General features: G+C 43.3%; 4 protein-coding genes across 11 annotated transcripts; 2 read left to right on the forward strand and 2 right to left on the reverse strand.

Moving 5' to 3' along the window:
* Positions 1–1,011: 1,011 nt before the first annotated feature.
* On the forward strand, positions 1,012–20,887 carry sun1b (Sad1 and UNC84 domain containing 1b). Of its 4 annotated transcripts, none has more exons than XM_080511003.1 (23): positions 1,012–1,267; positions 3,464–3,570; positions 10,706–10,903; positions 11,659–11,927; positions 12,071–12,337; positions 12,463–12,597; positions 12,931–13,056; positions 13,654–13,740; positions 14,238–14,351; positions 14,482–14,601; positions 14,695–14,788; positions 14,944–15,002; positions 15,479–15,672; positions 15,767–16,042; positions 16,135–16,227; positions 16,563–16,654; positions 16,779–16,923; positions 17,092–17,406; positions 17,532–17,616; positions 18,267–18,382; positions 18,568–18,735; positions 18,833–18,925; positions 19,009–20,887. In XM_080511003.1, exons 2-23 carry the CDS (start codon positions 3,488–3,490, stop codon positions 19,123–19,125), a joined length of 3,246 nt encoding a protein of 1,081 aa, XP_080367129.1. In that variant the 5' UTR covers positions 1,012–1,267; positions 3,464–3,487; the 3' UTR covers positions 19,126–20,887. The 4 variants fall into 4 exon arrangements, with proteins under 4 accessions (XP_080367129.1, XP_080367128.1, XP_080367127.1 ...); XM_080511002.1 differs by lacking the exon at positions 1,012–1,267 and adding an exon at positions 1,277–3,027; XM_080511001.1 differs by lacking the exon at positions 1,012–1,267 and having other exon boundaries at positions 1,277–3,570.
* An 895-nt stretch (positions 20,888–21,782) lies between these two features.
* iqck (IQ motif containing K) lies at positions 21,783–37,340 on the forward strand (the record flags this gene model as incomplete). Its single annotated transcript, XM_080511909.1, has 10 exons — positions 21,783–21,938; positions 22,014–22,117; positions 22,188–22,299; positions 22,396–22,493; positions 23,137–23,189; positions 23,291–23,368; positions 23,622–23,706; positions 30,221–30,332; positions 34,011–34,268; positions 37,204–37,340. Exons 1-10 carry the CDS (start codon positions 21,887–21,889, stop codon positions 37,338–37,340), a joined length of 1,089 nt encoding a protein of 362 aa, XP_080368035.1. The 5' UTR covers positions 21,783–21,886.
* On the reverse strand, positions 36,368–51,249 carry gprc5ba (G protein-coupled receptor, class C, group 5, member Ba). Of its 2 annotated transcripts, XM_080512003.1 has the most exons (5): positions 50,371–51,249; positions 50,119–50,183; positions 41,473–42,507; positions 41,122–41,243; positions 36,368–39,848 (listed from the first exon to the last, which is right to left on the reverse strand). In XM_080512003.1, exons 3-5 carry the CDS (start codon positions 42,503–42,505, stop codon positions 39,804–39,806), a joined length of 1,200 nt encoding a protein of 399 aa, XP_080368129.1. In that variant the 5' UTR covers positions 42,506–42,507; positions 50,119–50,183; positions 50,371–51,249; the 3' UTR covers positions 36,368–39,803. The 2 variants fall into 2 exon arrangements, with proteins under 2 accessions (XP_080368129.1, XP_080368128.1); XM_080512002.1 differs by lacking the exon at positions 50,119–50,183.
* A 9,633-nt stretch (positions 51,250–60,882) lies between these two features.
* Positions 60,883–67,035, reverse strand: proza (protein Z, vitamin K-dependent plasma glycoprotein a). Of its 4 annotated transcripts, none has more exons than XM_080510724.1 (9): positions 66,816–67,035; positions 64,635–64,773; positions 64,015–64,166; positions 63,864–63,888; positions 63,683–63,796; positions 63,470–63,604; positions 62,364–62,479; positions 62,078–62,195; positions 60,883–61,855 (listed from the first exon to the last, which is right to left on the reverse strand). In XM_080510724.1, exons 2-9 carry the CDS (start codon positions 64,711–64,713, stop codon positions 61,323–61,325), a joined length of 1,272 nt encoding a protein of 423 aa, XP_080366850.1. In that variant the 5' UTR covers positions 64,714–64,773; positions 66,816–67,035; the 3' UTR covers positions 60,883–61,322. The 4 variants fall into 4 exon arrangements, with proteins under 4 accessions (XP_080366850.1, XP_080366849.1, XP_080366847.1 ...); XM_080510723.1 differs by having other exon boundaries at positions 64,635–64,776; XM_080510721.1 differs by having other exon boundaries at positions 66,811–67,035.
* Between the last annotated feature and the right edge of the window lie 3,978 nt (positions 67,036–71,013).

Genomic DNA, 71,013 nt, shown 5'->3' on the forward strand with positions numbered 1-71,013 from the left:
GTGTCAGTCATGATTAATCACTCATATGATGAGCCATTTGATAAACTCGCCATATGTGGCTACTATCACTGTTTAATGATCCTCATCGGGGTTTTCAAGGAACAGAACTATTCATCAATTTGTAAAAGACCTCAGATGAATTTGATATCAACCGGAGTTGAAGAGCTGTTGTTCAATGCAAAGTTAAAACTTTGCTTCAGACTTTTTCAAGGATTGTTGTGAGTATATATAAACTGGAATCAATAATTGATATAGTATACTGCTTATACGTCTCTGATTCTGTTGCCACATGCTGTGGGTCTTCTGGTTTAATAGTAGTTGACCTCCAAAGCTGTGAATTGATTTTCTTCAAGTTTGGAGATATGAAATGATTTTTTGCTGTTGTAAAAAACTCTCTAGAAAAAAGGACATTTTAGTATTGCTCATGAAAACAACTTTTTACCTACATATAAATACTCGTAAACTATTTGCTCGTTTATCTGTATAAAATATGATCTATATTATTCAAAACACATTTATTAGACAAAATGTTATCTTTTAAAAGTGGACTATTTGTTTTATAGTAACGTAGACAGAAAACATTTTTCTTTAATTAAAATATGATAATAATTCGTTTTTTTTAAACAGTTATTGCCGGGCATTATTCTAAATATTTATTAATGTCCTTATAGTATGATATATAATCAATATAGGACATTTTTCTGTTGCCATGATCTGAAAAACGACAGCTGTATTTTCTAAAATGTTTGTTCTTATGCTTAAGCATTTTAAAGATGAATATTTAAATGTGCACATGGAGGATATTGTCTGCGGTTCTTCCCAGGATGCGGCTGAGGAGTCCGGCGCGCCGCGCGCGACGCCGCAGCGCCGCTCGCTCGCTCTCCTCCAATAGATTTGAAGCTCGCGCTCCGGCCGACAATGGAGGCTTGGGAGTGGGAGGACCAGAATCGGCAGCGATCCTTCTGGCTTTGTTACTCCGGGAAGCCATTTTGGAAAGCTGTTAGTGGTGCACTGGCGTATCAGTCACTACCTGCTCGCAAACTTTCCTGTTTGTTTTTCTTTGGGTTTTTGTTGATGTTTTTTTGTGGTCACTCGTCAGTGGGAATCGCGCACGGGACGCAGTGCGTCCGCAGTAATAAATAACCTTTTGGCGGCGCGTGCGTCGCGATGCCGACACAAGTTTGCGCATCTTCCGCGGTAGTCATGTGTGGATCATGATCCTTGGGATTACGCTCTTAAAAAGAAAAATAACATACATGGGACTCGGGCAAGTTGGCGTCCTGCAACCAATAACCTCGTCTGTGTTGTAATCGCACGATGTGTGTGTTGTGAATGTTTGCGCGTGTGTGTTTGCATTGTGTTGGGATCTATTTTGGTTTTGCTGAGCTCCTTTACCAACAGCTGTTGTGCACAGTCTCGGGCCTTATTTTGCACGGTTGTTTCAACATATATCTGGGAATATGTGCCATTAAACGCATAATCTGTTGTCGGTATTAGTCGGTTTCTCCCCGCGTATTGTTAAATACGCATTTACTGTAATAAATAGTAATAGTGCGTCGTTACACAATCCTGTAAGTCAGTGCTTCGGTGGGTGACGGCGCAGTCTAAATACATCCAGACTCTAATTTTAGCACAGGGGCAACGTGAGAATGTATCCCGGCTTATATGTCACTCTGGCCGGACACTTTGCAGTTCCAATTCAAAGCAAACGCGTGTTTGAAAGGCGTCGGTTGTCTGTACGTGGAGCACTCAGCTGTTTGCCCCGTTCGTCGCAGGTAGTTTGCGTAAAATGAGGCATCAAAACACTGGTGTGATGTGAGGTGAAACACAGCACCGTGGCAGAGATCACACTCCGTGTGCTCCCCTTGTTGACTGTGTGTGTTTGTGTGTTTCTCCGAGGTGTTTAACTGTTCAATCTGTCTCTTGAATGATGGGCTTAAGAATTTAATGTCACATTGTTGCGGCAAAGATTTAGTAGCATCTTAAAGTAAATGTCTCTCTGATGGTTTAAAGAAATCCCCGCATTTCGTCTGATTTACACTTCATCCTGCAGTGGTCGGAGTGGATTGGATTGCACTGCAGGAGGGCAGTATTTAATTTAGTGCTCGTGGTCAGTGCTGGCGTGGTAAATCTCTTCACAAGTTGACATTTTGGTTGGAGGAAAAACTAATCCCGGCTGGTTTTAAGAAGTCCCCTTGGCTTTTTGTGTATTTCTTTTCATTCATCTCTCTTTTTGGCGGTCAGACCTGGCTGTGGATTTGACCCTCTGATTAAGATTATGCCTGAAGATTTTGATGGTGGGTGTTGTTAGTAGCCATGTGGTTTTGGTGCCTCCCCTTTGTCGTGTCACTGCTGCTGTGGCTGAGTAAAAGTTTCAGAATGACTTGGAGCTGGTGGGATGCAGCACTCTTTAACAGCTTTCTGAATTCTGGAAAAACCCTAAATGCACACATTATTTTCATGCTTCTCGAAGTTTTCCAGGTGTTATTGTAAATGTGTCCCACATTGCAAGACACTGACGCTTTGCCAAAAACCTTGAAACATTAAAAACCATCATTATTCCACAAGTCAATCTTATAGCAGATTTAACTACATTTTCCACACAGATGAGCAAGTACTCCACATCTTGATGATAAGCTACATTTAGTTTAGTTTGTGTACCTCATAATAAACCACCAACTGACTTTTGAGGACGGCATGGTCATATTTGCACAGCTCGCTCACACACAGAGCAGGTTTCACGACAAGAAGCTCAGCCCTCAGGCCAGTTGCTTCCCGCCCATTGCCTAAAAATCTGCCCCACCCCTTGCTGCTTTACTGGGTTTCGGACTACAGCGCTCACTCGAGCAGTTGCTATAAGGAGTAGCTGTCCTGGCGAGGAGTGTGCTCACTACAAAGGGAAAGAGGATCCCTGTTTCTACCAGCACCACTTTTTTTGTTCAGAACCAGAGAAAAGGAGACTTCTCCTTGATTGCAGCTTCTCTGTGTCTCTGTCAACGATCAGCCGGAGTCAGCATGCAGGAAGAGGTTGGCCAACACTCAGGCACAGGCAGAGCCACAGTAGCATTGTTGTGTTCCCGAGGAGAAGGAATGTCCAGCCGCTCTCATTAGGGGCTGCTCTCACTGGCCTTTCTGACGTGGTGTCACAGCATAGCACGAACTGGCGGTTGCGTTTTCTTGGAGAGCAGCCCGGTGAATACTGCTGGGATTGAACCGAGGAGAGCCAGGGATTCGCCAGCACTGGCCTATTTTTAATGTGGAGCTAGAGCATCGGATCTGTTCTCGAAATGCAGTTAGATGGTGGCACAACACGAGACTGGCTGTTGGTGGGACTGATTTATCTGTGAAGAGACAGATTGAATGAGCGTGTGTGTTTGTGTGTAGATGTTTGTAGTTTTTATCCTCCGCCACCATGTCGGCTTTGCCTCAAAGTGTCTTGTCCCCTTGTATTGAACTGTTGCAGTCTGAAAGAGAAAGCGAACGAAGAATGACCATGGATTTCTCCCAGCTGCACACGTATACACCACCGCAGTGTGCGCCGGACAACACTGGCTATACTTACTCTCTCAGGTGAGACCTCAGAGCTGCATACCATGGCTGTCATGTATGACTAGAGGCGATGCGCACAAGATCACAAAGGTTTCGCCACTTTAATACTTTCCAATCACTGTAACTAACAGCTAATGTATTCAGATTTCTTTGATGTTTCTGTCGGTCGACAGCAGTCGAGGTGGTCTTTCTAGCATTAACTTTTGTTCTTATCATGTAATGTAACAAAGAACATCGAGGTGGTTTTCAGTATGTTGCTTCATGCTCATCTCTGCTCGTGTGTTCCTACTGCTTACTTTACCGACTATTAAACTTGTATTTAAAAAAAAAAAAAGCTTTATATGCAAATATAGCTCAAGATGATTGATAATCTGAAAGCGTTCTTGCTTGAAGAGATTTCATAACTCTGTAGCTCTTTTTGCTAAAATATCCTGTGGTTGTGGCTTCGATGAGTCAGCCTCATGATTCTGTTGGCACTTGCTTTTGGAAAACCCTGTAGAGTAAAATCAGAACATGTGTCCTATGTTCTACTGCTCCTATACTGTGGACTCAAGATGTGTGAAACAACTTTTTGTGTCTTGAGAAGTCACAGGTGTTATCTTTCCTTTCCCTTTGTGGTGTTTATTCATGCATTTCTTTTTCTTTTCTTTTTTTTTTTGATCGTTCCCTGTCGTCACAGCTTTGGTGTGGGTGTGGTTGACACATAATAGGACGGTCTGTGCATGTGAAGGAATGTTGTTGCCTTCATTACTGTCACTGTTGATGTCGGCTGACATCAGTCGAGAGCAAAGCCTTTGGGCGTGTTGGTCCAAGCGCGATAAATCACCTCGCTCCCAGCAAGTTACTTTCTGACTTTAGAGAAAGGTAAAGCAGTGGCTTCACAGTGGCCTCCCACATTTCAAGTAAAAGTATGAAAGTGTCTCGTAAAAAGACAAGTTGGAGCAGAAAAGCGGCGATTATGTTTACGGCTGTGTTTTGACCGCATTGAGAAAAGTGTGGAAAGTTTAGGCTACAACACTTTTCAGTGTTATTTTGTATCAAGAAAATTGGATTTAGCTGCATTCTGTTTTTTTATGCATCGGTATTTTTGAAGGCAGAAATATCAAAGCTTTTAATTTGCCGTTAATATTCAGGTGACGTGTGACAACCTGCAGGTGAGGTCGTAACATAATCTAAAAGACAAATGTTGTCGGGTGTTCTCGGGTCGGCTACGTTACACTCCGGCATTGCGGAATACAGTCTCCATTTAAAAAAAAGACGGAGGCAAAGTGAGTTCGGATGCGTAAAAGCTTGTTTGACACCTCACAGGAACCTGCCAGGCAGACTGAAAGGCTGGAACAAGCTAATCGTGTTCCTTTGAATGCAGTCAGCTGAGAAGCTATTAATGAACCTCACGGTCACAACCGTGGCCCTGATCCCAGGATTAGACTAATAGTTTCTGCTTCTTGACTAACTAGTCGGGATATCCGTGGTTTTTATTAGCCTGTGCACCCCTGAGTGGCCGATGAATCTCAACTCTCCTGAGAAACCAGCTTGATTAAAAGTACGTGCTCTAACCCAAAGCTGCTGCATGCTTTTGTTTTTAGCTTCAACTTCACATAAATATAGCATCAGCTCTTGGGTGCAAAGGGGGGGGGGGGGGGGGGGGGGGGGGTACATTGTCAAAGCTGTTGCCGATTGTGCTCAGACTTCAGATGGTTTGTCGTGTGCGGTGTGTGAATGTGAGGAGGGCAGTGCAGAGCCAGACGGGGTCAGGTGACGGAGACCGTTGGCCCATCTGTTGTTGCGACTCAAAAGGGGCAGAGACAAGTTTTGTAACGTTGAATACAAAGAGTGAGAGGTGGTCTGCCATCGAGTGCTGTTGTCGCGCACACTTTGCTTTTCAGAGCCGCAGGGCTTTCTAACCATCCAGTCACGGTCGAGATTCACTAACAGCTATCTTAAGTGATGAGGCACTCGCTTTTTTGCACATTTATTACAGTTTTTTTAGCTGTAAAATCAAAACATTATTTGTTATCTGTCAAGTGTGTATCTTGCCTTCACCCAGTCAGCAGGATGAAACGGATTGGAATATGGATGGATAATTGGATGATCATAGATTAGTTAAATTAGTTTAATTGCAATGACTAATTCAAAATCTAAATGCATAAATATTCATCTATTACTGATATTGTATTTTTGAGTTTTGTTGACAACTGGGTGATATTTATGTGTTTATGACAATAGTAAACACATTCTATACTATGATGTGTTCACTGGTCACAACTCTGTGTTCCCTTGTTTGGTGCTGAAAGAGAATTTTATGTTACTATAATTCAAATGTGTGACTACATTGTTTTCCACTGCAGTAAATCCGGACAGTCATTTATTATACCCCGTAGCTCAGAAAGTGGCTGCACCATGTACAGAAAAGTGGTGTGACCCCACTCCTGAACTCATGAAAGCAGGTGTGTGTGTGTGGAGAACATCGGCTGTCACCTTCATATTTTATGATGGTGAAAGTGGGTCAGTGGAGCTCGGGCCTCTGGTTGAAGTTGTTTTTCAAGTGATAGTTGAGCTGTGAAAAAGGAAGCAGGCGATGGCGACCGAATTATCCAATACTGCATCAGGTATACTGACTGATAATCACTGTGAATGACTGCTGGATTGAATTGGCCTCATGTTCATGCAAAGATTTATTTAAATGCAAATATATATATATATATATATATATATATATATATATGGTCGCAGTGTGTTTTCACCGTCTCACCTTCATGATGTGCAGCAATCCTGGGATGTAACTAATAACAAGCTGCAGTTACTCAGTGGCGGAACAGTTGTCGTCCGTGTTGCCGTCGCAGTTGTTTTGACATGTGGTCCGAGTGTGTTTCAGTATACAAACCACTGGTTCAAGAGCCGAGCAAATGATAGCAGCTGGATTTCAGCGTGTCTGTCTTCCTGTGTCTCACAATTGCCATTTGTTCGTGTTTCAACTGACCTTCCTGTAGTTGTTCTGCACGCACAGCTTGTAATACAGTTGGAATTGAACAAATTATTTGTTGAGGTGTTTTATACGCCTACAGTAAAGAAAAAAAAGAAAATCAGGCTTGTTTTGATTTTTGTTTGTGACAGCATCTGTCATTAGAAGTGGTGCATATCCAGTCCCCTGCTAATGATCGCGGCCTCTCTCAAGCCAGGGAGCTGTTTATACGGGCCACTGTAGCAACTGCCGCAACATGAAACATACACTAAAGTGCGTGATAGAGTGATAGTGACGGACACCAGCAGAGAGCAGGCCAGAAGGGAAGTGTTGTCTGTGGGAGAGGAAAAGAGGGCGGATTGGAACGATCCTAATCGCAGTGCCAACTCCGACCCACCGAGAGATGTTTGATGGAAATTTGAAGACTCCCTGCATGGTCCGAGAGTCCCAGTTATGTGCCTCTTGTAAACATAGGCTGGTTTCGCCTCTGTAAAGGAATGCAGGAAGATATAGTGTGCTCCATATCTGCTCTGGTTAGAACCTGGTCTTTTAGTAGTGCAGGGAGGAGATAAAAATGATTTGTTGGGAATGAATAACAAAATACTCAGTATGTCTCAGCCAAATGACATCCCAAGTCTGTAAAATGATTTTTTTTGGTTTTTTTGCTGGCACAGATCTAACCCAGAAGCATTAATATTCAGTGTCGTTGCCTGTTAGAGCTCGCAATATTGTCATTCGGTGTTCTACGAGGAACAGCGTAATTCATTTTGTTCCGACTAAACTCATTTTCAGATGAAAGAGTCGCTGATGGAAAATATCTTTATGATGGACTCCCAGGTTTTTCACACACACACAGGTGTAGTTCCTTTAATCTTTGCCAGACTTAACCAGTGTGAAGCAAGTTTGAGTTATAATTTTCACTTCCTTTAGTAATATCACTATAAACGTTTCAACCTTTCCTGTGAAAGTAGAAGAAGTTCTCAAAAAATCTTATGTAACTACAATTGTGGTTTTGAAGCTGAGGCTTACAAGCCACATGGTCTTGAGTGTGTGTGTGTGTGTGTGTGTGTGTGTGTGTGTGTGTGTGTGTGTGTGTGTGTGTGTGTGTGTGTGTGTGTGTGTGTGTGTGTGTGTGTGTGTGTGTGTGTGTGTGTGTGTGTGTGTGTCAATTGGGGACAAAAATGAGCTGCCAAAATACAGTATACTGAGTTCAGTCAGGACACGAGGGGAGGTTTTACTTTTTATTGCGGCAACATGTGTTTTAGTTCAGCGACGTAACTCACACACTGTTGACTGTTCATGCATTTGCAGCGCTCAGATATACACTTTTGTGAATACATAAACATTTAAATTTCACCCGGTGCAAATTGTTTTGGATGAAACTGTGGCGGTCACAGTGTTTTTCCTGTTAAAAAAAACAACTAAGTATACACTTATAGAGTTAAATATACATATAGGGAGAGGATCAGATCATTGTCCCTGCTGGACGACTTCATGCGATGTGGCCTTGTGTGTGCATCGTTTCTGCTTTTTGATGGGATTACAGTGTGTAACCAAGGTTGTATGTGGGTGGTTGGCAGGTTCCTCAAGTTGCAGGAGACCAAGCATGATGCTGGTGTAGTAGTTTGACCGCAGGCTCGTGTCACGGGAGTTGCCTTTTTTTTCACACTGAGGAATTCGTCTCCTGTCTCTCAGGATGGATCTGAAAGAAACGATGACGAGCAGGTTTTGCTCCAGTTATTTCGGATGCTGCCGTGAAGTTTGCAGTGCCATGACGGAAAAAAAACCTTCTCTCTGCCTCCGGAGTGTGTTCTCTCGTAATGAACCAGACTCTGAAGAGCCAGTGCTTCACCTCCCTGGGCACATACTTTACCCACTGATACAAATTCAGTCATTGTTTTGTTTTTACTCCTGGATGAATTCCTGGCATCCAGCCATGATGTCTGAATACTGTCTGGAAGAACTGTTGTCACGTCATGTGTGCATATCCTCATCAAGAAATGTACTTGATTATATGTTTGTAGACATTTTCTGAACTTCATTTATTGAGTTATGATTATTAGAAATCAGTAGACTTTCACTGTTTTCACCTAGATTGTAGCTCTCATCTTGGGTTATTACTCAGTAACTACTTCACAAGAGGCCGCACGTAGAACAGAAGCATGTGAAAAGTAGAGTTGCATCAGACCAGATTCAGAGCATAGTTGTGAGCATCGTAAGGAAGTTTGGCTGTGCCCACTGAGTGTGGGAAGAGAATCAAAGCTGCAGAGTTATGTAAGGAGAGATTCCAGGAAGCTGAATGTCCGGATGGTAGTGGTCTATATACCTTTATGTTTGTCCCCCATTGGAGCCTTCTTCACTCATTTTGAAAACACTGACTCCATCGCTATTTATAACGCGAAAGTGGGCCAGTAGAGCTGCCTGAGAGACGGATCAATTTGGACAATCTGAACAAGAGATTCTCATTCTGTGTATTTTAACAGTTGCTAGCATCCCAGCAATTTGTGATGTCGATGACTGACTGGTGGTTATGCTGTTGCAGCCGAGACCACGGACATTCAAGTAGCTTCAAACCTTATCAATGTTAGTTTTGGCCAATGTTTACTACTTCTACTTCTACTACTAAATCAGTACTGTACATGCTTATGTTTTGTATTGTATTGAAAAATACATGCACACATTTGTATAATTTAGACACTGAATACAGTGCTTTTGTTTACACATTTGGTATTAGCTTATGATTTTTTTTTTATCTGAAAAGAGAGGTTGGCCAATAGTCCGATTGAAATATGAACATGAATACTTATAAAAACAGTTTAGATGCATTTTTTTTGTACATTTTTCCGCTCATAGAATCACATTCGCAAATATTGGATTCTATTCACGCTGGAGCAAATATGAAAAGGTGTTTTACTTTTAATGAGGAAGGTGGTACCTGAAATCAATGAAATCAAATGAAAGAGGATTCTTTCTCTAAACAGTGCATGTAATCGTAATAGAATTCCTCAGTAAATGTTGACTTTCTGGACTCATTTGCTTCATAGCGCCAGAGTGATTCATTGTCTCCAATGTAATAAATGACAAATATTGAGCTCCAGGGTGAGCAGGAAAAGATGCTGCTCAGATCTTGTGTTCAGATACAGATTCAGAATCAGTTGGATCAACAAGCAGGAGGTAGAGTGAGGATGAAAGCACATAATTGGCTCTCACTGGGAGCGTAATCCTCAGGGTTTAGAGCCGAAGCGAGTGCCAGAAAGGAACCTCCACAATGCATGCATGTGTGCAAATCCATGAACAGTAATTCTGATATTGCCAAGTCTGGCTGCTAATGTCTGTCTGGAAATGATGGGCTGGGGTGTCACGTTTCACCAAGTCTGTGCATCATCCGCAGAAACCCTGGGCGTGTGTGTTCATGCCATAAACCAAATTAATTCTGTTTGAATGAAGATGGCTCTTATTTTTCAAGTTTATGTTGAGAGGTGTTATTGTCTCTTCTCCAGTGGAGAGTTAATACTAAAGTTAGAGAGGCAAACAGACCATCGTGGACCGCTGTAAACTTTAAAAGCAATATATATACTTCACCATTTGAAAGAAGGAAGATACATTTGATCAGTACTTGCTTGTCTCTGCACACCAGTTAAGATGTACTAAGCCAATAGATTTTGTAGTGAAATTTTGCAATCGTTGCCCTGTTCCCTGTTAGTCATGGCTGAGTTTGGAGCCGAGTGCCTACTCAGCCAGGTGGGTGTGGCCTTATGACTCACGGCAAAACATTGCAAAGAACAGCCATGGTGTGTTTCCACTTTACGGTTGGCTTTGGATGGCAGTCAGTAGAGCGACATACTTTTGTTTTTCTCCCCTCAACCGAATAACACATTTTATGGATTTATTTATTTATTTTTTAAGAATTTTTTGTTTTACTTTCAGACATACTGAGCCTATTCTGTTGTCCTTTTTTCTCTCCCTTGCGAGTGAGTCACTTCCTGTTAGGAACGCTGCCAGCTGCAAGCAGCACAGCTTCATAAAAGGGCTGTTTGTTTTTATTTCTTTTTAAAAATACGTTTATGATGAAGCAGATCAAATGAAGGATATCCACACTGCCTTTTCAGAGAACTTTTTTTCCTGCAACTTTCTGACTTTTCCCTTCTTTTTTTTTTTTTTCCCCTCCCTTGCCATCCCTCTGGTCTCTCTCAGCTCCAGCTACTCCACAGCAGCACTCGAGTTTGAGCAGCAGCACCAGATCGCTCCCGTGTACGAGTCGCCCAGGATGTCACGACGGAGCCTGCGTCTGCAGGCCGGTGCCGGTCACCATGACAACAAAAGCCAGAGCGATCTCTCCCATAACCACAGCAGCAGCAGCAGCAGCTACACCAGCACCAGCAAAGAGACACGGTGAGACTAACAATGGACACTGGGTATAGCTCTTATATGCTGGCCTTCCATGGAGTGGCAGGATTCATACCTATGTTCATCTGAGCTGCAGCCTGTGGGTCCACCCAACACACACACACACACGCACACGCATACGGTGGTTGCAAGTAGTCAAGTGCCAAATTCTGTTCCATATTTCTGATAATTGCTCCATCTATTCACTGCATCCGGATGAGGTTTTGCCAGGCCTTGTCCACACTTCCTCCAGCTCAGCTGTTTCATAAGATGCCAGCCTTGTGAACAAAGAAGTAGGATGAGTGAGACCCAAATACACCGAGCACTCCCGCTTCATCATATTTCTGTTCATCCGTGCTCTGCGTGTCATTGTATTTGGCCAATCCAGTAGAACCCCACTCGCCCTGTTACCTTTTTCACATCAGTCAAATGTTTTTCAGTGTCATTAAAAAAAAAAAAAAAACCTGAGACAGTTTTGTAATACCTTTTAATATTAATATATTTTAATATTTGCTGTGCCATCTGGACATGAAGGAAAGAGCAGTTAGTCATAGGATAGACTTACAAGGAGGTGTGAGAGCTGGGTTTCAAAGTCTTTTTAGAAGAAGTGTGATTGTATTGTGGGTTCGGTGGATTGATTATATTGTTTGATATACTCATTGTACTGGAATGGCTCTTACATAACCTTCTGGTGCGATAAACATCGTTGTGTCCATACAGGCAATGAGACTCACAGCTTTACCTGCTTCATAAAATTTCAGGGTGCTCCGGAACAGAACGATACAGGCCTCGTCCAGTCCTCTGACTTTATCACTGAGCCAAGCTGCCACCCCAAGGAAAGCCCTTTCCTTCTTAGCTGCCAGCACGCCAATTAACAACAGCAGCAGCATCAGCAACTTTCAGGAAAACATTGCAGAGTGTGATGAATCTCTGCTGACCTCCGCTCTGGACCAGTCCCACCTGCGACAACGAACGGTCACCAACAGGACGTCGTCCTCAACCACTACCACTTGTGTCGATGGACACTTGGGTCAGTCCAAAAATAAAGACTCACAAAATTTCTGTGCTAAAGCAGCGAAATTCAGAAGATATTTGAGCCTTTTAATTTATTTTTACCATGCAACATAAGCTGTTTCATTTGTTTGACTCCTGGTTTTCTTTGCCACCTTGCAGGACAAAGTTCCGGCCACAGTTCATCCGGCGCCAATGGCGGCGCCACCGCATCCAAGTCCCACACCGTACTTGCAAACGGTTACGTCTGCAGAGACTGCTCTTTTCTTTCCCAGAAAAAAATGGATTCCCTAATCACACGGTCTTCATCCTCGTGCTTATTATCGTCATCCTCTCAAGCAGCAGAAACCCACACGGATGCCCTCACCTCCCCATCGTCCCCCTTCACCCGTATATACACCAGAGACAGGAGTCGGAAGAACAAGTCCGGTGAGACGCTCTTGAATACAGGGTCATGATTTAGAGACGGACAGCCGTTTTAGTTTTTTTTTTTTTTAACCGTTGTTGATTGTTGCAAATATGAGCGATTAATCACTCATGGTGTCTCTCCCCAGGTGTTCTGGTGTCGGTGTTTAATAGGTGTACGCACTACAGCAAGCGAGCCTTGGCTCCCATGGTGTGCCTCTTCACTACATTCTTCAGCAGTGTGGTCTGGCTGGGTTCAAAAGTCAAGGGCTCATCTGAAAGAGGTATACGACAAGGACCTTTTTTTTTGTCATGGCATTTTCCGAAGCCACTGTACGGTGTGAGACTTAAAGAGCCCTTGGAGATTTGTGCAGCTCATTTAAAACTTGAGCTTTTGTCCTGCCGTCTCATTAGCTCTCTGTCTAATATTTCACATGCAGTCTTTTCACTTTTTCCTCCTAATGGAACTACCATAGTTGACCAGAAATGCCTTTATTTCGGTATTCAGGGAATTTGTGGAACATTAACCTTACACCTTTGTCATTTATTTTAAGTTTTCTGTCACCCTCCATTAATTACATAATGAACAGTGTATTTATGCCTTGGTGTCTCACCAGGTGTCCTTGCATTTTCGGACTCATTGAGGCAAGCGGCGTCTTCCAGTTGGTCCCAGCTGTGGCTGTTTAAGGCGAACACTCTCCACAGGATGATGGGCTACAAGACTAATGGCTATGAAGGACAAGGTACCTGCTGTTGCTACATGCTCTAAAGGTCTCTTTAGAACATGAAAGCTTTGTCTAGGGATTAATAACTTTCAAAGAAACTCTCATCAAACCCAGTCTCATTTCCTTACTTTTGCTGAAGGCAGAAGAATGCTTTGAATGAAACTAAAAGTTAGTTCAGGGCTTTAGTTGAAATCAGGTTGTCGGCAGATATGTGCATTTGAATAAATACCCTAATCAGAACTATTTTTTTTTTTAGCTTGCACCCACAATTAAGTTTCCAGTATCAGGGTTTGGCCATTTCTGGTTGACATAAAACATTATGCACAACAATAGTCAATAGTGTATGACTTTGAAAACCTGTCTCTATATGTCAACATATAGGCAAGGCAAACTTATTTATAGAGCGGCATTCATAAAAAAAGACAATTTATAATGCTTTATGAAGAAACTAAAGAAGTACATTAAAACAGCATTTACAGGTCAGTGTTAATAGCACTACGTCTGTGTTTTTTTCAAACTGAAATGAAACAAATCCACTTGAAGTCTCCATTATATTTCTTTCTTTTTTAACTGTTGATGTGTGTTTGTGCTTGTGTGTGTGTGTGTGTGTTGCAGCTCACTCGAGTTACTGTGGGAGCTTGAATGTGAAGGATCTGGTGACTGAAGATGCATCATCACAGCTTAATCTCAATGGCTCGCTGTGTAAGCAGACACACGATCCACACGTTCCCTGATTCTGTCTATACTGGTTTTCCTGTGTGTGGCTGTGATTGACAAGAGTTAATGATATGCGTGACCTGTGGCCAGGGCAGCAAGCAGAGGTTGTGTGAACTGCTTTATTGGGCCACCAGCCAGTTGACCTTTAGTGACGTGCAGATGCTCCACTTTCACCCCAAGCCTATTTCAAGATTTAAGTTTAAAACTTGCCACACCGTTTTATCATTCCAGAAGTTAGAAGCGGAAAAACCTGATTGTCCAACCACTGAGTAAAACGTCACCCTAAAATATAACAAACACGATTAGAAATGTGGAAGTGGCAAAGCAACTATAAGATTCTAAGTTTATTTTCATTTAATACGTTGATTTTCTTTCTTTCATTCCGTTTTGTCGGCTTTGATCAGTTGCGGAATTGTCTTGTTTACATTCTCACTGTGATATGTATGAGTTTATTTACTGGTTCTTTGTTGGGGCACACACAGGTGATGACTGTAAAGGGAAGCAGTACTCAGAGACACACACCGTCCTCACCACCACACAGTCCTCCAGGCCTCGCCGCCTGGCGGGGGCGCTGTGGAGCGTCCTAGCTTACGCAGGTCAACCAACACTTCTCTTAACGTTGATGTCACTGTGTAAATGGACTCATACATAGGTGCCATACATCCATAGGTCATTCTTTATGCCGCCATTATTGAGTTGAAATGTTCCCTTCACCTTGTCTTGCAGGTCACTGCCTCCTCCAGCCAGGTTACGGTCTGGTGAGCGCAGGCAAAGCTGTAGGATCTGGAGTTGGGACAGTAGCGCAGAGCCTCCTCTCTGTGATGTGGATGCTGCTTGCGGCCCCTGGTTAGTGTTGTTTTCTTTCCACCACATTTCTCTAGATATGTGCATCTTATTCCTATTCTCACCATGTTTTGCATGACGCATCTGTTTTTCTAGTGAAGGCTGGTAGTTGGCTTCTGTGGATACTGGCGACAGGATGGTACCAGCTGGTGTCTCTCATGTCGGTCCTCAATGTCTTCTTCTTGACACGGTAAGAATCATCCTCCTAATACATGCTTTCTTTTTTTCTGTAAAGTAGTTTAAATGCTCTTGAATGGTTGAAGCAATTATCTTTTTCAATGAGAAACATTAAATCCTCCTACCATTTCTGTATTAGATATATATATATATGGTTTTGTGTTTCAGATGCCTTCCAAAGTTGTGGAAGCTCCTTTGGCTCCTTTTGCCTCTTTTGCTCCTTCTTGGTGAGTTTAAGTGAATCAAAGTCATGAATGAACAAATAAAAGTCTGGAGTAAAACAGTTGATGGAGTCGCTACACTTCTCAGTGAAGTGTAGCAAAATACAGATTACATCAATTCATTATATATTTGCTTGTGAAGTGATGTATATATATTGAAACACAAGTCTGTTTTTTTTATATTTTTAGTTAGTTGAAGAAACCTTTTGATTGACTTTAAATCATGTGTGTTTGTTCAGAGCAGCTACTTTCTATAATTAAGTTTTCGAAATTATGTTTCAAACAATACTTCATGACTGCATCGGAGTTTTACTTAATCCTGAAGAACAATCTGTTAATGCTACAGCTTCACGTCATCAGCTGGATCCACATTTTGAACAATATGCTTGAATAGTTTTGAGTTTTTCTAAAGTTCTCCGATAAGAAAAGTGTGACTTTACAGTTCCTTTTGTGAATAGTGTCTAAACCACAATCTATTGCAGCCCTTTGGTTGTGGGGTCCGTCCACTGCTGCCCTGCTCGCTTACCTTCCGACCATAAACCTCACTGAGTGGCGTCCCGCGTCCCCCGTCGCCTTCTTGTCCAACATGATGCCAGCTCCTGCTGCAGTTCCTGCCTCTCCACCAGAGGCTCCACTGACTCCAACCCCAGCCAGCCCAGTGTCACAGGCATCATCAGTAAGAGAGAAAACAACATCTTACATGATGTTAATTCCATGTATCGCCAGACTTGCCTTTTCATTTTTGCAACTTTTCTTCCTTTCCCCTTTAGTCAATGCTTCCCCCCGTAGCAGATTCTGGTATTGACCTAGAGCGCCTCGCACACGTGGAGCGCCAGCTCGCCCTGTTGTGGGAGCGAGTCCAGCAAGATGACCAGAAGCAGGACGAGCGTCACAGAGACGTCCTGGGTCTCTACAACACTCTGAGCGAGCAGCTCCACACTCGGACCGACAGGGAGAGCCTCGGGCTGTGGGCGTCTTCCCTGCTGGAGCAGAAGATTAGCGTGCTGCGCGGAGAACTGGAGCTGGAAAACACACTCACAGCACAGGTAGGAGGATGAAGATCAACACATACAGGTCAGACGTTACGTTATGGGAGTGAACATTTGCTGGCATTAACATGTCATGAACTTTATCACAGAGAGCAGATCAGCAGAAAAACCAACAGGAGAGTCAGGCGGCGCGGCTGGCTGATTTGGAACTGATGCTCGGTGCTTTGTCTGCCAGAACAGAGGTTCGTACTGCAGGTTGACACCCTTCCAAAGACAAAAACCTTTGAAATAGAACTATAAAGGTTCAAATGCACATTGAGTGAAATTTTACTTTTGTTACCTGACAGATATTTACCATTTTTACTTGATCGCAAAAAAAGTGCCTTCTATTCAAACTTTTACATCAGAAAGAAAATGGTTGATTTTAAAATGAAACATGACAAAACTGAGACGAGAATAGTCCTGCAAAGTAAACAGTAAAAAGATTTTAACCTGATGTGAAGACAAGTGTACCGAAAAGGCTTTTGTTTTTAAAAAAAGATGTGTTTGTATATTTTCATGCACAAATGTGCTGTAGGATCTACAGAAGCAGCAGCAGCTGTTCGAGCATGAGAAGGAGAAACGGGAGAAAGAGATCGTCTCTTCAGCAGCGGACTCGATTCCTGTCAGGTACGAAGACGACACAATGAAAACAGCAAACCTTGACTCGGCGTGTGAACATAGTTTCTGATTCTGTGTAAACAATCTTGTTCAGACGCTGCCCGTTGATAAATACTTTCTGTATTTCTTGAAGTGTGGGTGTGAAGCAGGAGGAGCACGATGCTCTGTTCGCTGAGGTGCGCAGACTGGAGACGGAGCTGGGTAGAGTCCGAGCGGACCTCCAGGGCGTAGCAGGATGCAAGGGCAAGTGTGAGCAGCTGGACACCCTGCAGGAGACGGTAAGTAACACAAATTCTGACTTTCATTTGGGCTTGATAGTTCAAATCAATTTATTTTAGTCTTACTGTGAAGCTCCTGAATAAATTACATTTGATGGATACAAATCCTGACACTGTTTCTATATAAAGATTTTTCAAGCGTCTTCTTGTTTGACGTTCCTGTTGCAGGTTACAGCCCAGGTGTCTGCCCAGATACGCAAAGAGTTGCAGGCTCTGTTCTTTGGCGTTGGTGCATCCGGAGAAGACCAGAAGGAGGTCCCAGAGTCTCTGATCCTCTGGCTGTCTCAGCGTTACGTGACGACACCCGACCTGCAGGCGTCGCTGGCTTCGCTGGAGCTCAGCATCCTCCGAAATATCTCCCTGCAGCTGGAGCAGAACCGAGCGCAGACACGAGATCAAGTCGAGTCTCAAGCCAAGGCCGCTGTTCAGACGGTAACCGGGTCTGTTCACCACGCCTCTGCTGCCGAGGGACTGTCAGAAGAGGTAACGGATACCTGGATCAATATGAATTTCGATCTCGATCACCTGATGTAAACTAACGTTTTACTTGGTTGCCATGTTTTCGAGACACTTATTAACCGGTATCGCCAATGTCGTTTTCGTACCAGCAAGTGAAGCTGATTGTCCAGAATGCCCTGAAGCTCTACTCTCAGGATCGAACCGGCCTGGTGGACTACGCTCTGGAGTCGGGGGGTAAGAGAACCTCCTGTCCTTCCTGGGACTTCATGCAAACCAGCAGTTAACCCGCGATTAAACTACAGGGAGCAGTTAGTAGTAAAGCTGTTCATCCTCTTGGAACACTTGGTTTTATTCTGCTTTCTTGTGCTTTCTATCCGTGAGATGTTTTGCAGGGATTTAATTCATATTTTTTTCAATTTAACTTCACTGCTGCGAGACAGTTTAATTATAAGATATACTGAATAGGTCGTATATGTAGCATTAGTGGGTGTAGGAATTCCCCGGCCGGCTGCTTTGCAGACGATGTTGCAGCCCAGCTGCTGATAGACAAAATCATTTCAACCCATCTGACTCAGAACTGTTCAGCGCTTCTTTTTTCTCCCTTTGCACACTTTGCTTCTGTATAAGAAGCTGCTATTGCTTCAAATCAGTCGACTGACAGAGGTGCTAACTTGTGTGTCACACACTTGTGTCCAGGCTACAGTAGCTGCATTGTTTTGGCATAAAGAAGCATTTCTTCAATCAAGAAACACAAACCATAAATATTGACTATCCCCATTAGGGTTTTTTTTTTCATCTGATGCCATGTATTTGTGATAATTTCATCAAACCTGTCACAAGTGAGAACTTCTTTTGATGTAATACGATGTTTTGGTCGTCTTCAGGCGGCAGCATCCTCAGCACCCGCTGCTCCGAGACGTACGAGACCAAGACGGCCCTCATGAGTCTGTTCGGCCTGCCTCTCTGGTACTTCTCCCAATCGCCACGTGTGGTCATCCAGGTGAGCCGCTCCACAGACAGGAAATCACCGCGACATGTCCTGCATGTCACATCATCGCTATCACTTCTTGTGTGTGAACTTTGTGGAAAAGTGAAGATTTGAGCTCGTCACACTGGCTTATGAAGCGAAACTGTGGGATGTGAACGATTCTCTTCAGGTGGTAACCTCTCTCTCTTCCTCTTTAGCCCGATGTGTATCCAGGTAACTGCTGGGCGTTTAAAGGCTCTCAAGGCTATCTGGTGATCCGGCTGTCCCTGAGAATCCTGCCCACTTCCTTCTGTGTGGAGCACATCCCCAGAGCCCTGTCCCCGACTGGAAACATCACCAGTGCCCCCCGCGACTTCACTGTCTTTGTAAGACGCGCGCTGATGTTAAGCTCAATATCGAGGCATTTTTTTTCAGTCTTGAGACCAAAGATACTGACGATGATGACTGACGTTTAATGTGCAGGGTCTCGATGACGAGTACCAAGAGGAAGGGAAGCTGCTGGGAAAATACACATACGAAGAAGATGGGGAGGCCCTGCAGTCCTTTTCTGTTCAGGTGAGTTCAGAGATGATTCCTCTGTTGTTTTCACGTAAAACGTGCCTCCGGTGTGCTGAACACGTCTCCTCTTCCCTTTTCAGGAGCAGAACGACGAGGCCTTCCAGATCATCGAGGTGCGGGTGCTGTCCAACTGGGGTCACCCAGAATACACCTGCATGTACCGGTTCAGAGTGCACGGAGAGCCCCGCCTTCAGTGACCCTCACCCCGCCAGACACCCCCCCCCCCACCATGTATGACACGTCATCCTGTCTGCCTGTCTGTACATAGCTCTCGCCAGCTTCTTCAAAGCAGAGGGGGAAATACTTTTGTGACGATGTTCTAAGAAAGACATAAAAGACTGAACTTGTGGATTGTTCAAGCATTGTGTTCAGACTGAATCACGAACGTGCGCTTTTGTGTCATTGAGAGAATCATAAGAAAGTGTCTGTTGAGACGATCATGGATAATGAAAGAAAAAGAATTGGAACCACGAAGAAGCTAAAGGTCCCCGTTCCCTTTTTCCTTGGAAGGCCTCTTGCACTGAATGAGCCCCTGAGCAGACAAACACCCCCCCCCCCCCCCCCCCCCCCATCAGCGCGTTCCAACCTCTACAGGAAGGCAGACGCTTGAAATGGAGGGTTACAGACTCATCTCTCCCGTTTCCTCACACTCTGCATCTCAGTCCGACTTGTTTTCTGTCCTTAACCTTTTGTTTGACTTTTGTTTGACTTTTCTCACTAGGATCTAATATTTATAGGAAGGAGGCCACTGCACCTTTTGCCTGAGCTGCTTTCCAGGCATGTTGCTCTCTTCTTTCTTCTGAAATCAAGTCTCCGACAGTGACGCCAGTCGAGCTGCTGAGAAACTCTGCGGGTTGATGCTCACAGTGGGCGTGTACTGGTCACATGTTAGGTCACTGAACACTTGTTTTGGCTTCACACTTTCACATAGCCATAACTTAAGACTTTTTCTTTTCCTTTTTTTTTTTTTTTAATCTTTAACTGAACATGCTGCCTAAGGTCGAGCTCTGAATGTTTCCTCGAGTGGCGGCTACATGCAAGTTTCCTTTAAATACGCAGAAACACTACAAAACCACTGACCTGAGCCCAACGTGACTCAGATAATAAGAAGGCCCCACACGATGTACAGTAGAGGCTCCTGGATTAATGCTAGCATGTGACCCTTCCTGAACTGAACTCTTTCACTTCCACACGCATCAGTGATTCACAAGAGAGAATGTTTTCTATGATCATTTGAGTCCTGTGCCTGGATCTCAATTCACCAAACCAATAATTAAACTGGATGCTATGACTACTCCGACAAGTAGTGTGCTTTCTCCCGTTTTGTTTCTCCCGAGACAAGATCCTGTAACTCCCTCTAGGTCAGTTAAACGTCCTCACTCGGGCTCCGACTATCCTGAAACCCTGAAGGAATGTAATCTGTATATTTCATTGTTGATAGTTGGCCCTTTATAATATCTACTTTTGCCAGTGTTGCTTTATTATGAGAAAAAAAACGACATTGTGTTGTTATTTTCATTATTGTATCACTATTGTTTTTACTGTTACTCATTGTGTTTTTGCTTTTTTTCTTTTTTCTTCCTTCCTGGTTTTGTTTGGGGAGGGTCGTCAATAATGTCAGAGGATGCACTGCAGCAACTTGTTAGACAAATGTTTGTGGCACGGGTCGTCATAATCTGTTTTAAGACGGGGTTGTTTTTAGTCAATCTTGGATGATTATACGGGCAAATCAAAAATATGTGTAAAAATATTTTGTTGACAATTTTTATTTATTAACAAGTCAATTAGTGGCTGCGAGATATGAGTTACTGCTATGTATATTTTGTCATAAGCTGTTCAGTGCATTTTGGAACCATCTTGGGACTTTTTTTTAATGATAAATGGCTATTTTTGTTTAGTCATAAGATGACTTAACTGCTTTGGAATATATTCCAATAAAGACTTTAATTTTGAAGAAAATTTCTGGGTGACCATCATGTCTTAAATTGGTTTAAGAGATCAGATTTATGTTATGCTTCAATGCATTAATATGGGGTGGGTTTTTTTTTTTTTTTTGAATAGTTTTTCATGTATGTAGATTTAAATTGAGATTATGGTGGCTACCATACTTCAGGGAGTACACTTTAATATAGTTAAATCATGTTCTTTAGCATGAAAATACTGTGTTGGTGGTTTTTCCATGGCAACCAGGCAGCGGCAAACATGGCGAAGACGTGGAACAGCTGGAAGATTGTAAAATAATTTTGAATAGTTGCATAAGTCGGCAAATTGACGATTTTAACGACTTTATACAATATGGAAAACTAAGAAGTTAAGTAGTTCAATGCTTCATTCAGAACCTCCTTTAGCATAGGAAACACCGATGCATCCTTTACCAAAGGAGACGAGATAATGCTGGAGTGACAACAATTAAAGGGACCTGCTAATCCGAGCATTCAGGGAAACTCAGGATTACTCAATGCAGATCATGTTAAGTTATCGATGCAATAATCTGCCTTGGAACAACTTTAAATAATCTAAAACTCGTATCCAACTATGAATGTTTGTGCAGCCTATTCTCTGTTTGCATTGGTTATTTATTCACCTGGTAGCCTATTTTCTACACTGCTGTTTTTCTAAATTATTTGCTCCCTGTCTGAAGAATTGCTTTCGTATTTAATTTCATTTTATGTATGCAGTATATATATATGCTATTGCTGTTTTGTGTACCTCTGGCGTCCCCTAGCGTTTGTTTTGTTTATAGTCCTCTTCAGAGTTTGTATTATTTTGTATTTACTTCGAAAGGACAATCGAATGGCCAAAAGATAAAAAAAAAAAAAAAAAAAGCAACCCCTCCCCCCTCAAACTACCGTACTCTAGGGGGAAAAAAAACGTGTTAAATTAAATTCTTTAGCATGATGACGTTGGTGGTTTTCCCATGGCAACCAATGAGTCCCTAGCAACCAGGAAGCAACAAACATGGCGACGACGACTGGAGGGGAAAAATCACTTTGGGAACAAGTGTGTGAAGGTATGATGGTAATTGTCTTGTTTTGTTCAGCCATCGGAGAAACTCCAGCCTTGGGATGTGTTGGTGTTTCAGTAGAGGTCGAAGCGGAGCAGCCGTCTCCTCCCGGAGCTGTGTGGACCGACAGCAGCTCAGTTAGCTCAGCATCTCACTTCTCCCAGGACAGCAGCTTTACAGCCCAGGTCAGGCCTCCTGTACCTGTCAGATTATTGTGAATACTCAGCCATTTGACTATCCCTATGCTTGATTCAGGCACCTGTGGATGATGAGGCTCTCAGAGATTTCGACCCTCTGCTCTGCCATTTTTCACATCACCAGCCCCCATCAACACCAGAAGCTATATCTCCTCCCCAGCTCACTGAACGTATGTTCAAATCACTTCTAATCTAGGTTGCTATTCATCCAGACCCATTTACATCCATAAATATTGTCCTTATTCGTGTTTATTTGTTTTTGTCAGACCCTGTCACATGCTATTTGGAGAAGAGAGTGTTTCCAGTGTTGTTTTCTGGACTGGAGGCTTTGCTGAGAGAGGCACAGAAACACAAATGCTTTCAGGTCAGAAAGCTGCTGATTCTTGTCCCCAGCAATCTTCTCCACTGCTTTACCCAGCCGGGCTGGAGGTGATTCCCAGAAGGGACCAGGTCACTTGTCCATTACAGGACAAAGACCAAGACAATCGCACACACTGTCATTCACACAAATGGAAAATGTTTTAAGAAAACTGAGAAAACCCAGTTAAGCACAGAGAGAACATGCAAACTTCCCTGAAGAAAGGCCCCAAAGCTCCAGTTTGCTGTGCATTATACCATATTTATTTTATTTCACTACACCATGTGATACACTGAAGCACGCTGCAATCCTCGTCTCAATGTATCACATGTGGTGAAAACCAGCTGCTATGAATGCCAACAAATATGTTTACCAGAGGTGGCAAATGACACTGTTTCCTTTTATATACTAGTTTTTTTGAGCAGTTGTTTTTGTTCTAGATTTGAATACAAATGTTTGTGCTTTCTGAATCTTATATTGAAAAATGTGATCAAGAGATGAGGTATCTTTTTTGGTTTTTATTCAGGAAGAACTTGAGATTATTATTATTATTATCATCATTATTATTATTATTGTTGTTGTTGTTGTTGTTGTTGTTGTTGTTGTTGTTGTTGTTGTTGTTGATTACAGTCTGTATTTTTCCTTTAAGAGAAAAACAACAGCATTTTTCCCATTAGACTTTCTGACTGAGTGGCTGTACAAGTAAGAACTCGCAGCCACGTTTCTATGTTCTATCTACAAATATTATATTCTATGCATTTCGTGGAACAAAATTGCGACTAACGTTTTTGTGCCTGATTCAGTCATAACCCCTGCCGGAGTGGACAGGACCGGGTCAACTTTTACAACATCCCTTTTGTCCAAGACTGGCTCAGTGTGCAGTGAGTGTCTAAAAATGTTATGAGGTTCCGCGCTAGGATCTACTTCTTGTCAGCCACAAAGACAACAAGTCCCTATGACGTCAGTGTATGGACTTGACAAACACATGCAGGCACGGGGTTTTGGTCCATATACAGTGTATAGAGCATGACAGTTCACAAACATTCAGAATCTTTTTAATTTATTTTTTAGAAAAGTTCACAAACAGGTCCTGTCTTCTGTCACTTATTTTACATCTCCATTTCCTTCCTGTAGCCCCAGGCTTCCACTCCCACTCTCACTGCTGCTGAGTGATGATCGGGCTGCTCTGCTCGTCCAAGCTTTCTGGAGGGGATACAAGGTACTGTGGATATGACAAGCGCAGTGTTGTCTACAGGCTGCCTGTCAAGCCAAGTATAATCCAAACATTTTACGTGCAAGGTCATTGCACGGCTCTGAAACTACTAAAGCTACCAAAAGCAGGAGAAATTTAAGAAAATTACAAAGTCGAGGATTGTCAGGTGTCACAATAAACTGGGCTTAGCTCTGGATGTGTTGCACATTCCCGGCTTAACTTCACATATTTAGCCATGCCTTTCTGCCAAGCATTTCAAAGTTATCTCAGAAGTTACCATGTGGAATAATAAGAACATTCAGGAAGAAAGCAGGAAGGCATTGCATGAACAGCGGGCCTACTCGGATACAATTGGCCCCTCACTGCAAGTGCATCAGCCCACAGTGCAATTTTGTTGTATAATCCCATCCCGCTGAAAAGCCTGTCTTCGACAGGGGCCGGTTTCATTCAGCAGCAGTTTGATTATGTCATCAATGATGCCAGGCTTTAATTCCTTCCTGTGTGGGCGTCGTGGTCTGAAGAGCTCTGTACTGCGATATAAATAGACATATGCAGACATCACCAGAGGCGAACATCAGCAAATTCTCCATACAAATAAATAAAACATCCAGCAATGTGGGGAGACGCATCTGTCAAGAGAGAATCTGGTTTTCTGTGCGAGAAGCAGGAGAGGAGATACCAGCTGTTATGTCAACTAGAATGAACTGAAGAGGTGTTTACACATGTGGGTATGGACTTGAAGTTGTAGCTTGTTGCGTATTAAAGGATGCATTGGGCGTTCAGTGTTTGAGCGCCACGCTTGTTACCCAGCAGGGGGCGACATCACCTCTTGAATAGAAAATCAAATTGACCCCTGCTCACATGTGGCGGCAGCAACGAGCCAGATGCTCACCTCTCCTCACCCTGTTTGCCCTGGACTCTGAAGATTCACCCAAGGCTTCGGCCAGACTCCTGAAGGGAACCAGAGGACTGACATGCAACCTGGAAGAGATGGAGAGTCGGTGAAGAGAGAGTGTGTGGATAGATTAACATTTTGAAATGCATAGAAGAAGACAGGGAAATTATCTTGTATGTGAGGAAAATGCAGCTTTGCCCCATTTGCATTGGGTGATAATAAGCAAAGATAAAAATGCAGAGAATCCGAGAAGCAGCCCAGCCTCGGTTCAAAGTAAAAAAAAAAAAAAAACCCGGAGAGAATCATGACTTATTTAGGATGCACGAGGTGGAGATATTTTGGGTTGCGAAGTCCTGACAGCCACTGAAGTGTTCACTGCTGTTATCTTGCAGTGAGGGAAAAACTAAACTAAACAAAACAGCATAATGGCCATGTGTTTGCAAATCGTGTAAGATAATCACCCATTGTTTCCCTTAATGGATGCAGTTTTCCATCACTCCACATTTATTACCCATCTCACATTTCATGTAAACAACAACAAAGTATTAGTCACTGAAATCTGTTTTTTGAGGGGAATTATTATATTTTTTTTATTATTATATAAGAACATTTCTACAGGTTTTAAGCGATTTCGATGTCAAATGTAAAATCAATATACACCTTTCTCTTTACCCCCCCCACACCCACCCACCCCACCCCCCCAAACACGCACCCTCTCTTCCCCCGACTCTTATACGCTGGGCTGTTATATAACCTGCCTGACGCAGCCCTGACTGCAGTGGATCTCTGTGTGTGTGTTTGTGCAAGTGTGTGCTTTCTGCTAAGACAGACAGACAGACTGACTGTAGGCCGGGACGCAGAGACGTCGAGTATTTTTGTAGACCGGAGGAGTTTTTATATCTCCATTATTAATCTCCTTCATCAAAACATTGCGGGCTGAAGAAGAGCAGTGGTGGAGGAACACACACACACACACACACGCACACACACACACACACACACACACACACACACACACACACACACACACACACACACACACACACACACACACACACACACACACACACACACACACACACACACACACACACACACACACACGCACACGCACACGCACACACACCTCTATGACCCAGACAATGCGACTGTCTCATGTCTCACTCACATATAAATATAAAGAGCTGCTCAGTCGGAATATATTACATAATCCCCTTTGCACTATGCGCCTTAACCCAACTCTAATCCATTCATCCACACCCGCTACTGTAACGCACACACAGACACACGCACACGCACACGCACACACTCCACCCATCACTAAGTCTCCTCAAGATTGTTTAAGTCCGGGGAGCTGTGTTAGAGTTGTGCGGACGGTGTGTAATAAATTCTCATTAGGATGTCAATATTAAAAGGTTGTGGTCAGTTCAACAGGGAGGCTTTCATCTCCATTTGTAGCTCTATTAGGGTCACCCTCTGCGGCTGGCCTTGTCCAAGACAAACCTCACCCACCATAATGGTTTGCACCTTGCTGTACCTCATTCACAGCCACGATCAGTCAGCAAATGTTTGGTAAACGTTTTGGGAAATACACTGCATGAAAAGACAGCGATGATAAGCCTGACACCCCTCACGTGTTTCTCGGTTAAACACAAATCCATAACTAGGAGTTTAAAACTTTACTGCTCAGCTAAAAGACTGAAAGCAGAAGGAAAAAGTTGCCCCCTTCCCGTGGGAGCAGTCAGACTGCCGGGGGAGATTCCTGCTTTCTCACAGCCAAGAAAAAATCCACCATGTGACCCCCGATAAGATGGTGAATAGCTGTTTTTGTCCAAGATAAATAGTGACAGTTTAATTGCGTTTTAAGATTTGGATTTAGTACATTTCAAGAAAGTATTACTGCTTTTTCTCAATATTTCAGCCCTTCTGCCAACATACTATATGAAAAAATGCCCAGAGTAGAAAGATTCAGAGTTCCTGACAGTGTGAGGAAACGTCACAGCTTCCTCATTTTATTGGGACTGTGGTTTAAAATGATAGGTTTTATAAGTAGTTTTCCCATATATTGTCCTCAACTCAAAATGTCAGCCTTTTTAGAGTTGCTTGCATGTTGTAGAAAAGGGCACTTCGACGAGCAGGCGTAGGCATTGTAACTGGGGCACTGTGAGTGCTATTCCTCTTGACATAAATTAATAGAAGTGGTGGTAAGGAATCACATACTTACACACACGCACACACACACACACACACACACACACACACACACACACACACACACACACACACACACACACACACACACACACACACGCACACAGGCACAGGAACACTACATTCACATGTAGAGAGCCGTATAGTCGACAGCAGAAGTAGGTCTGTGATTCCAGTTCAGTGATCCGAGGGCAGCGACGGATAAATGGCTTGAATTGAGGGTCAGGGACGTGCGGTGACGTCCATGTTGGAAATATGTCACGAGCACTCAGGACACGTCTGCTCAGTCCACACTTCTTCTTTGTACAGTGCGGATGCAAGTTGGACCAAAATTAGAAACACAGTTAATTAATTTATTTGATCAAAGAGCTTATTAGATTGTGCTTCCCGATAAATATTTGGGCAGCGGGGTGGTTGCTGTGCCGTCACTTTGCCTGAGGATACCAAGGCATGAATATAACTATGGGGGGGCTGGGTGGTTAGGCCTGGAATGTCAACAAAAAAGGTGATGGATCGTGATTTTTATCTGTTTCTTCACTTTCAATCGCTTCTCTCAGGGTGCTTCTGTTTTGTAGATTTGTGTACCACTGAGAAGTTGCTAAAAAAAACAACCTCTCTCGATCTGTGCTTTAATGGACTGTGAAAGATAGCGCAGTGTGACGTTGGGTCTTTATGCAACATTTCAGTGCTGCTGGTAATTTCACTACAGTTAGTTCCTCTAAAAATAATCCATTGTGCTGTTGCAGAGCGCATGAACGTAGGAGAAGCTCAATCCAATAGGCCCTCTACACACAGAAATTAAAAGCTGCTTGAGATGCGGAGGCCTGACACAGCGAGTGTCTCCAGGTGGCTGTGTGTAATTTGGGGGTGTGTGGTGTGTGAAAGTGCTCTGTGAGCTGTTGGAGGCGTAAGCTTTGGAGGATATCAATACATCCTGCTCCTCGTCCTCGTCATATCAGCTGTGATCACATATCACAGCTGATATGACCCTCGTCTTTTTCGTAATGTGCGATTTTCAGCGTGAGAATATTTACTATTAGTTGGATGATTGTGTTCCACGGGATGCAAATACGTGGTTGTAGCTTCACAGTGTAATGTTTTGAATTATTCTAATCTCTGCCGCCATCGAACGCGCAGCATGAGAGAACTGAGTCACATGCACATTAAACCAAAATCTGCAGTGTGAGCAGTGGCGTGGATGATTATAGCAACAAGATCCTCAGGCTCACTAAAGCACTCGGACCTGCAAGAGTAGATGCAAAAGCACATTTGGTGAACCAAGGTAAACTGTGTGCCTGCGAGCCATTTGGACATACATACTGAGGGCAGGGCTGTTTTCACGCACAGGGTCAAAACAATACCTCACCCCTGCTAATCAGCTGCGCTGATGCAGCCGGACAGGCTTCAGAACACACTCAGCTCTTTGTCTCCGTCTGTCACACGCACAGACTGTTAAGCATCTTGTTGCCGCTTCTCAAGACCCGGGTTTGATTTTGTTACTGCATGTGTGACACAGTATTAAAGGCTGCCTCCCTGGCTTTGTGGCTATCGGACGCCTTCATCATTCATGAGATGTTGACAGCGGCACAAAAATCTAAGATTCATGGGGGACACCGGAGAAAAGTGACAGAGTAGAAATGGCACTCAGACACAAATGGAGCACACAAGCGATGGTGAGGGAAACACAACAGACCCCCCACCCCCCCCCCCCCCCCCCCCCCACACACACACACACACACACACACACACACACACACACACACACACACACACACACACACACACACACACACACACCAATCCATTCTGACCCTCAACCCTAATTTCCATTTCTATGGTTTGCTCCCAGGATCAAGAGGGCCTGTTGTGGCACACACACACACACACACACACACACACACACACACACACACACACACACACACACACACACACACACACACACACACACACACACACACACACACACACACACACACACACACACACACACACACACAGTGAATTAACTATAGGAGCTCACTACCCATTCCTAAACCCATCATCAGGCTTATATAACAGACCTACTTTCATACCCACTAATAGCAACTGTATTGTTGCCACAGCCAAGCATTTTGGAGAAAGTTGGAGTTTCCTGAAAACAAAGCTGGAGAAAAGAGAGACGGGTGAGTACTAAAGGACAGCGATGATGGAGAGTCAGTCAAAAGCATCAGTGTGAGAGATGGAATCTGAGTAGAGATGCATCAGGGAACCGTGCGAGAGGAAAGTAGAGAACCTCCTACAGATCAGGGAGGAAAGCGAGGGTGGGAAGAAAAGGAAGGAGACGGAGGCATAGTTTGTGCAGTAGAACCAGGAGGAGGAGATAAAGAAGACAGAATGGAGATTTCACCAAAGCAGAAAACCTATTTAGTAATCTCTAAGGAAACCACGCAGCCCACACAAAAACACACAACAACGGCAGAGGTTTCCTCTGATAACAAAGGCAGGATTCATGACAACCACAGCCTGGACAGAGTGAGGAATTAAATAAAGGTTAATGACAATTATCCTGCATGAGTTGCAGCTTAACCTGCATGTGAACATACGATCACAACTGGTTATTTTGTCTCTGCATAAAGGTTTTTTTTATTATCTTATTGAATTTTATATTTAAGATTTTATTAATAGCTGCTTATGATGTGATGTGCTAAATCATGCAAATGCACATACAGAACAAGCTTTTAGAATACATTCATATCAATTAAAATTCAAAGTGAAATAACAAGGAGCTTCATTAACAAAGCACAGAGAATTTCTAGATGATAATGAACAGAAATGTGGAACTCAAAGTGAGTTTGAATACCAGCTGGACCTTTTCTGTGTGGAGTGTGCATATTTTGCCCCATATGTGCTCCAGTTTCTTCATTGGTGACCCTAAAATTGCTCCTAGTTGTGAATGTGAGTGTATGGTTGTCCGTCTCTCTGTGTTTGTATTCGGATGCACCGGAGACCTGTCCAAGGTGGCACCCTGCCCTCGCCCGTAGTTAGCTGGGACTCCAGCTGCGGCCTGAACAGGATATAAGCAGTATAGAAGATGGATAAGTGGTTAACCCTTTCGCCCAACAAGATACAGTTTTGTTTCAGGCACTCCAACTGTGATACATCAATCATATTTCATATTAATCATATTTTATGTATGATTTTACTTGGATAGTTAAATGGCAAATGCATTTGCGAGTTTATTGTTGTTTGAAATGGACAGAAATGGAGAAGTTGCCATTAAAAGCACCATCACACACTTTAAATGTGCCACTTTGAACAACACCAGAGGTGTCCTGGTGGCGACAACTCACAGCTTAATTAAGCTATTGATAATCTTTGTTTGTGGGATTTCATGTATGTGCTGTCTTTGCACGTGTGTTCTGGCTGATACAGATCCGGTCCCGTCCAGACGTGCAGGAGCTTCGCCGGTGGCAAAAGAAAATGAGAGAAAACAGTGACATTGCCAAAACTGTGGAGAAGTTCTGGGCGCGCCAGGAGAGACGAGGTGAGTTCGGATAAACAATCACATGGCAGCGCTGAATGCAAGGCCTCAGGCTTGCTGGCAGCATTATGGTATTGAATTATTTTATGCAATATCAGAGGCAGTGGGGGGGGGGGGTCTTGCATGAACAATTCAACTAATATACAATGTTCCCACTTATGCAGAGACTCCAACCAATGCAGTACGATTCACAGAGACTAAAACTGTGTCAATTTCAGGACAGATAAGTGTCACACATGTAAACTGTTACAAATATACAGTATTCATCCCAGCAGGGCTTTGATGTTGAAATTGAAAGCTGGAGATTGTGGGAGTCATCACACACGCACACCCTCAGACACCCTCAGACACAGACACAGAATGAGGCCAGAGAAAGCGAAAAAGAAAGAGACAAGCAGAAGAAAAGGAAAGAGAATGTCTGCAGGGCTCGGGGTGTTTGTGGGGCAGCGATGGCAGTGGATGGGGGCTGGGAACACGAGAAGAGAGAGAAACTGCAAAGAGTGGCAGAGATGAAGACTGGGAGATGTGTAGAATGGTGTGTGTGTGTGTGTGTGTGTGTGTGTGTGTGTGTGTGTGTGTGTGTGTGTGTGTGTGTGTGTGTGTGTGTGTGTGTGTGTGTGTGTGTGTGTGTGTGTGTGTGTGTGTGTGTGTGTGTGTGTGTGTGTGCGTGCGCGCGCGTGAACACATGAAGGACGCCGCGCAGCAGCTGAGAATGCAGACCAGTGTCCAATGTGACCGACTGACATTAGAGCTCAGGGATAGTGACTAAACTTTGTCCTTCGAAATAAACACGGCAACCCGCAATCCTTTTCGTGGCTCCAGTAGCTTCCAAGTTGACCAGCAAAAAACAGGTCAATGAAATTGGTGAAAAAACGTTTTTGTTTTCATGTAAAGCAGAAAGAATAACATGTCACGATGAAATTAAAATATGTTGGTTTAATGTATTAGATCTATAAATTCCAATGTTCATCATTAGTGTGTGATGATTACCTTTTGTGAACCTATGTGACATGTTGTTTTTACATGCCATAACTACTTATACCAACCAGCATGATATAGGACATAATATTTAACTTTTGTAAGCACATTTACCTAAGCATATTACCAACACTGTAATTATTGACACATTAACTTTAGGTGTCAGAAGTATCAGTATTTTAGTATTGATAATAATATCTGATGTGACAAAGAGTCTGATCCTAATCTCACACACTGACAAGAAATCAATGCCATAAATCCATGTGTTAGCAAGAGATACATAGAATAGAATAGAATAGAATAGAATAGAATAGAATAGAATAGAATAGAATAGAAACACAATTTCAATTCCAGATGGAAATTCTTGAAATTCATCTTCACCTGTAAGGAAACCAAAATAATCCAAAGTACAATCACATTGAATAGGGACTGTCTCAGTATGCTGTCTGGAGATGAAATGGTTAAACTTTTTTCATTCTATAATTGAAAAAGTGAAGTAAAAAACTTTGTGACATATTTTTCAGGATAATTTTTCTTTTTAAATTTCTCGGTTGAATGAGGGCCATATGGGAGCAGTCTGACTGACTGCTCTTTGATTCAAGGATTTAATAAAAAAAAAAAAAAAAAAAAAAGTTAAAGTGGCTCTCTAAATGTCGTTATAATAAAACAAAAACAACAAAAAAAAGTTCTGCTTTTATGTTAATCAAGATAAACATTGCTGTTCAGTCACTGAAGTGCGGCCGGGCCGTGGGGGGTGGCATCACGACAAACACACTGCATGACACACCAGAGCCCCGATAGCATCTCTGTTTTCGTTGCGCCGAAACAATGAGCGACACCATCGTGAACGCAGGTTGTTTCCACACTGACACATTCCACAAAACAAAGGCACACGCTGCAGCTGAGGTGGGCATGGGGGTGGGGGGGGGGGGGGGGGGGGGGGGGGGGGGGGGGGGGTGGGGGGGGCAGTCGGACCGTCCTGCTACGCCTGCCTCTGCTGACCCCACATTCTGGCGGGGGGCCTGGGGACATATGTGTGTGTGTGTGTGTGTGTGTGTGTGTGTGTGTGTGTGTGTGTGTGTGTGTGTGTGTGTGTGTGTGTGTGTGTGTGTGTGTGTTTGAGAGTGTGATGTCCTAAATGATTTTAAAACATTCTCTAACCTCTTCAACACAATGGAAGGAGGGGAAGTCAAAATGGCGCAGAGGTTTCTGAATGTTGCTGTTTTAGGACCAGTTTTGGTGATTGTGGATTATATCTCAAGACTTGCCAGATACTTTGAATTATAACCGTCCTCATCCTCCCACACTCCCGCAACATTTAGACGAGCCCCCTCCACCCTCACTGTATGTGCTCTCTTCACGCCGATCCTGCAACAGCTGCACTCATCTCGGCCCAGCGTGCAATCCCTCTTCTGCCTCCTCGCAGTCCGACATCAGAATGAGTCGGCGGCGATGGAGAGAAAAACAATGAGGCAAAGAGCAAATAGCAGACGCAAAGGTCAAAAGGTGGCAGCTCACTGGACAGGTGCGGTTCTCAACAGTTCATGAATCAACCTGCGACTGTCCTTGACTGCAGCCCGGCATGATGGATGGTTACCGTCAGAGTAACCTCTTTGGAAACAGAGGAATCATTTAGCTGCTGTTGTCAGTTCAGCTAGAAATAGAGTAGTTATATAATTATGCTAAAAACAGAAAGAAAGTGCATTCTCTATTTTTGATATTTTCATGTATTATAGATATATCTTACGGGATGTTTGTAATTACAACCTTTTTAACAGTAAAGGTCAGAGTATTTCAGAGTGGGAGGTTTTATAGATTGTAATAAAGTAGGAAACTTAATACAATGAAGAAAAAAAGGTCCTGTGAGTGTTCATGGTGGCTGTCCTGAAATGAGACAACGCAAGGTTCACTACCATGTTAAAAACAAAAAAGAAATGCATGTGGCTGGTTTTGTGGCATAAAGATCAATATGTAGCCATCTATTCATAACAATCCATATGGTCTCAGCCTTTGGTTTGAACTGCAGGTAACAAAAGACGACTGCAGTAGTGTTGCAGCTATCGCAGTGAGAACAGCAACTGCCTGAGTCATGGGTTGTTCTGGCAGGTTCGCAGTTTTTTTTCTATCAATCAAAATATTAAGCTAAAGGGATAGGTGTATATTTTGTGGAGGAACTCAATCATTCTTTGTATTTTGTCGCTTACTATTAGTTGGATGATTGTGTTCCACGGGATGCAAAGTTTGTGCTGCAAGACAGAAGTCGTGCAAATAGAGTTCTATGTGTGCATATTTACTGCTCTCTTAAACAATCTACAACATAAAAAAAAAAAAAAAAAAGTATATATATATTTTTTAAAGCACTGTGTATCAAATGGAGGAGCGTGTTTCCTCCAAGTCCCCATATTTGGGCAGCTCCACTCCTCTTCTCAATCTGACTATGTGTTGAAGTGTTTTTGGGGCAAGACACCAAACCTCCAGTCGCTCTCAACGTAAGCGCCGTGTACGAGAGCCATCAAGTAATTGTGTGAATGGGCGAATGTGAACGAACTGCGAGAAGTCACTCATCAGTTTGAATCCTATTGATGCTCTCAATTGTTTTAGATTCCAAAGAATTAATGTTATTTTTGAGGTGCCGCTGCATTACGATTCTCTTGAGCACAATATGGGCTGACGGTTCTTCCAATCTCCTTGTTTTGTCTCCAGTGGGCACGGTTATGACCGAGCATCCAGGGAGCCCCCAGCCGGAGAACCTGTCTATCCAGGTGGTTTCCCCAACCCCACAGAGCACCGTCGTCCACACGCCCACCAGCCGGATGACCCCAGAGGCCTTTGACCGGCTGTCGCCCAGCCGCTACTACAGTGGGGAGACGGGCTCTACGACGTTGATAAGCTTCCTGTCTGTGTCCGAGCCCATCAGCAAATCTGCCACGTTGCCGTCTCCACTTGGAGCTAATAACCTCGGTTTGACTGGTGATGTTTTTAAGTGAAATCATTACCTCCGTACAGAATTTTTTCCTGGTATTAAAAGCCTGTTACAGTTTGTTAGGTTGACATCAAACTGGCCAAAGTGATCAGTCAAACGAGCCATTAAAGACGCCTGTTACCAATCGGATACGGCCAAGCCAAGATTTATGGTCTGAGGTCCATGTCTAATTAGTATATTGCATTCATTGCCTTTTTGATGGATCACTTCCCTCCAAGAAATGAACACCATATAGCACGGTTCACAGATTACACTGTCACGAGCGAACCCTCTTGTAACAGACCGAATAAACTCCCGAGACCTTCGGCTGGAAGGTATTTCCTCGATCTGTCTTTGCCTTTTTCCTGAGCAGTTCATTTCACTCCAGAGGTCGCACCGTTTCCATTCAGGGCCGCGATTGAGGTCAGGGTCAAAGGTGACTTGGATGTTGAGCAGCAGCACTTCTATCCTCTTTATCAAGAAATGAAGCCACCCTGTGAAGAAAACAAAGACAAAGTGAGCATTCGAAAACGTCCTCCAGAAAGCGAAAAAGTCCATTTTCAGTGTTTTCCCGGAATCAAGCAATGTTATGTTGCGCTATTATTTACCTCACATTCCCAATGAATTATTTCATTTTACAGACTAAATATTAATAAGTTAAGCAAGTAGAATATCATCCATCAGCATGATGAAGAGAATGTTATAAGGCTGCATAGTGTCTTTGCCCACTATGATGACTTTATATTATTTGTGAAACTCCACAGCAGATGCATAATATTTGCATTTTTTTGACAGAGTTCTGTTCCTTTTTTCGTGATGACTTCACATGTTTAGAGATCTTACATTTTCCCTACTGACTCCAGCACCCAGGGCTATCTGTTTTTTTGCAGCTGGTGGGGATCAAACATAATCTTAAATGTCACGTGTCAGCCATGCAAACTTGCAAATGTGGCGTTCAAAAAAATTTTTAAGACTGCCTCTGCAGGTCCTCTGTCCATCCTCATACCAAAATGAAATACTGCCGAGCGTATAGCAGCCATCTTCCCACTGTGTGCCAATTAAACTGAGTGAATAAAGTGCACTCTTGGCATATTTCCATCTCTACAGCCACCGAAAATACCTGAGAAGATGGTGCTGGTTTCCTGCTTCGTCTCGGCCGTCTCATGATGGACGACTTTCTTGACCACCGCGGTCACTGGAGCAGGCTGCCTCACAGTGAGGCCACGAGGAGCATTATGTATCTTCCCTCTGCAGGTATGTGGATGCCCGGGAGACAGCTGCCACTGCGCGAGGCGATAGAGCGGCCCATTTCATTCTGGGGACATCTGATAGTGCAGCACAGCTCCACAGAGTCTGGCGGCACTGGGCCCGACTGAAACAGGATCACACAGCAGCAGAAGGGAGGGAAGACTCGGCTGTCAGAGCAGAGACAGATAACAACTGGTTCCTCGCTGGGGCTGGAGGTCGATGTGTGGATTGCGACTGGATACAAACATATTTTAACAGTGCAACATATTTAAGGAAGAGGATGTTGAGGTATGGAGGTTAGAGAAAAAAAGCTTCTAACGTGAAATGTGGCGGTTTGAAAAGTCGACAGGCCAATGCTGTGGCTCCCTGAGCAAGACCTTTTACCCTTCATGGGGCAAATAATGTTAATTTTCCACATCAGAAAAGTTCTTCTTCTGCCTGCACTAACCACACAGCTGCACCTTGAATGATAGTAAATAAGCACTAAAATGTCCACATTTTGTTAAAACATTGTGACATTTTTGTTCTAAGTCAATACAGTGGAGATGTCAAAAGCTCACAACATAACAGACAGGATATTGTTGTAATATTTGGCACAAAACTACTTGAGGCACAATTTCACTGTTTATAAACTCATCTGAGCGTGTTTGGTAAACCACTATATTCGTAAAGATTATACATAAACTGTAACTGTATGCATTAAAAAATTAAGTATTCAGATGCTGTATTGTTATCAGATGTAGTGACACCCATGGAATGGCCCTATCAAACCTTATTCATCTGAAATGACCATGGTACTACAGGGAAAAGAAAACACACCCAATTAATGTTTAACTACAAACATGACACTTTTATTGAACTTTTTTTTCCTGAATCAGTTACAGAAACAAGATAATTAACCGTTGTTGTTGTTTTTTTATGTTCTTTTTCTAATCAGGGGAATCAAGTTTCTATACATAGGCATGCTGCGTCACTGCACAGTCATAGCTGTGAAAACCAATATTACCCCTTGTCAGCTGCCCCACAGGAACAGTCTGAAGGCAAGACGAATCGGGAGAGGACAGGCAAGGACACGTCAATCCCAGGGAGGATAGGTCTTCGAATCAACTTCCCATGGACGACAAACTTAACATACAAGTTTTGTGCAAATTTCACCACAGTCTATTTGATTTTAAACATAGAGACAATATCTGTCGGAAGATTCTCCTTTTTTCTTTTTTCTTTTTTTTACCCTTGAGTCTCCAACCAACAGAGGAAGGTTATATTAGGTCCACTGATGATGGCATTTTGTTCCTTTTTGGGGAATCATATAGTTTGGACCATTTCCCCTGACTTTAATCTCTTTGCTTCTCAAAAACCAGCTCTCTTTTGTGTTGAAGAAAGCACAGACATAGAGTGTGTCATCTGATATACACTGAAATTATGATTGCTGTCACATGACCCTTACATAAATAGTTAGTATTCAAAAGTACATCTGAGAAAGGTCTTATATGTAGAAATGGTGATAAGCATGCACAGATAGGTAGTCGACAAGTGCAAAATCTACGAAGTCACATCATGTTATTATTCTTTTTTTTTTATGTACTCCACGTTGAGTGAAAACATCACAACAATTGAAAGTTCCCCCCTCAGCTCTGACACTCAGGAGCTCAGTCCTGTCACTGCTGACCATCCAAAAACCCTGAGGACAGTTCTTCTTGCATGGATCTGAGGCCTGTAACCAGGATCGGCCCAAACAGAGCCTGGCGGAGGGGGACAAGCTGTCTTTGGGCATGAAGCTGGCCTGCAAGTACCAGTCCTATTTTAGAAAAGCCAGTGTGTAAGACATAAACATACAGCAGCAGTCAAAGGTTGACCCCACGTCTTTTCTTAGTTGAGGGTTGATGTAAGATCAAGGGTCACGAGACTGACTATAGGTGAGATTGAAGTTAGTTTATCCTGCCCTCCCTGCTTATTTTCTTAAGGTTATCCCTAAAGTATCACAGATAAAATCAGTATAAGTGTCACAATTATTCACAGCCATCGTTGATTTGCAGAAAATTTCGAAATAATCATGTGTTTGTATCCCCGTACCAGCAATGACTGGACCACTGTCTTGGCTGAGAATAGGAGGTACAACCAACAGAAATGGCAAGTCACATAATTTCCTTGAACATTAATCCAAAAACAAAAAAATTAAAGCATATCTAGTGTTGGCAAAACAATTTCAATATGCTAGATTAAAAAAATAGAAGCATAAAGTAACAACAAGCAAATATATGAACACAAAGCAAACCATTAAAAATAAAGAGAAAATAATTCGCAGTGGTCAGTTATCCAGTATGTCACTGGTCAAACTCCTACAGTTAGAAAAATAATAATAAGGGAATTAAAGTAAACGAGCAAGCAAAGCTTTACAGCACTACTATGTACACAGCTTCTCCAGTGAGAGAGAGAGAGAGCTGGTGTCAAGATGAAGGAACAGAGCGTGATACAGAGACTCCAATGAAACAAGAGTCCTTCTTGGCACGGGGACTTGAGCTATAGCTGACCACAGAGAGAGACAGCAGGAGCATGAAGATGAGAAGGAGCAGCAGGAGGAGGAGGAGGGAGGAAGCGACACTTTGCCAGATAAAGAAGACAACCACATAATGCAGAGCAACACAGCCGCGTCCACATCACGCACAAACACACACCAGTGAGCGTTTTCTCACAGAGATCGGAGGCTGGAGGAAGTCAAGAGATTTGACAATCGCGTAGACTTCCCCCACTATCTCTCTCCTTTTGCCCCCCTGATGTCCTCCGTCTCCTCCTACTATATTTGATCCTCCTCTTTCTACCTCACACTGTAAATCTGATCTTTCTAAGGCTCTAGGATATCTCCACTCACCAGCCACAGCTCTATAAATAGTCTGTCACTAACAGTTTGACAAATACATCTCCATCAGTGTGGTTTTTGTAGTTCTGTGCATCGCTGGAGACTCGTGTGGAGGAATATTTAGCACCAGAGAGCAACTTGGACTTTGATTTTCTTCTCTTTTTTGTTTTTTTTCTTTCCCAGCCAACACTTGTGAAATCACAACATTCACATACGCACACTAAAACACAGATGGAGGAACTCAGAATGAGAGACCATTTCATTTCCTCGCTCTGTTTCCTGCTGATACAAAGTGACAGTTTCTCTTGGTTGGTTCAAACCGCCAGTGGCCACTGGAGATGTGGGAGAGCACAGCGGTCTGACCTAGATTCATCAAGCAGCGCCTCCTCGCTGATGACTGACGCCCTCCTCGTCCAATCACAATCCACTCTGCTCCGTCCTATATCTAACAGCAGTTCATTAGCAGCTTATGAGCCGCCCTGTTCAGGTGCCCGGGCTGCTTTGTCTTGTGTTTGCGGTCACTGGGAGCCGCTGCTCCAGCCACAGTTTGGGCTTGGCAGACTGTGTTTGCAAAGTGTCCATGCAGGTGGTCGGATGACACAAGGTGAGAAGAGTTATGTGTTGTATTCACATACGGTGCGGGGAAATGCAGACCGGAGAGGGAGAGGGAGAGGGAGAGGGAGGAAAGAGGCTCGGGGTAACAGTCTGCGGAGGGATGTCTGCTGGAGCCGGAGAGCTGTAGGAAATGCACACACACACACACACACACTCTTTCCTCTCATATACTGCACATATACACCCACAGAGGCTGGATTGTTTTTAAGAGGGCGGTGCTCGAGCTGTACAGTTGCCCATGTGCTCTGTCTTCACCTACACTGTGGATGGAAGGATGGAGGACAGAGCCAAATGTTTCCACTTGAGTGCCAGCATTGTGAGGAGCAGCAGAAAAGACTTCCTGCCTGACACAACCAGAGACAGAGCAGGAGAAAGAAAAACAAGAAACAAGAAAGAGAATTCACAGTTTTTAAGGATGCCTACAGTGCTAAGGAGTCAGAGGAGCAAATCAGACCAAAAAACAGGAGTACTGCATCTTGATATTTTAGGATCTGACTGTTTTTTTGTTTGTTTGTTTTGCTACTTACTGGTCATGTTTCAAGTTAACTCTTCTTCAGAGATTTGTGTGCAAGAAAAGCTTCAGCTCTGTCCTCCATGCACCGCTGTCTCTCGGTCTCACTCACACTCATTCAATACATAATTGGCACACAAGTCAGTGTTTAAGTCTGTACACGGAGTGACAAGGCCCTGTAGGCATCTGTGCTGTAAGTCCAATCCAGCTGGACAGGTTCCATGTCCTGGACCCCTCCCTCCTCATCCTCTCCATCCTCTTCTCTTTATTTTCTGTCACACATCCTCAATCCAATCCTCAGCCTCACCACAACTGCCTCCCGGTGTAGGTGGGAGGGGCAGAGGGTACCTGTCGGTAGAAGATAGAAGATCGTAAGTGATAAACAGCCAGTCAGAATCATACATTGACACATACAGTAGCAGCACGCAGACTCCACTCACACCTGTGCACAAAACCCAGGGGTGGTGTGCTCTTTGGATTAAAATTAAAATTGTTCTCTAAAATCTAAAATCTTTCATGCCTTCATCCTTCGACGGCTTGAGGCAGACAAAACGTTTCCATAGTTATATGGATACAATACTACTACAATCGCTAATGTTTGACATTTGGGAACTTCATTTTCTATCGCGTTTCACATTTTTATTTTTGACAAATAATTAAATTACCAAAAGCAATAGTCATGTCTGCAAAGCAACTATAAAGCCTGAGGCTGCCACTAATTACTTGTAATTATTAAGCACTGATTTAATCTGTTAAAGTCACATGGCGAACTGCCTCTCTGTATCTACTTTCTGCTAAGCTAAACTATCTCTTGGCAGCAGCTACATATTTAGTTTCCAGTGTAGTGGGTGGTATTGATTTCTCATCTCTCTGCAAGATAGTGACTATGCCTATCTCTCGACTCTTTTGTTGGCTTAGTCTTACATCTTGAAACCATAATCCGACTTACTCTTGAATTCTTTCTTTTGGATATTTAAATATTTTTACATGATTTTTGTCTTTTGAATTGCTGTTGAAAATGGAGTTTCCTTCTGGTTATATTTTATGGCTTATGAGCGCGCCTCTCTTTGAGCATCTTTTAAGCATGTTATGAAAATAAATTGTGCTTGGCTTTCAGCCAGATGCAGAAAAACACTGTTGAGGCGAGGTAGCATTATATTATGCAAAGCTGCTTAAGGACGTGTCTGTGCTCCTTTTGTCGGCTAAATCAGCACACCCAACTGAAGGAGTAGTAACTCGACGTGATCTTTCAGTTAGTAGCGTGTTGCTTTAGGGTTTTAGTTGTTGTGCAGGTTAACTTGAAGCAGATAACACGGTGAACAGATAACACTCGCAGGTTAGTCACACACAGGAAGTTATCTCACAATCACCCAAACACAAATCAATGTTAGATGAGTGACCATTTGTGACAAACCCATTCGTGCACGTGCCCACAACAATACAATTGGCCCCAGCACGTGAGCATGCATGCACACACACACTCACACCTCACCTCTCCCTCATTCTTGTGCAATGGCTTATGGTCCAGTACGCACAAATGTGCATGCAGTCCTGTCGGCGTGGTTGAATGAGAGAGCGGCGAGTAAGCGGCATGTACCTGTGACTGGGAGGATGTACTCACCGCTCCCCCGTTCAGGATCATGGTCATCTCAGTGGGCTGATAGACGTTGCTGCGGAAAGGAGCGCTTGGCCTGGCACCAGTGTTACTGCTGTGCTGCCCGGCACCGCCACCGCTCCTCAAGCCTGGCGTGGAATAGACCGAGGCGAACAGATTACTCACTGTGACTCACAATGATCCCTGTCCCTCTTGAATAAAGAGACACTGCAACACAAAACTCCTTCCTTTACTTATTTCTTGCTTGGCATGCAAATATCTTCTGGTGTTCTATTACTCACTTTGGCCTACATTCACCCTACAGGCTATCTGCACAAATGATGCCTGTCTGGGCTAATTTACTGGATTTTACCATACCTGCAGTATTCTCATCGTTGTATCCATAGCCCTGGTTCTCCACAAACTGCCTGTGCGATAGAGGGATGTCTTCGTCGAAGCTCGTCTCTCTCATCCGCGTTGAATTTTGAGACGTGTCGAAGTAGTCTGGTGCGGTGGGTTGGGGTGGCGGTTTTAGGCAGATGTGGGATTCGGGAATAGCGTGGAAGATCAGCAGCAGCCAGCCCTGAGCCACCAAAGCTATCGCCAGCGCAGGGTCATTCCAGCCCGGAGACCTGCCAAGCCATGCATTGCCATACAGGTAGAAGCCCACCCAGGCCACCCACAGCAGCAGCGACATCAGGCAGGCCACAAGCAGCCAGATGGCATTGCAGCGCCACTGACGAGTCTTCCCACACAGGGCTAGGGAGGCAGCAGTCAGCGCGGCTAGTAGGAGGGCGAGCACATAGCTGCACGCGAGTGAGAAGTCTAGAGGCAGGTACTGACAGGCAGCTCTCCCCTCCCTCAACACAGTGAGAAGTAGCCACTCAGCAGCTATGATGCCCTGCACAGCACTCAAACCCAACGCCAGGCCTGTCAGGGCACAGCCCCCTGGGCTCCTCCGCTCCCGGCCGAGTCTGCGCAGACGGACACCCTGAACTAGCAAGCAGGAGAAGCAAACGGCGAAGAGAAGACCCCACAAGGCCCTGCGGAGCAGACAAAGTGACTCATCCTGCTCAATCAGGTAAGCAAAGCTCAGGCCGAACAAGCCAAGGATGCCGAGGAGCAGTAAAAGGATGGGTCCCACGCCGCTGCGCTTTTCAGCCTCGCTGATGTGCCGTAAACGACATAGTAGGACAAGAGCGAGTAAGATGGCAGCCAGCGCCCCACCGGCAGCGACAGATTCAACAGCCACTCCCCATATAGAGTCCAGATCACAGAGCAGGGTGTAGGGGCGCACCAGGCCCCAGCCGCAGCCTCTTGGGAGATTCGCCTGGGGGTCATCAATGTTTTGACTGCTGGCCCGATGAGCAACAGACAGCAGCATCAGAAGGAAAACCGCTTGGAAGGCCATGTCTGAGAAATCAACCGAAGAGGAGACAGAGAGGGGATGTTGGAGGCAACAAGGGGCAATGAGGGGGAATAGAGACAGTGAAAGAAAGGGAGACAAGGGGGGGAGAGGGAGAATACAGTGAGTCATCCTGGTCACAAACATTTGGAAAGCTATTGAGCTTCAGCAGTCAGCCAGTCCCATTGCAATCATCTCTCTGTGTGACAATGCAAACAATCAGCCACTGCTGTGTTTTACAAAGAAAACAAAGGACAGTAGTTCATGCAGTGTGAATGACTGACGCCTTTGAAAATACACTAAAACACATCCTGTGTTACCAATAAAGGCCTATAGCCCTATAACCTTTTGTAAACCTCTCAAGGTTTTATTACCTTGCAAACCGCTTCACATAGAAACGCTGATGTAAATGATAGCTATGAACTCAGATCTGCCGTCAGTTCTTTAGCGTGCTGAGCATCTCGATCCACAGCTCATTCTGCAGACCAGCCGCTGAAGCACAGGCAGGTAAGCTGCGGCATCATGCATATTTTTATGGGAAGAGTGTGTACAAGCCGTTTCACTCACTATCAGACATCTGAAGGAAATCTAGCAAGTTGTGAGACAACACATAATACACTGCACACAAATACACAGCGCCTCCAGCACAAGTACAAGCAGTCGTGTACTTTTGAAAGTGTCCCAGGGAAGAAAAAAAAAACAAAACAGCAGAAGTGTGGTGCAAAATCAATGCTGTCTGAGTCTACCTTTTTCTTTATTCATCTCAGCTGTCGCTGTGACACACAAACACACACACACAATAGAAAAATACACGTTTCGTTTCATTGAGGGCTTTGCAGGGATGATCAGTGCTGTCGTTTCTCCTGACAGGCTACGTGTTTTATGGGGGGGGGGGGGGGTTGATCTGTATTTAAAGGCCCCACAACAGCGCACAAACATGCGAACCGATCTTCCTGCCAGGTTTCTGTCACAAAGCTTTCAGAAATTCTTTCCAAGCTGACTCTCGCATTAGTGTGTTAAACAATCAGCTCCCACAATGCACCTTTCTGTCCCCGCCACTCTGGGACACTGGATTGTTTATTTCGGAGAACATTAGTCCTGCGAATAATTTCCAAAGTCTCACAGCATCCGCAAATAGACTGTATCACAATATTTACATGCCATGGAAAGGACACTGCATAGCCACAGCATTGTATTTTCCCTCCACAGCAGTAAGTTACATGGTCAGACAGTCGAGGAGAAACCAGGTTTACATAAAGCATCAGTCTGTTCAGCATGTAGCTTATTAAATCAGGCAGACTGCAACAGGGAGAAGTACCCGAGACAGTCTAATGCATGTTATTAAAACAGCATTGATAGATACGCATGGCAGATCAACAGCAAATAGACTAAACTAGGTTTTGTTTGGAGCGATGACAGCAAATTCTAAGGAAATGTATGAATGGGTTCACTTGATAGAGCATTGAAATGTTAACTTAGGAGAAGTCCTACTGCTTTATGGGGACTTGTAGCCACATTTTAGTTCAATGATTGGCTGCCCAGCGTCACAGTGGAGTAGTGGTTAGAACTATCACCTCATAATAGTAAATCTCCAGCTTGAGGGGACTTTCTTTCTATGCGTATGTTTTCTATTAACAGTCCGGTTTCCCTTTTGAGTTCAAAAACGTTCATTACAAGATAGGCGGCAACTCTAAAACTGATCGTATAGGTGTGTGTGTGTATGTGTGTGACTGTGTTTTTCTCAGTGTTATGTATCCAGTAAGTACCTGGCCTTTAACTGGAATTGGCACCATTGCCCATGCAATCCTGAAATGGATGGTATAAATGTACTCAGCTTTAGTTTTACCACCCCAACACAGCAATAGTACTTTGGACAATCTAACAGTAAAAAAAAAGTTTTCATGAGGTGGGATATAAAATCTCCTGATTGGTTTATTTGAGAGTTAATATTAAAGCCAGCAAGTGGCCAGAGACATGACTGTAAACTGATTTTATTTAAAGTGGTTTGATATGTATGAAGGCTTTATAATGAATGTAAAATATTAGAAGGTGATATGTCAGTGTTTCTTCATCTTTTATCCTCTTGTTTCTGAGCTGGGTTTAGTTTTTCATGAAACTGGAAGGTGGCTATAAAGAAAAAACTGTTAACGGAGCTCATGTCAGGTAATGTCCATAATGTGTATGTTTTTAAAAATGGCAACTTTTACTTTTGTATTCAAAGTCAAAGGTGTATTTTCATTCTAGCTCTCATGTAAACATATTTATGCAAAAGCCTTTGATTTCTCAGAGCTCATATCCAGTTTGAAAGTATTTTTTAAAGACAGCACTTGTTTACAACTGAAAATATGATAATTCATTTCTTGGAGTCTCCCAGAGGTTTTACCAGTGAAAAATGCATGTGGGCATATATGTTTTGTGCATATTCATTGGCTTAGAGCTCTTTCATGTAATCCTGAGAGACTCACACCCTCCAAAATTCTTCCTCACACCTCCTCATTACTAAAATTCCTCACTCCCTCGTTTCCTGCAGTTGTTTCCTGTTGTCTTCTGTCTTTGCTGCAGCAGCTCATAGCCGTTAGTGATCACTGGTCTACTTTAACATCAATTAGCGCTTACAGAGGGTTGAGTCGCCAAAGCTTCCTTACACATAGACACAAACACCTGACAATGATATGCTACACAAAAACACTCCTGATGAACTCGTGCATCCCCCATAATGCCGTCTTTCTTCCCCATGATGATAGCCATGGTTACGGCCCATCTCAAAATTACGAGAGTAAAACAAAAGGGAGAGGAGACAAAGAGTGAAGCACTCAGTCACTCATCCTCCACAAGCTGAGCAAGCTGCTCATCTCTGTGTGTTTTAAGTCTTTTTTTTTTTTTTTGCCACAGTCTTTGTCACGAAGCAGACACAAGTGCCGGCTCACAATCAGAGACTGGAGCTCATGTTCCGCACACTCGTGACTTTTCGACTCACTCACCCTCTCACCCAGTCCCTCACTCTTGCACAGATGGTTGCTCTGGCTGCTTTTTGAGTGCGACTTGGCAGACTGGTGAGCTGAAAGCTCAAGGAGGCACACGGAGGGTCTGCCAGGGGGTCGAGCACTCAATCACATGTATACACTCTGCCAGACATGCATGTGCATAGTCCCATATATATACTGAATATCACACACCTATAGCACATACTGTATGCTCACAAGTCCTCCTCTTTCCTCCATGCTCAAGTGAGCTGTATGAACAGAGAGAGAGAGAGAGAGAGAGAGAGAGAGAGAGAGAGCGAAAGCCTCTGGCCTTCTGCTTTGTGCAGTACAAGGATGCTGCCGCCGTCTCATCCTCCCCTCCCCTCTATCTTTCGAGACATGTCTCCCTCTCTGTCATTGCCACTCTATGCAGCCATTTCTGTCCTCCCCTCCATTTAAAACCCTCCGTTCTGCTGGATTTCAATGCCACCCCTACTCCAGAAGAGCCAGAGCGGTGTCAGCCCTCTGCTGACAATTGTACATGTGCTATAAAGCATCTTCCTCGCACACCTTCAATCCTCACATATTATCTTTTTCACTCTCGCCGCCTAATCCTAAACCCACCCCCCTTTTTGCCTTTCCATTTTGGCATCTTTTCCTTCCTCCCTTCCTTCCTTGTGCCCCTTCCTCCTCTCCCCCTCCCCACCTCTGTCCCTCCCATCCCCTCGCCTTTCTTCTTGCTGTGTATCTTATGTAACCAAGGGAAGGATCCAGGAGCTCTGCTGCATGGCTGCTGTTTCTCCGGCATCATGTTCCTCAGTGCCAAGCAGCCTTCTGGCACTCTCAAGTCCATCTTACTCGTTTTGTATGTTGCATGTAGCAGTGTTGCATGCATTTGTTGCTGCACGTTATGTTCTCTCCCTTCAACCACACATCAACACACACACACACACACACACACATTGGCACCATGCCCCATGTGTGTTGCCTCCATTTACATGCAAATGTAACATTCGTCCTGGTGGCATGTATTATGCATGCGTCTGTAAAGGCAACACATTCTGACACAGAGTTGAACGTGGAAAGTATGCAGCGTGCAGTCCTTCTAACGCTGCTGTTAACACACAACGGGAATACAAGCGTGAGAGTGCAAATGTGCAGCACTGCAGTCATTCAGATCCGCTCCAGGCTGGATACGCACGGATAGGGGGGAAAATGTAGCAAGCCGTCCTTACCAATTACAAGCTCCTATAATTATCAGACCCAGTACACAACCAGATGCTGTCTAATTACTGCGGCGATAATTGGGAATGTTATTGCATTTTGACGACTCGTTTTAGTTCTCATTTTTCTCCAACTGTTTCAACTATTTTGACAGTCATGGAGTGCGTGTGTATGAGAAGAGAGAGTGTATTGCAGGTATAGGGTCAGGATTGCAGGATCACGGACAACTCGGGTCAGAAACATCTTGATCCTGTTGACAAGTGAAGATAAAGAGGCTTCTGGCATCTGCTTTGCTGTTCTTTTAAAAAAAAAGTAAAGGAAAAAAAGTTGCAAGTGAAAAACTTAACGGGATGGTTATATAATAGCTGAAAATGTCAGATTCACTCAACTCTACCAGCTTCTGTTTCCAGTTTACTACTATTGACCAAAAATAGTTATGTGCAGTTGATGTAGGAATCATCCACCGTTTATTATCTGAAGTTTCCTTAAAGAATTAGTTTGTAGAAAAAAATCAATACACTAATAAGAGCGTGTTTGATGAATGCTCTCATAAGTTCATCTCGATTTATACATTTCTCAAGCAAACATATGTGCATCCAACAATAATAAGGCGGCTGAACAACAGAGACAAACTTCGTCTCTTTAGCATGAGTGCTGAACATGATTTATGACAAGTTTGCTGACCACTTGATTGGGTATAAACCTTTCAAATTGCCATCATTTTGACTTTTCTTGAAGCAGCTTTTTTTGGGGGGGTGGGGGGGGTGCCTTGTTTTGGTGGAGGAAATTGCAAATGTTGCCGTATGAAGTGAGCGCTGGAATCCTGAAAAATGAATATGTCTTTTAAATTGAATGGAGTGGTTGTGGGTTTGCTCTTATAGAGAGGAGCTTTCTATCTCACTCAAGGACACTTTCACACAAGACATGTTCTAATCCTTGAACTTCATTTTTAAAAGAAGACCTCTCTGCCGTGCTTTAAGGTAGCGTTGGAAACCCAAATCTAATATTATATTTCTCATACAAGGTAAAGGAAATGAAGAGTTCTACTCATTAAGATCATATTAGTGTTCCCGTTTTGAATGTTTTAGCTCTCAGACATTTGTTTCAAAGAATTGTAAAGAAATTAATTTAGCTCACCATTAAAGAAGTAAATGAAGTATCTCTAGTATCTCTAGTACTCTATTACTATTTAGACTTTCTGTTGCAAGGAGACGACAACCTTTGAAGCGTTTAATCGTAACCTTTTATTGAATTAACACCAAACACAAAATTCCCCTGACCATCAAATCTATTTAAGTTTGTTGCAAATCTCTTTATATTTCTAACCTCCATGGTGGCCTCACTTCTCTTTCACAGCTGTTAGTGACAGATGAGGGTGCATGGGAATATAAGCGTGAAGAGAATGGAAAAGGGGAAGAGATGCAGTCGATTACATGTGACATTGGTGAAATATTGAGGAGCTGTATGAAGAGTTTTCAGGAACCAATAGGCTCACAAGAAAAGAGAACTTGGAAGAAACAAATGAACAAAATGCTGAAAGACCGGACTAAAAACGAGGTGGTCCATTCACTGCACCAACCTCCTGAGCACCACAATAACGAAACTGACAGTGGAAGTATTCTCCTCAGCCTCTTCAGACATCTCCGACCACCCTAATTAGGCCTCATTACCATGTGACTAGGCTCACAGCAAGACCATATGCTAATTGAGTTGGCAATTAACTGTGCCAATGTTTAATCTCGCCCTCGCTCTCCTCCCTCTACTCCCTTTTGCCTTTTTTTTTTTTTTTCTGAAACATCGATCACAAGCAAGAGGTGACCAGTCAGATGTGAAGGCATCCAACAACAACAACAACAACCAAATGTCCCTGGAAGCAGAGCCAGCACTCCGGTGTCATGTAGTCCACCTCTGATATGAATGAGCATCTTCCATTACAGACAAAGTGAGGGCTGGGATCAATTGGGGAGGGGAGGGGGGCAGATCACACGAGCCCGGGGAGATCAGATTTGGTTAGCGAGCGTGATTGTGATCAGAGGAGCAAGAGAAAACGGGGAACAGCCGGATGTGCAGAGGAAGAATTGGAGCGAGTCTTGTGCCTGGAGCGTGTGTGTGTGTGTGTGTGTGTGTGCGCGTGTGTGTGTGTGTGTGTGTGTGTGTGTGTGTGTGTGTGTGTGTGTGTGTGTGTGTGTGTGTGTGTGTGTGTGTGTGTGTGTGTGTGTGTGTGTGTGTGTGTGTGTGTGTGTGTGTGTGTGTGTGAGCTTAGGAAGGAGGGGTGGGTGTATGAATATAAATGCACGTATGAAAGGAGAAGCAGGGAAGTTCCCATGTATGTGACAACTGCACTCTGTCTTGCACACTCATCTGTGTCTTGTATATGTGGCTACATATGCACACGCACACGTGCACACACACGTACACAAAATCATCCAAACAAGGTACATATGGCATCAGCCCAGAGGACATGCTGTAGCTCCATCTTTTCCCAAGAGGGGGCTAACTAACTCATAAATGCACCGTCAGAGAATAAACAGCTCCACTCTGTTGAATATTGATCAGTGATGAAAATCAGAAGACTCCAAAATAGGCCCAAGAGCTTTCAGAGTCCAGTTCTGACAATGGCCTGGAATTTGTATATCATCTATTTATTGACCAACTCTAAGTAAGTTCATGCACTGACAGCATACATGCAAGCTTCCTTCATGTAATTAGACCCAAGTGGGCATTTAACTGCAATTTCTGGACGTCATGGAGGACTGGTCCTGTTGTTTATGAGTCTGGCGTGGGAGAGACACGTCTTCTAAAGGGGGACACCCTTGGTTTTAGCTGACGGAAGGAGCAGCTTAATGCAAACACACGTTTAGAGAATGCTCTTTTTTTCTCTTCATTTTTTTCAGCACACCCCCTCTCTCAACAATACAGGCCACATAGGAGGGTCCCTGGGGGGTTCCAGAAGAGTGTGTTTGTTTGAGGGGAACCATTGTTACTGAGATGTGTGTGTGCGTGTGTGTGTGTGTGTGTGTGTGTGTGTGTGTGTGTGTGTGTGTGTGTGTGTGTGTGTGTGTGTGTGTGTGTGCGCGCGCTCGCGCGCGCGCGTGTGATCCAAAAATAAAGAATGACATCTAACCTCCAAACTAAAGGATAAGAGAAGTGATTGACACTCCTAAAATATAGCAGAGTATTTTGAGATTTAAAAAAAAAAAATGGAGGCGCGGCCACTGAATGAGACCCAACGTTTTTTGTTGCTTTTTTTTTTAATCCTCGTGAGAAAAAAAAAATGAGCCAAAGCAAATGTGCCATCAGTTTTGATACAGACCCCAAAATCCATCCACATACAATATTTGTAAACTGAATGACCCTAGAGGACAGGGCCATGTGCCAAGCTCTGTGCGTAAACGTGTCTGTAACACTGTGTGCCCTCTCTGCTTCACACACCTATGCATTTGGCGCATCGACGTTGCCTTTCTCCCTCCCAGGACTGTCCGTGATGCAACCTCCACCTCACATAAAAACAAAGTTTTTTTTTTTTTTTTTTAAGCATACACAGACATACATGCTTTCAAATGACCCCCCCCCCCCCCCCCCCCCCCCCATGTGGGATTTGCTTCTATATGTCCAGCACTCATCCCCCTTCCCCTCGTTTTAGTGAATCAGTATTCTCTGGGCTACACGGTGAGCAGCACGTACCTTGATCGATGTAAACAGATGAGATATAGAAAAAAAATTTTGACGGATGCACAGTTGTTGGGTTTGATGGGAGACAATTTTTTTTTTTTTTTTAATTTCACATGTCGGAACGAGCTCCTCTCGCTGTGTTTGCGTGTTTTGTCTCCATCCACATGGACAAGTGCGCGACGAGCCCAGATGATTCCTCCAGTTTACAAGCCACAGGAGCCCCGTTATTCAGCCCGTCAGAATGGGAATTAATGTAAGTCCACACAGGAGGAAAAAAAAAAAAAAAAAGAACGCAACGGGGTGTCCAAGGATTGAAATATGGAGGGTATTCTTTATCGTTTTCCCTCTAAATCCTTTGTCCAGCGGTGCGCATCTTTGACTTTCACTCTGCAGCAGCGGAGGAGCTCTCGCCAAAATAAATAAAATACACGGCGCCTGGAAATCCTGTGGTGCGCAAAATCAGCGCCCCCATAACCATCAGGATCCCCTGATTATGGCGCTATAAATGTCCCGGTCGACGCTCAAGCGCTCCTCGCTGCTCCTCTTCTCCCGACTGAGCGCATCACCAAAAAAACAACTGCGCTCCGCATAACGTGCGTAATGATAATCCCCGTACGCACCCACACATATGCACACACAGAGAAAGTGACAGCTCCCCCAGAGCCTCCACAGCCCCGGCGGTCGCTCCTGGTTCCTCCCTCACTTTACTCTGTTTTACATTGATGCCAAATTATCTCGTGGAATTCCATTAAATCAGGGGCACCGCTCACGGACATATACACACACCGATTAAAAAAGAAAAGAAAAGAAAAAAATCCACTGTCTTCATGTCACCGACACGAACTGTGCGCACAGTTTGGAGCCTATTAGTGCTGCTCTGTTTTTTTTCCCCCTCTGGTGAAGTACTGTTTTTACTTATGTGGACTGCACTGAGTCAAACAAAACACGCCGACACGACGTCAAGTCAATGTATTCTGATCTACTTTCCGGCTACATCTTTGAAAGTAAAGCTCTATACCGATGTAAATCCAGGGAGGTGTGATCAGAAGCAGAACACGTGGTTAAGAAGATATTGCTGGAAAAATGGTCAAAATTACAATAAAACTCAACTTTTTCATTTAAAACACAATTGCCCTTTAATCAGCGAACCGCTTAATACTAACAGTAAGATAACACAATTATTTGCAGCAGGAATATTGGGCTCAGGCTGCACAGTGGAACCTCACAGTCAGAAGGTCTGGGTTGAGATACCAGATGAGCCTTTCAGAGAAAACATGCAAACTCCAGAGTTTGCATGTTTCCTCTGTGTGTGCATGTGTTTCCTCCAGGTACTCCGGTTTCCTCAACGTGCATGTGAGGTTTATTGGTGACCCTAAATTGCCCCCAGGTGTGAATGAGAGTGTGTGTGTGTGGGTGCCCGTCTCTGTGTGTTTGCCTGTTGATGGACTGGCACCTTGTTCAGGGTGTATCCTACAGTCCCCCACAGTAATCTGGGCTTGGCAGGTGAACAGAAATGATCCTAATACCACCAAAGAAAAATCATGTTACATCTGCATTAATGGTACAAAAAGGAACAGGCTGCTGTTTCACTTTATGAGCTGTTTTTTTTTTTTTTAACAACTTCTCTTCGATCAAACGTTTATTTTGAAAGTAATCCAGACGCTTTTCCTGTGTTCCTCTGGTGATCTATGAGAACTTCACACTGCCACAAACTGCTGCGACGCCTATTATTTCCTCACTCGCGTCACATGGTTGTTGCCTCAGCTGCTCCAGTCTATCGAGCAGGAAGATTTTCCGTGGAGTGACCCCCCCCCCCCCCACACACACACACACACACACACACAGATTGTAGAATGGTGACATGGAGACATTTCTCTTCACCTTCAGATCCCCCCACAACCCAGTCTATGACCTCTTCCATTCATACATTCCGACCTGGACAAACTTCTGGGAGGGGGAGACAAGACCTTCTCAGTTTGCTGCTCCCACTCTCTGTAACTCACTCCCCAAATCACAACAATGTCAACACCTTTGATCAACATCACCAAACAAACAAAGTCCACGTCACTCTTATGTGCACATTTCGGATTGCCCCCCCATTGCCTTTCCCATTTTCCCTACTTTCTCTTTCTTCTATACAAAATGTACAAGTGGACGTCCAGAGACAGGAGGAGGCGTATCATATGGAGTGGCAGCTGAGGGTGTGAGACTAATCTGACAGGTGCAGGCCGAGAGAGTGACAGCATGGGAAGAGGGGGGTGGAGGAAGAGGATGAGGAGGAGGAGGAGGGGGTGGTCACTGCTCGGGAAGGACGACTGAGGAGATTAATGGTTCTCTCTCCTCACTATCAGCAGAGAGGCCCCTGCAGTATTTAATCAACACCATCCTTATTCCTCATCGTCTTTATGAGGGCTTTGTGAGCAGAACAGGAAACTCTCACACAGTTAATCACAATAGAGGGTAATGAAAGCATGTTCCTATGAGAATACCTCATCAGATTAAATTAATAGGGTAATTAACAGGTTTATTACCATGTAATTACTGACTGTGTTGCAGGGCAGGGGCATTAGACTATGTTCTGCAGGACAAGGTGGCCCAATTGATGTATTTAGTATGTGTCAGGAAAATTGCGGCTGAATTTGATATCTACTGTCCCATACATTCTTCTATTGAGAATGTAATTAAAGTGAGCTCAATGTGTGAATTTACTAGTCATGGTAGAAAACAAGAAAACATACGAGTCGATGCTTTCCTGTATTGAACTGTAAGATATCGTGAAAGATCATTATATTTTGGGATATTTTGATATCTATTACTTATGAACAAAATGCATACAAATAAAGCAGACATAATCTATGCAGAATTACTTTTGATGTATTTGTGGTTTCATTGTCGCACATTTTTAATTTAATCATTCATTGATTGTTGGCTGAGTTTGACATTAATGCAAAAATGCTGACATCTCATGACATGTTCATGCAGAAGTTCATCTTATGTATTGTTTCTGGACCACTCTGCGATGAATTCACAGATCTTAGTCTCAGACCTTCTGAATAAATCAATCTCAGACTGAAACGTGATATCCAAACATAAATCTACAGTACAGTGAGACTGTCAGCGTTGAACCTCAGATGAAAACTGTCGGCGGAGAACTTCTGCCTTACGGTATTTATAGAGGGTGACAAGGCACCGGCTCCATGTGATCATGCGTAAGTCTCAGTTGATGACTAATATAACTTCACAGGCAGGTTCCGGACTAACTTTGCCTCTGCCCGATGAGCTGTTGTCCGTTCAGGAGGACGGCACATGGAGTCGAGATGTCTTGTGTCACAGCAACATACAGAAGCTGTCTGTCACATTCCTTTTGGATAAACATACTTTATTCACCACCTTGTCTCACAAATTCCCGTCTCCCTGGTTTTATATTTTTTTTTGCCCCTGAAAATTCACAGCCTTCACACGTGTTTGTCCGAGTTTCTATTCTTTGTTTCCTCTCTCTTTTTCTCACTCATCCTTCCTTTATTACATGCCTTGGCGCTGCCCGGAGGTTACCTCGTCGTGTCAAGGCCTCGCTTGCCTCCAAACAACAAACCTCGCAGTGACAGCAGGGTCGCTGACATACAGGCTGCATGTTGCATCTGTTTCCAGAGACAAACATCAGAATGAGAGCCTCTGACCTCACAGGATGTATTAACTATGACAGGATGCAGGTGTTCAAAATTAGCAGGAAGGGAGTCTAATTTAAAAAAAAAAAAAAAAAAGCACTTTGATTCCAGACACCCATCCCTTTTTACAGACGGCAATGTGTCCAACAGGGAGAGAGGAGGTGGAGTGTGATAGTGGTGCTGCCGGCGGAGGAGAAAATATCTCAGCTGAGCAGCCTTTAGTTTTGTAGATACATTCATTTGTCAAGTGACCATTTCATCTTGAGTGGGCAGGGCCAGCAAAATAATGCCAGAATAAACTTTAAATTTGTTCTTTGTTGTGGGGCAGAATAGTAGTAATTGAAAAGTTTATATCTGCTCACTAAACCAAACAATTATTATCGAAAATATCTATAATCACAACATAAATAACAATGTCAGTGATACCACCATGGTGCTAAATGCAGTGAAACGTCTGAAAGACTTATATAGCTGTTTCATTATGCATGTTTGAGCAATGAGGGAGCAACCTTTAATATATCTCAGCTACCCTAGTGGTGCCTAATGCTATTTACCTATTATATAATGGTTGGTCCGATTCAAAGTGCTTTGCAGAAATATCCATATACTGACAATAAGACAAATTAAGAAACTGTGGTAATTTAAAAGGTAAACCATGACTCATTATTAACGTAGCGAGAAAGATAAGTGGATTACAAATACTATTAAGAAGACGGGATGAAAAAAACAGGTGAAACTGGAATTAAGGTCCACATCTATAATAAAAAAGAAAAGTAGCTTAATAATAATAGATGCAGACATTAAAAGAAAAAAAATGTAAGTTAAATAATTGAATTTAACTAAATGAATAATGTATTTATTATTTAAAAACCAAACCATTTAAAGCTTCCAGTGCCGATCTACAATCCTGTTAATTAGAAAAGGAACAGTGTCAAGATTCTTCTTTTAACAAAGTTCAAAGTCAGAAACAGTTTCTAAATATGAACAATGGACATATTTGTGTACAAATTTAAGGGGACAAAAAGTAAAATAGTCACAAAAACATTTACTCATGTGAGGTTCTTCTTTTTTGTTACTTCCCACTTCTGGAGGAAGCTTCAGTTCCAAATTTAACCCACAAAAGAAGAGGAATAACAATGACACAGCTGTGAGGCAGCAGCACTAACCACTGCACAATGATGGGTGAAGCAATGTCCATAAAAAAAGTTCACAGTAGATGTTTGCAGTTATAATTTGAAGATGAGTGCATGAGAAGGAACAAATACTATACATATTGCTGGGTAGGTTTTGGTTATTGAATCAGAAAGAAAAGCACTATGTTTTCATACAATTTATATGGATTGAGCTGCTTTTTTTTTAATCTAATATTTATTCATCTGAAATGGTCAAGTAACTACAAAAAAAGCCCATCCCATTGAAATGGATGCATATGTGTCGGGCGGTGGTGGGTGTCTCATCCCTGACATCACTAAAAAGTAATTTTTGCCTCCTCACTCGTCCCTGTTTTCTAGTCTTTTGGTCAAACTCACATCAATCACATAGTAAATTAATTCCTGTTTCTCTCATATTTTCTCCAAAAAAGAAATCATATTGAATAATATTGAAGTGACTTCAGTTTAATGATTTAATAATGATCACCTTCTCATGCTGCTTGGGTCTAAATTATACACTCGCTGGCCACTTCTTTAGGTACACCTTGTCAGCAGGTTCGACACCTTTCAATTCTGAACCGACTGAATTCTTTCTGGAAAAGATTCAACGAGGTGTTGCAAATGCAAACCCTGGTTATAATAAGAAGCGAGCTGACATACCGTTGCCTTTTTTACCTGCAGCTCACTGGGAATTTTCTCGCTTTCAGATAATTTTCTCGAAACTTCAGAGTGGATTGTGCATGAAAATCCCCAGTAGATCCGCAGATTTTAAAATATTCAGACCGTTCTGTCCGGCACCAACATCCATGTCACTTCAATCTTTTCTCATGTGACTGGTGGATTAACTATTTGCATTCATAACTAAATGAACAGTTGTACCTAATGAAGTGATCAGTGAGCGTTTAAGTCCTATAATTTGTGAATCTTGAGATGTATCTTCCTAAACTGCAAGATAAATTGTGTTGAAGTGATCGCCAGTAGCCCAGCAAGCAAGATAAGCCTTATCCGTCCACATTGACCCTCCGGCTGTTCCAAACCCTGAAAATCTGCAAAGGTCCTGACCTTCTGAAGTGGCATAGCCCCACCAGAGGAAGGATTGATGTTAAAGGTCAACTTAATGTTACCCGGTCAGGTCAATGTAAGGCAACCTACAGCAGATAAGCTTGTTCTGGAGGCTGCATACACAGAAGCTGGTCTGTCTCACATAAGTGCAAAGTTTGGGCTTATCTGTCCCCTATTATCTGTCCATGTTGGTGGTTTGAATACAAGGCTCGGTCACCATTACGTCTGTTCCTCAGGTTTCCATGTGGCTGTAAACAGGATTTAACCCTCAGTGGGTCAGGGCAAGGTCAGTGGAATAAAGGCAACCCTTGGATTTACCTGCCGCCTCCTAATATCCAGCCACCGCGGCCACATGCTGATGAGGACGCATTGTTTTTGAAATCCATCTGGAGGACTGAGCCTGGATTTAGTCAGGTGTGAATGTAAGGAGGTTGTTTATTTGCCATAGGATTTCTGAGGCTATGGGTCACACATAGCCACGTATGTGGTGTGGCTCAGCGGTGAGTGCCCTCACTCCGTCAGCCAGTTCAGGTTGAAAGGTGTCACTGGGTCCTGGAGGGATCTCAGTCAACATTAGTGCTCATAGTGACTTTAGTGGATCTACCGTCATTCCCTTCCTGACTTTCAGTCACAACACCAGTAGCTTCTTAATTCACTGTTTTTAACCACAATGTGACTGCTGTAATGTCAATGCGGCATCACTTTTGATTAGCATGTCATGTTATAGCGGAGACAAGATGGTGGACATTATAGCTGCTAAATCGTTACCACTGTGAGGCAACGCTGGCATGCTGATACATTTAGCATAAACCTAAGCTTAGTGGAGCCTCACTAAGCTGTGAGCATGGCTGACTAGTGTTGTCAAACAAGGCCAGAAACCACCGCAGAGTTATATAAAAGTCTACAGCCTGTCCCGTTCTTTCTTTTCAGCTACTTCTTCCAGCCCAAGCCGCAACCTCTTGAGGTCTTGTGTTACCTCCACCCTTCTGCACAATTACCCAACCAAGCAGAAGCTGCAGTGTCTGGCATGGGGAAGAGTTAGCAGTGGTGTAGGGCTGGGTGGGGGAGTTGGGGGGGGTAGGTCGGTGGATGAATGGGGGATAGGATGGGAGGGGAGCTTTGCTTCCCAATCTGACTGGATAGAATAGTGACGAGTCCTGAAGAGAGAAAGGATTGGGGACATGGATTGTGGAAAGAGGGATTTCTGAACAAGATCATAGGCATGCCTTCACAGATAGCGGAGAGCTCATTACACACGTCGTCCATCAGACTTTGACTCAGTCAAGCTGCCGTCAGATCCCCCAGACATAGTGCTCACCCCCTGTGAGGAATCAGACACCACACAGACACATAATCCCCCCCCCCAAATCTGTCATTTGATGTTGCCCCCTAAATAAGCACGTACGTGTTATAAACACACAAGGCTCGATATAGACACCCCCCCCCTCCCCACACACACACACACACACACTCCCACCAAGCCTTTTTTTTATATCCTATCACCTTAAATTCACATGTTTGCAGTTAAATATATTGAAGATATGGAAATACTTTTTTTTTTTTTTTTTTTTAGCTTTTGGACTCTCTACATTAGTGTGTTATGGAGGGGGGGGGGGGGTCCCTATTTGTACACATACAAATTGTATTTCTATGTTACTACCACTACTATGACTTTTCCTTCATTTGTTACTTTGATTGATTTAACACGTACAAAAGTACCAGTCACTCAAAACTGTCAATATTCTGATCAATCACCACCAAGGCTGTGCTTTAAAAAAAAAAAAAAAAGCCTTCTCCTATAAATATTCAGATTTTTCTCAAGGGGACATACACACACACACACACACACACACACACACACACACACACACACACGCGCGCGCGCGCGCGTGCATGCAGGCACGTATGATTTGAGAACACAGCATGTAGCGTTTTGGGGGTTTTGGGGAGACTTAAGGATTATTTATTTAGTAGGACACTGCACAGATGTACAGACACACACACACACACACACACACACACACACACACACACACACACACACACACACACACACACACACACACACACACACACACACACACACACACACACACACACACACACACACACACACACACACACACACACACACAGTGATGGCTTTTAAGTACATCAACAGTTTGTGGCAATCTTGTCCAGTAATAATAGCAGTTTGATTTGTGTGTAGTGAATGCTTTGACATTGAGTGCTTTCACTTCTCTCCTACAGTAATGGTCCTCTTAATGTCTCTCTCTCTGAGACTGCATCGTTCATGTCCAATACGCGGTGGGTGCGTCAATCCATCCACACGCTGACTGCCTTCTCTTCAATGTCCACATCTCAAATCCCAAGTCTCGCGGTTTGTTGCTGCTCTTCATCCATAAGACATTTTTACATCTTCTCATCTGAGCACTCTATTTCTCAGTCTGTCAAACATCTTTCACTCACCCGAGTTTCTCATGTGCCTGTTTTCCCCTCAGAATTCATACTACGTTATGCTCTTCCCAGTCCTATGCAGTCACTGGTTGATATGAACACATGATTTAACCGACCAAATTCAGCAACTCGGAACTGACATGGTTTCCCGACACCTTGCTCAGTGTGTGTGTGTTTGTGTCCCCCCTGTGAGCCTGGTCGTATAAATGGAACTGGCAGGAACAGAGAGTGAGACCAGACTCAGGAAGGAAGGAGCTCCACTCAAATTAATCTCCACTGGACGGCCCAGTAAAACAGCACAGCCATTTTTGGGAGCAAGGAGCCATCTCCTTGGTGAGTGCCATGGCAACAGCCAACGTGGGCCCCAGCTTTCCCGAGCTGTCCTTTTCAGGCTCCCGATCAAAAGTGGCAGGCCAGGTTTTTTTTGTTATGTGGCGTCTCTTGCCCATTCTTCTGCTTCTCCTTTTCGCTGCCGACATGACACGGCCCTGGCCTTTTTCACCAGGAGAGGCTGTGAGAAGACTGCAGAGGGCCCGGGTCTGTGGGAAAATGTTGCCAGACAACACAGGGGCATGTGACAGCGAGAGCAAGCTAATATTGTCTGCATGAGGCAACGGGGGGATTCATTACCTTGTTTAGAGCCTGTGTGTGGGGATGATTCTATCTAAATGAAGCATAATGAAGATATGCTTGCATTCTTTTTTTTGATTTGTTCAGTCCACTCTGGTTGCATTTGTAGACCACATTTAAAAGAGGTGACCAAAGTGCTTTCTATCTCATCACAGAAATACACTCAAATATGATGAAAAAAAAACCCCAAAGAAACATGAATATATAAATAAAACACACACTAAATATATTATTATAGTCTTTACAGATTTTGTGTTTGTTTATTTTAAGGTGTTTTAAGACCTAACAGCTTCTAATAGATTGGCACTATGTTCATTGTGAATTTAATGATCCAAGCAATTATGGATTTGTCATCAAATTTAATTTGTAGAAGCAGGAGGATGAAGCCATTTGTCTTTGTTAATGTAATTACTATCGTCCATCCATCTACTATACTGCTTTAGCCAACTTAAGGTCACAGGCGGCTGGCGCCAGTCCCAGCTGGCTATGGGTGAAGAGAAGACAGGAAAACACCGAGAGATAAACCACTACCAATCACATTTACAGTATATGTAATGTATATATGTATAACCATTCCGCGCACAAAGAGAACATGCAAGCGCCACACAGAAAGGCCTCCAAGCCTGAACTCAAACTGGACACGAGAGCTAAACACTCCACCTCCATGCTGCCAAATTATCATCCCGTGCTGGACAATTCTGCAATTGTGAAGCTGACAATAAAACTTAAAAATATAAGGAGGATGTGTGATAGAAACGGAGCATTTTAATTACATTTGTGATATTGAAAACCAAATGAAAATGAGGCAGTCTAGTGGTTAACACTCATCTTACAATAAGAACATCCTGGTTGGAGTTTCAGGGTCTTTCTTTTGAGAATTAATCCTCTTGTAGGTGTCAATGTGTTTACGCTTGACTGATTCTGCATTATACCTCTGATACACTGGATAATGACTGGATAAATATGTTCATATCTGATGTCCACACAGGATGAAGAGTTCCATTTCACAATCAAGAATGTTGTGGACATTTAGCAACACATAAACCTGTGGAAGTGTTGGATGCTAGTCTCAAAAAGGCTTTGTTGTTGTTTATCATATAAATTTCTTTTCATTTTATTTAATAAAGTATTATGAATGTAAAATAAAATTAAAAAATGTCCATGATCACCAATCATGATAGCATAATATATGATGCAAATACATGGCCATACATATACACAAGACAGAATCAATCGTTTTAACTTATTTAACCATAATTATTTTCCTTAAAGGTTACGATAGCTGAGCTCATAACTTAAATCAGTTTTGATCAGTTAAACTGCCTCTGTTCACAATCAGTACTCAAGTTACTTTCCTATATTCTGTATTTATTTTTAGTCTTTTGTAGTTCTTGTTCAATACTCTACATCATCATAATGTAATTCCAGCTCTGTTGTCACGACTGGATTATATTATGTCATGAGCCTCCTGAAAACAAAATGGAGTGAATCTGTGTGGATTGAATCATCCTTTATCTCCCAGTTTCTTCTTCAAGTAAAACAACATAGGCGACAAAAGCTGTGGTGTTAATATTTATTACATTCAGTTGACAGTGATAACACGGAGGTTGAAAAGGTGCACATCAACCGGTACAGCTGTTGCTAAAATAACATCACTTTAATGGCTATTAAAAGGTATGGCCACTTCACAAAAACACATGCTGAATAATTCACATATCTCTTGCTGTTTTTGAGGTTGTTAAGTTACGTACATGCAAGACGTTCTACGCTGTTTATGTCAGGTGCGCGCCATCTGGTGGACCAAAGAGGAATTTCCCGAGAAAGAGAAGCAACCCTGTTGGAGCCTCCAGTGTATATGTTGTTAAGATGGGTATGGATATTCTCAGGAGGACAGACGAAGCTAATAGGAGGGAAAGAATACAATGATCATGGTAATCCCTGTTTTATAATGTATTCACCGGTAATAGGCCATGACTAATAACCAACATGACTACGCCATCTAACGCGCCCCCAAGGTCCGCAGCCAGTTCAGGTGGCGCGACACCTTCTGGAAGATGTAGCCCTTGCTGCACTCCGCACCGGGGTTGGTGCTCACCACCCCGGTGAGGAAGAAGACCTCCCGGTAGAGGGTGAGCAGGGGGCTGCCGGCGCTCATGGTGCAGTCAGCTCCGGGTCGAGCAACGGTGCAGCCCATTTTATTGGTCATCAGGTCGGGGTAAGTGTCCAGGCACTGTGGCAGCCGGTTGTACGCCAAGTGGTTGAGCATGAGCGGGCCCTGGAAGTCCAGTGTGTCTTTGGGCTCCCTCCAGCCAGTGACCACGGCGGGGAGATCTCCCTGCATCAAGATGCTCTCGGCAAAGTCTTTTTCCGGCAGACAGGCGGCAATAATGCTGCTCGTGAATCGGATGCGATCGCGGAGCTCGACCACAGCCAGGTCATTTTCTGGACGTCCTTCCACATAGCGCGGGTGGATGTGATGTTTTTTGACAAAAAACGTACGTCCATCAACGTCTGAAGTCACACTGCGTTTGCCTGAGGAGGAGAAATTATGATAACCAACTTCTTGGAGTTCTTAGTCATGTCTTGAAAATAATGGAGGGTGTCATTACAGTAAAAAGCTTTATATTTCACGCATATGTGTCGTCTATCCCCCCCCCCCCCAAAGAACTGTGTTTAAATCTGTTTCATTTGAGTTCATTACATGAACTGTACCGATGCAGGTACGCTATGTCTTCCTGTGTTTTGTTCACTCACCAACAGCCACTTGGTAGGAAGCGTACTTGGTGGCACACTGAGCTGTGGTCAGGACGAGGTTGTCTTTCAGGATGACGCCGCTGCAGAAACCTGCTGACTCTGAACTTTTCAGGAAAGCCTGTAAACAACATGACCACAGGAGTCTGGATCACTGTCGGGTGGTAGTGGGAATTAAAAAAAAAAAAAAAATCAATGTGTCACCGTGTGTGTGTGTGTGTGTGTGTGTGTGTGTGTGTGTGTGTGTGTGTGTGTGTGTGTGTGTGTGTGTGTGTGTGTGTGTCCTTACCTGCCAGGGACACTCTGTTGAAGTGCAGGCCAGTCCTTCATAGTTACTCTGTACGTTGCTGGTCTGTCTGGACTGCCACTGACTCAGGCTCCTCAACTTACCACAGGGCTGTTCAACTGCCAACAGAGAATTAGAAAAAAAAATAAAAAATACAGTATATATATATTAAAAAAAATTTTTTTAACAAAAGTCTCTTTCAGATGACATAATATCCTTTGTTTGTCAGATTCAATATGGGAAATTTGACTTAAAACAAATAAAAACACTGGCCATCATTTTCTCAAATGTTAAGGAAATATGTGTAGCTGTGAGATGAATTCAGTGAGAGAACTTAAAATTGGCGAGGAAGTGTGTTTTTCTATTATTAGAGTTTCTGAGTATCATCTATATCCACTGGATTTTGAAACTCTACAGATTAATTTTAAAAACAATTCAATTTAATTATTTGTTCTGATGTTTGATGTTCATTTAAAAAAAAAAAAAAATGTTTGTGAAAATGCATCAGAAATGTTCCTGTTGACCAGGCTGACCTCCAATCTTAGAATCTCATATGATCTTATAAATACGAACTCTTATGGTTACAAATTATCATTCATAATAATCCACAAGCTTTTGGCATCTTTGTTGGAGCCACAATCATTCAGCAGGTTCCCATATGAGTCGTGGACCCAGACAGTCGACCGTCTGGTATTCAAAACCCCAAATCTCCTCAATGACGTTCGACTTTAAAGTCTCTTTTAGCACAAATAACAAGTTTTATCTCACATCATAAATAGAGGCAATAAACTCCACATCCACGAGGAAAGCCCCGCGGGGACTCTCCTCCTTCACACAACCGAGAGATTCAAGGTGAAACAACACAATTTAATGTATTACGGCAGTGAAAATTGGCATCACCCACATCGTAAGTTTAAGTATTTCCACTTTGCTCATCCTCCGCTTGAACCTCTGTCCTCATGGAGGCGCTACCTTTGTGTGAAATGTGTAACTCCCTGATTTTTTTCATCAAATCACATCGCGTCAAGTGATCTGATTCTCTGCAATAACTTATAAAATCACAATTTTACTGAATCACAAACCAGACATTTCTATTCAGCACAACATACCTGCTGCTTCACACTTATTCTTATTTGTGGTGCTGAGCGTCCATCCCTGAGCGCAGGAGCATTTGTAGGATATGTAGTCTGGTTTACAAAACTGGGAGCAGCCCTTATCGGTCTCCAGGGGGCACAGAGTCTGGTCTGGGAACAGGAAGAAAAAGGTTGCAAGCGATTGCACGGGGGAAGTGAAGCAAATCAACACTGGCATCTCTCTCATACCTGTTTCACAGTGGACGCCTGTGAAACCAGACTTGCAGACGCAATCGTAGCCTCCCACGCTATCCGAACACATGGCTCCGTTTTTGCAGGGCTTGTCTGCACACTGGTCTCCATCTAAAACCAAAGGGATGCGCTCAGACTGACTGTGCACTAATAGGGAGCGTTTTAATACAATACTCACCGATGTAGACCGACCAGAAGATATCCTGGAAGAGAAAACGCACGCGGTAAGCGAACAGCCGCAGCTGCACAGTGATTTTCCTCTGTAAACTAATGAAGAGTCGTTTGAGGACACGGGAGGAGCGCGAGGAGAGGATAAACAGTGAGCTCACCGTGCGGTAAGAGTCCTGAAAAAACCTTCTGGCCTCCTCATATGAGCAGACCCTCTCCATACAGGCCTGCTCCAGAGTGGAGGCCTGTTTGCTGCCAGTATTTCTCTTCTGGCGGGAAATCACTGAGCTGGCCTGCTGCTTATCCAGGAACACTGTGGACACAGGCGACATCTCAGTTATCTTAGTATTGTCAGTTCATCGACCGGCTTTATCCCCCCCGTCGAAACACTGTCGACACCGTCTTGCTCGCTTTGGAGCGGGGTGAAAATACAGCAGCATTTTTCTGGTTCAATCCTAAAAAGTGTGCGGCAGTGTGTCAAATGCAATTAAAAGCAAGCAACACATTAGCTGCTGAAAGTCAGACATTTCACCGCACCACTTACATTTCAATTGATCAGCTGCAGGTGACACATATTGACAAGTTGGAACAGTTTCAAGAAGAGGCTCAACAAAATAAATCCCCTCACTTCTCGGATATATACAGACTGTTTTTCGTGCAGACGTGACGCGGTCCACATTATAAACATTTGTTTTTCCAGCTCCTGACATCTCTGTCCTCTCTGCTGGGGTCAGACCCCAACGCCTCCAGCGCCATCAGGCTCCACGTCCGTCCCACTCACCCGTCTGTGGGACCTGAATGGCCGCCACGGCTCCGGCCAGGAGACACAGGAGAGCGGCGGAAGCTGTTGTGGGTTGCATGGTTGACAGGAAATCCTATCCCAGTCCGGAGAACTTCAGCGCTGCTTCGACGAGTGTGCCCTACTGGAAACACACCCAGTGGGTTATCGATGCGATGCACAAGGCATGAGATAAAAACAAAGAGAAGACACAGAGCTGTGGGAGGAGATGCGACTGAGAGAAGAATGAGAGTCATTCGATGTGGTCCACCTCTTGCACTTATCAGGAATGAATAGAAATCGCTGCTAGTTGTTATGAAGTAGTGGAGAGCACTTATTGTGGTGCAGTGCAGTTATTGTCTGGTCTCGGTAGCAGCTGGCTCTCTGGTTATTTATGAAATTTATGGCTTCATTTAGGGAGCCCTCTGCACTGAGGAGCCATCAATACTACCAAATGGCCAGAGAAGCTGTTTGTGCTTCTAGCCCTCTCTTCGCTGCTTTTTAGAAACTGTGATTTCACTTTTATGGGGAAACACATCAACTCATATATCATGAAAACATATCTGGAGTACTTTGGACCTTTAGGAAAAGTGTCTTATTTAGGTATCTTCATCCAAGTGCAAATCAGAGGACCTGAAAAACATACTCTATACTTCAAAAAGTACTGCAGGTAAAACACATAAAGAGTAAAGAAAAAAAATATTAACTTTCTTGGTGTTTTTTTTCATTAGATTGTCCTGGCTGGCTGAAATGTCAAATAACAATGTTTTAGTTCCTGTATGTTTAATTAAATTGAGTAACATGATAATTTTTAATAATATGCATCAGTTTGATCACAACTGGCGAGTCAATTTCCCAATATATATATATATATATATATATCTTATTGGTCTTATATTGGTTTGGGTGGGAGGATGATGGTCAATTTAAGTATATTTGGGCAAGGTATCAATTAAATTTCCATCGTATTTCTGTATGACCAGGTTTGTTTTGCGGGGAAAAAGACAGAATGCAAATTGTCTCTTTTTATTAAATCAGCTGCCATGATTCTGTTGATGAAGACATTTTTGCAGATCTCACAATGGTAAAAATTGCCCCTCCTTGATACACAGTATTTGATTCTACTATTATAAAGGAATTATTATGTCTCCTCTCTATAGTGCTCTAGTTTAACCCCGTAATAGAGAAACCAAACACTGGTGGACATTCCATAATTCATGGACGTAAGAAAAAGCAAAAATGTAACAACCAATTATATAACAATGGTTAAATAATGTAACGAAATGTTAAATTACTTTTTTTCCACACATGTATCCACAACAACCACTACTAGCTCATCCGCCATATTTGCTTTTGAGAAGCAAACTGCACAAAACCTGCAAAAATAGCTTTTATGTCCAAGAAATGAAACCTGTGTGTACATTATGACATCATTGGATGCAGTTATACAATTTAAAAATATAGATTTTTTTAAATGCTATTTAAGCCATGTAAAAACTTATATTATTGGCAAAAATGTTGTTGAGATGATGGATCAAAATCTTTACTACACTATTGGCAAGTTGGTACATTATGAAAAAAAACGCAAAAAAAGTGTTACATCATTGGGAGTCATGGACCATTGTTACATTATATATTGTTAAAAAGAGCCTTCAAATAGGTCGTTTTCCTATTATTATTATTATTATTATTATTATTATGTTCATATGTTCAAATGATACATTGAAGCTGGTCATGATTACAAGGCTGCCATGTTTGTGGGGATGACAGGCAGTATTTGTTGACACATTGTAAACAGAAACCAAAGCTTCAGCCATGCGCCCCAAATAATCCACATCATGTTTTTGGGTCTAAACGGGGGTTGCCCTGCAGATTACAAACGGGGATTATTTCACATTAGGAGGACATCCTGTGCTTCCTCTGTGGCTGTTGTCATCCTAGCATTAGCTCATCAAGAATGGATCAAACAAAGATGGAGGGGTGAGACATCATGTTTTAATAAACATGATGCGCTCCGAGGTGCCGCTCGTCCAAAAGCAGGGAAATGTGTCCAGATTCGTCACTGTTTTCAGGGTGGGTCAGCTGAGCAGGCCAAAAAAGGAGTCAGAGTAACGTATATATACATATATATATATAAACAAACAGCAGCAGCAGCAACAGCAGCGGGGATGATCTGTACCTTACCGCCCAGGACTGAATCGACGCACCGGCCCGGCCTGCGCCCTCAGCCCGCTGCGCACTGACGCTCTCCGCCGCTGTTTCCTTGGAAGGATCGAGCCCGCTGATCCAAAACTCCCCGTCAAATGAGCAGATCCGAACCCGTCCCTCTCTCCTCTACACTGTTTACTGCCTGTGCGCAGAGGCTGATGACAACAGCGCGACTTTAGGGGGCGCTGCAAGACCAGGCTGAGCACCGGCGCAGGCCCAGGACGCAGCGGGGAGGGGGGGACTACATGTACTTTATACACACCCAGTTGAATGTCTGGGATAAGTACAAGCTGCACAGACATTAAAACAAAAACAAAGATAGTCATTTAAAATCGAAAGACTTGCTTTGAACACGTTCAAATAATGACGAGAATTATTATACAGTAGACAAAGTTTAAATCAGTGAACAATTCAAGTTGCAAAGGATCAATAATTCTGAAATATGTCCTGGATAAATGATACAATTAATTGAAATAAAAAAATCTACACATATAATAAGGTTGATATAAGAAGGAATAATTATAAAAATACTGAAAATATATAAGTGTTTTTTCGATTTAAACATTTTTAATCAGAGTTAATTATCTTTAAGCATCACAGTATTTACCAGCCTGAGGCCAGATATATTAGTAACTGGATGCGGGGGGCAAAACATCCCAAAGTGAAAAATTAAATAATTTGAAAGTTGTCGTATTGCTTGTCTTGTTTTTGAACTCGGGCAGTATAGAATGGAATATAATAAATCTTTACTATCCACAGGGGTTGGAGTGTGTCTTCAGCTCAACAAACATAACATATCCTGTATATCCAGAAGACATTTCACACATAAAAAACAAAAACCATCGCTTATTGAGAACAGCTCATATATTGGCTGAGCTGACACACACACACACACACACACACACACACACACACACACACACACACACACACACACACACACACACACACACACACACACACACACACACACACACACACACACACACATACACACAGCAGATTCTGAGTGCAGCTCATATGATCCAATATTCAAATATCTGAATATCAAGGAAAAAGCTGGATTTGGGGCAAAAAACTTTGAATACAACATTTTTGGACCCACGTGAAAATGTCTAAAAGCTGTATAATATGACCCTTGTAAGTCAAGGTGGATGTTGAAAGTTCGTAGTGTCCGCTGCCATCAGACTTGAGCAAAAATGTGCTTCTGTGGAAGAATTGTTGAAACGGAACGTCTAACAGTCACAATACAAAATCCAGACGACAAAACGACTTCATTTGAAACCCCTGTGAGGGAAAACCCAAACAATGATTTAAGGCCATCGCTTGTGATTGTTCACAGCTGTTTGAGCAGAATGAGGATCTGCTGAGGAGTGCACACACTTGATCAAACAAAACGAGGCACAATCTGCTGGGATCAATAGAAAAAAGCTTAACCGCAAACAAACGCAGATGAGTTGAGACGGCAGCAAATAACCCAGGACCCGATTGCACTACACAAATCATCTGAAGCAGACACATGAAAATCAAAGTGGGCATGGCGATTGGATGCCGACAGCAAGAGAAGCTCTGTTTTTTGTTTTTTTTTGTTGCTCAAGCACACAATCAGTCAAACCAGTAGTGTTTTACAAGCAACAGCATACAAGTGTGAGACCGTCATTGCATGTCTTCACATGTGTGACGTGAACCTCAGTGATGAGTGATCCTTGCTGTTGATGATTAAATGTTCATAATGACAAAAGCTGTGGAAACGTAGTCATCAGGTCCGTGTTTTACAGAACCAGCCTCCTGCCTCAGTGGCCTTATTTTAATGGGAGAGTTTATGAGAACGATATAATTTACAGGCAGGGCCACTGGGCTTTCATCTCAGCTGCCGCCGTGTTAAATGTCTTCTTTTCCCAAGTATAATAACGGAAGTATTATGAGTCCAGCTGGTCCCTGGTGCCGGACAGAAGCAAGAACTGGACTGCCTGGTCCAGGGAGACCCACCCAGGGGTGGTGAGAGTGGACAGCCTGCCTGCCCGGGCCTGCAGACATGCAGCAAGATGTGGAAACGAGTGAGGTTTGGGTGATTTCCCAGGCGATTCCAGTCTGTGGTGACACCCAATGTCGCTGCACATGTACGACCACGTGTTACACGATTGCATTCACAGCATATACGTGTTGCCTCATTTGGGGAGAATATGCAGATGAGATCCGTTCTGTATATTATGTCATGCTTGCCTATTCATCCATCCATCTCTTTCTGGCTGTTATGTTTTATTCAATGCCCTCATCTTGAACTGCCCCCCCCCCCTCACACACACACACACCTCTGCCTCCCTCTCTCACCTTCTCTCTCTCATCCTCTCTCGCGCCGCTCAAGTCTTGCTCACATTTCTTTCCACTCCTCTCATTATTTTTTGAGTGTTGGCTCCAAATTGGAGGGTGGCGGGTGAGAAAGAAGCAGCACAGCACTCACGTGTAACCTCAGCGACCCACTCCTTTTCAAATCCAGGGTCCAATTTTACAGGCACACTAAACAAACACCTCGGGGCCGCCACAGAAAGCATCTATAATTAATGCCTCCTGATACTTGACAAGTTTCTGACAGATCTAACAGGCTGAGGACGGAATACCCAGCACTCCCTGCTGTAAATGTCTGGACTCACCACTATTTTCTACCAACCTCTCCTCAGTTGTACTGTTTAGCAATGCCAGCGACGTTTATATCCGTTTCTTGGTTCTCCACGTAAATTATTCAATGAAGGCTATAAAACAATAAAATGCAGTGCATACCATATATATTAGTGTAATAATGATTGTAATTATGACACTTAAATCCATTAAAATAATATGGTGAAAAAGTGCAAAATGAAAAGGCATTTATGTTGACACATTTCAAATTGATCTTTGACCCACATTTGCTTCCACATTGTAGAGGGGAAAGGGGTTGAAGAAAAGTCGAGAAACTCAGAATGACCTCTCGTCTGTGTATTCTGTCTGCCTGTCTCTTGAAAATGCAAGGTGCAAATATTACTATCCCAGGCAGCAGGTACAGTGAAAGCACATCAAAATTTAAAAAAAAAATAAAAATAAAAAATTATGTGGGGATCGTGTGCGATTATGGAAACAAATATGTTTTGTGCTTTATCTATAATGATGCATAATTCCATCTCTATATATAAATATATATATATATATATATATGCATGTATCCATTAGGGGTGTAATAGATTATCATCGTCATTTAATAATACATTTTCAATTAGAAATAGATGCAATCAAGTGGACTTTAATTATGCTGGGTCCATACAGTTACTTTATCAGTTAATCTCACATTTTTGAACCCTGAAAATTTATCCTGTGGATTTATAATTAACTGATTGAACGTGTTATTTTCAATGCAAAACAGGAAGAAATCAGTGATTGATGTATTCAAGGCTCATGCATTCAACCGTGCAAAGATGAAATCACTTCAAACGCACATATTCTTCTACTTTGGACTGTTCACTTCCTGATCTGGAGTTTTAATGTAACCGACACACAAACAAGCAAACGTCTTTGTCCGTTTGAAGCAGCGACACTTCGCATGCTTGTACGTGTTTGCCTGCCTCATACAGCGAGGACCCGACGGTGTGAGGTCTCCAGATGATCCATGTAATGATGATGTAATGAGTTAATAACACACACACACACACACACACACACACACACACACACACACACACACACACACACACACACACACACACATACCACAGACATACACACCACACACACGCTCTAACACTGACATCACACACATAAATCACCCCGGGAAATAATGAGGCCAGATGAAAGTATTCCCACCCAACAACACATAACTACCACCTTCTGCCCTGGTTGGATTTTGAAGAATAATTCCACATTATAACTGGAGTTACGCATTAAGATACCATCGTAGCACAGAAGCACAGAAGCCTGGTTGGTATTTTGCTTTACATCCAGTTACAAACTACAACCTACATGCAACAGAGTCACGTCAAAACACCACAGGGTTGTGGGGAAGTGAGTTTGTGTGACAAGGACCAATGACGATGCTGTATTAAACACTGGAAAGGAAGCAGGAACGAGCCCTGTGGGGGTCTTTCACAGCTACACCAGCTACTCTTGAAGAATCACCTTCCCCTGTCCCACATTTTTCTGTGATCAA

Source organism: Blennius ocellaris (genome assembly GCF_963422515.1).
Source record: "Blennius ocellaris genome assembly, chromosome: 16".
In the NCBI taxonomy this organism is placed as follows: Eukaryota; Metazoa; Chordata; class Actinopteri; order Blenniiformes; family Blenniidae; genus Blennius; species Blennius ocellaris.

What these genes read in the sequence shown, in the direction of transcription:
- sun1b (XM_080511001.1), top strand. Translation starts at nt 3,413, where the DNA reads ATGTCGGCTTTGCCTCAAAGTGTCTTGTCCCCTTGTATTGAACTGTTG. An exon ending in GATGCTGCTTGCGGCCCCTG is followed by an intron (nt 14,602 to 14,694) that starts GTTAGTGTTGTT and finishes CTGTTTTTCTAG; the next exon opens with TGAAGGCTGGTAGTTGGCTT. An exon ending in CGCCACGTGTGGTCATCCAG is followed by an intron (nt 18,383 to 18,567) that starts GTGAGCCGCTCC and finishes CTTCCTCTTTAG; the next exon opens with CCCGATGTGTATCCAGGTAA.
- gprc5ba (XM_080512002.1), bottom strand. Translation starts at nt 42,505, where the DNA reads ATGGCCTTCCAAGCGGTTTTCCTTCTGATGCTGCTGTCTGTTGCTCAT. An exon ending in CAACGATGAGAATACTGCAG is followed by an intron (nt 41,244 to 41,472) that starts GTATGGTAAAAT and finishes ATTCCACGCCAG; the next exon opens with GCTTGAGGAGCGGTGGCGGT. An exon ending in TGATCCTGAACGGGGGAGCG is followed by an intron (nt 39,849 to 41,121) that starts GTGAGTACATCC and finishes TTCTACCGACAG; the next exon opens with GTACCCTCTGCCCCTCCCAC.
- proza (XM_080510724.1), bottom strand. Translation starts at nt 64,713, where the DNA reads ATGCAACCCACAACAGCTTCCGCCGCTCTCCTGTGTCTCCTGGCCGGA. An exon ending in CTTCTGGTCGGTCTACATCG is followed by an intron (nt 63,797 to 63,863) that starts GTGAGTATTGTA and finishes CTTTGGTTTTAG; the next exon opens with ATGGAGACCAGTGTGCAGAC. An exon ending in GAATAAGTGTGAAGCAGCAG is followed by an intron (nt 62,480 to 63,469) that starts GTATGTTGTGCT and finishes CTCTGTTGGCAG; the next exon opens with TTGAACAGCCCTGTGGTAAG.